Source organism: Hemitrygon akajei, chromosome 28, assembly GCF_048418815.1.
Source record: "Hemitrygon akajei chromosome 28, sHemAka1.3, whole genome shotgun sequence".
Lineage (NCBI taxonomy): Eukaryota > Metazoa > Chordata > Chondrichthyes > Myliobatiformes > Dasyatidae > Hemitrygon > Hemitrygon akajei.
The window spans coordinates 26,531,600-26,603,688 of NC_133151.1; the positions used below are offsets into that span (position 1 = coordinate 26,531,600).

The following is a 72,089-nucleotide window of genomic DNA, read 5'->3' on the forward strand; positions in this document are numbered from 1 at the left end:
ACAACAGAACTTAACTAAAAAGGCAATACGGGGTGAAAAATGAGGTACGAACGCAAGCTAGCTAGGAATATAAAGGAGGATAGCAAAAGCTTTTTTAGGTATGTGAAGAGAAAGAAGATAGTTAAGAACAATGTTGGGCCCTTGAAGAATGAATTGGGTGAAATTGTTATGGGAAACAGAGAAATGGCAGAAGAATTTAAAAAGTACTTTAAATCTGTCTTCTCTGGGGAAGAAACAAGCAACCTCCCAGATGTATGGATGGGCCAAGGACATAGGGTAACAGAAGAAATGAAACAGATTATTAGGAAGGAAACGGTGATGAGTAGTCTGATGGGACTGAAGGTTGACAAATCCCCAGGTCCAGATGGTCTGCATCCTAGGGTACTAAAGGAGGTGGCTCTGGAAATTGCGGATGCATTGGTAATCATTTTCCAATGTTCCTTAGATTCAGGATCAGTTCCTGAGGATTGGAGAATGGCTAATGTTATCCCACTTTTTAAGAAAGGAGGGAGGGAGAAAACAGAGAACTATCGTCCTGTCAGCCTAACATCAGTAGTAGGGAAGATGCTAGAGACCATTATTAAAGATGAAATAGTGGCATATCTAGATAGCAGTGATTGGATTGGGCCGAGCCAGCATGGATTTACCAAGGGCAAATCATGCTTGATTAATCTATTGGAGTTTTTCGAGGATATAACCAGGAAATTAGACAAGGGAGATGCAGTGGATGTAGTGTACCTTGATTTTCAGAAGGCATTTGATAAGGTCCCACATAGGAGATTGGTGGGAAAAATCAGAGCTCATGGCATTGAGGGGAAGATATTGACATGGATAGAAAACTGGTTGGCAGATAGGAAGCAAAGGGTAACGGTGCTTAGGGTGTTTCTCGGAATGGCAGCTGGTGACTAGTGGGGTGACACAGGGCTCGGTATTGGGACCACAGCTGTTTACGATTTACATAAACGATTTAGATGAAGGCATTGAAAATAACAGCAGCAAGTTTGCTGATGATACTAAGCTGGGTGGCTCTGTGACATGTGATGAGAATGTTAGGAGAATTCAGGGTGACTTGGATAGGCTGAGTGAGTGGGCAGATACTTGGCAGATGAAGTTTAATGTGAATAAGTGTGAGGTTATCCACTTTGGGAGTAAGAACAGGAAGGCAGATTATTATCTGAACGGTGTAGAGTTAGGTAAGGGAGAAATACAAAGATATCTAGGAGTCCTTGTTCATCAGTCACTGAAGGTGAATGAGCAAGTGCAGCAGGCAGTGAAGAAGGCTAATGGAGTGTTGGCCTTTATTACAAAGGGAATTGAGTACAAGAGCAAGGAAATGCTTTTGCATTTGTACAGGGCCCTGGTGAGACCACACCTGGAGTATTGTGTACAGTTTTGGTCTCCACGGTTAAGGAAGGACATCCTGGCTATAGAGGAAGTGCAGCGTAGATTCACGAGGTTAATTCCCGTGAGTTCCGGACTGCCTTACGCAGAGTGGTTAGAGAGACTGGGCTTGTACACGCTGGAATTAAGGAGATTGAGAGGGGATCTGATTGCAACATATAAGATTATTAAGGGATTGGACAAGATAGAGGTAGGAAATATGTTCCAGATGCTGGGAGAGTCCAGTACCAGAGGGCATGGTTTGAGAATAAGGGGTAGGTCATTTAGGACAGAGTTAAGGAAAAACTTCTTCTCCCAGAAAGTTGTGGGGGTCTGGAATGCACTGCCTCTGAAGGCAGTGGAGGCCAATTCTCTGGATGCTTTCAAGAAGGAGCTAGATAGGTATCTTATGGATAGGGAAATCAAGGGATATGGGGACAAGGCAGGAACCGGGTATTGTTAGTAGATTATCAGCCATGATCTCAGAATGGCGGTGCTTGCTCGAAGGGCCGAATGGTCTACTTCTGCACCTATTGTCTATTGTCTATAATTCCGCAGGTTCAGGCTGTGTATTTGGAGTGGAATAAATTGTTGATGTGTCGGCTGAAACCCGCATCAGCAAAGTCCAGCCTTGGTGCAGGTTGTACCTCTGGATTCTTTAGCTTTTAAGGAAAGGGAAGGCGCAATGTCTGTGAACCACCAAAAGGACCACAGCTTTGTCTTAGGGATTGGGTTTGCGTGTTTCAGTGTCCCGGAGAGCTGTGCTGTCTTGAGTCAGGAGCGTGTGCTTTGACTCATGTTACCGTTATCCATGCCAAACATGTCAAACACTTGACGACAGATTAAGAGTGGTCCACGTCTCCTCTAGATTCGAGGGTTCATTTCAGTCTAGCATGTTTGACTGGCTAAAAGAAAAGAAGAGAATACGGAAACGGCAATGCAAAATCCTTCTATATCTGTGTGCGACCAAGGAGAGACGATGCAGACGACCTTGCTCTAAAAGCCAGCAGAATAATGGGCATTAAGCCAGGTCTGTTGGATGGAACTGTACTAGATGCCTCCCAAATACCAAAGAGAGACAGTGGAATAAGCGTGTAGACTGTCCATGGAATGACATAAATCCGACATTGCAGCCAGTTTCATTTTCCTTTATTTATTAATTCTCCATTTGTGGCCCACACATTTTCTTTGAAATTATGGCGGGCAGAATTAAGGAAAACCCCAAGACATTCTACAAGGATGTGAAGAGCTAAAGGATAAGACGTGAAAGAATAGGACCTATCAAATGTGACAGCAGGAAAGTGTGTATGCAATCGGAGGAAATAGCAGAGGTACTTAATGAATACATTACCTCAGTATTTACTATGGAAAAGATCTTCGTGATTGTAGTGATGACTTGCAGCAGACCGAAAAGCTTGAGCATGTGGATATTAAGAAAGAGGATGTGCTGGAGCTTTTGAAAAACATCAAGTTGGGTAAGTCGCCGGGACCGGACACAATGTACTCCAGGCTACTGTGGGAGGCGAGGGAAGAGATTGCTGAGCCTCTGGCGATGATCTTTGCATCATCAATGGGTCGGGAGAGGTTACGGAGGCTTGTGGATGTTTTTCATTTATTCCAGAAAGGCAGTAGAGATAGCCCAGGAAATTATAGACCAGAGAATCTTCCCTCAGTGGTTGGTAAATTGGTTGAGAAGATCCTGCGAGGCAGGGTTTATGAATATTTGGAGAGGTTTAATATGATCACGAGTAGTCAGCATGGCTTTGTCAAGGGCAGCTTGTGCATTAACAACCTGATTGATATTTTTTTTGAGGATGTGGCTAAACACTTAGACGAAGGAAGAGGAGTAGGTGTAGTGTATATGGAATTCAGCAAGGCATTTGATGTGGTACCGCACGCAAGGCTGAGTGAGAAAGAAAGGAAGCATGGGAACCAAAAGACATTGCTTTGTGGATCCCAAACTGGCTTGCCCACAGAAGGCAAAGAGTGGTTGTAGACGGGGCATATTCTGCATGGAGGTCGGTCACTAGTTGAGCGCTTCAGGGATCTGTTCTGGCACCCTTGCTCGTCGTGATTTCTTTTATAAATGCCATGGATGCGGAAGTGGAGTGATGGGTTGGTAAGTTTGCTGATAACACAAAGGTTGGAGGTATTGTGGATAGTGTGGAAGGTAGTCAGTGGTTACACCGGGACATTGATAGGATGCAAAACTGAGGTAAGAAGTTGCAGATGGAATTCAACCCAGAAGAGTGTGAAGTGGTTCATTTTGGTATACCAAATATGATGGCAAGATATAGTATTAATGGTAAGAGTCTTGGCAGCGTGGAGGATCAGGGGTCCGAGTCCATAGGACGCGCAAAGCAGCTGCGCAGGTTGACTCTGTGGTTAAGAAGGCGGATGGATATTGTCCTTCATCAATCGTGGAAATGAATTTAGAAGCCGAGAGGTAATGTTGAAGCTACATAGGACGTTGGTAGACTCCACTTGGAGTACTGTGCTCAGGTCGCCTCTGTACAGGAAAGATGTGGAAGCCATAGAAAGGGTGCAGAGGAGATTTACAAGCATGTTGCCTGGATTGGGAAGCATGCCTTATGAGAATAGGTTTTAGTGAACTCGGTCTTTTCGCCTTGGGGCGAAGGAGGATCAGGGGTGACCTGACAAAGGTGAACAAGATGATGAGAAGCATTGATCGTGTGGATTTTCAATCGAAGCAAGAGGCTGAGAGTGGAAGACTCAAGCATCGCTGAGGGAAGGTCGTATTTCATTTATTTAACTGATCGGCGAAAAGAAGATAGACTGCGCAGGCGTGACGCAGCGCGCCTAGGTTAAGAAAGACCGCCATATACAGCGGCCATCGTTGGAGTGGACTGAGTTGGAGTGGGACGGCTTTGGCTCAATCTGGCTTCGGCGAGAAACAGGCATAGGCGAGGGTAGGTTCTGGTAAGTTTCTGTTTTTTATCTTTTTTTCAGACTAGAGAATATGCCAGGCAGGATGTTCGAAAGCTCCTCTTGCAGGATCTGGGAGTTACGGAGACCTCTAGTGTCCCTGACAACGATACCTGCAGGAAGTGCAGCTGCAGCTCCTAAAAGACCGCGTTAGGGAATTCGAGCAGGAGCTGGATGGCCTCCGGATCATTCGGGAGAATGAGCAGTTTGTAGATATTAGCTTCCGGGAGGTAGTTACACCTAAGGAACAAGGCGCAGGTAATTGGGTTACCATCAGGCGAGGGAAGGGGAAAGAGCAGGCAGTGCTGGTTTCCCCTGTAGCCATTTGGATACCGTTGGGGGTTGGCTTACCTGGGACAAGCTGCGGCAGCCAGGTCTGTGGCACTGAGTCTGGTTCTGCAATGCAGAAGGGAGAGAGGAAGGAGGAGAGCGGTAGTGATAGGGGACTCTATAGTCAGGGGTACAGACAGGAGATTCTGTGGTCGTGACACAGACTCCCGGATGGTTTATTGCCGCCCTGGTGCCAGGGTCAGGGATGCACAGTATACTGAATTGGGAGGGAGATCAGCCGGATGTCGTGGTACACATCGGTACCAATGACACAGGTAGAAAGAGTCAAGAGGTCCAGAAGAGTGAGTACAGAAAGTTTGGTAGGAAATTGAAAAACAGGACCTCGAGGGTAGTAATCTCCGGATTGCTGCCTGTGCCACGAGCCAGTGAGGGTAAGAGTAGAATGCTCTTGCAGATGAACACGTGGCTGTGAAACTGGTGTGGGGGGCAGGGTTTCAGATTTCTAGATCATTGGTACCTCTCCTGGGGCAGGTGGAACCGGTACAAGAGAGATGGGTTGCACCTGAACTACAGGGCGACCAATATACTTGCAGGTAGGTTTGTTAGTGTTATTCCGGAAGGTTGAAACTAGATATGTAGGGTGATGGGAACCAGAGTGCCAGAGTAGATAGTGGAACGGGGTTAAAAATAAATGATGTTAGTAATTCATGCAAAGTCACAAATAGTAAGGTTGTGCGTGGTGGTAATAATCTTCGGAGGGGTGTATATTTCAATGCGAGGAGTATTGTGGAAATGGCAGACGAGCTGAGGGTCTGGATTGACACATAGAATTATGACATCATAGCCATTACTGAAACTTGGCTACAGGAAGGGCAGGACTGGCAGCTCAGTGTTCAAGGGTTCCGATGTTTCAGACGTGATAGAGGCAGAAGGATGAAGGGTCGGGGGCTGGCTTTGTAGTCAGGGAAAATATTACAGCAGTGCTTCGTCAGGACAGTTTAGAGGGCTTGTCTACTGAGACCCTATGGGTGGAGCTGAGAAATAGGAAAGGTATGACCACATTAATAGGATTGTATTATAGACCACCCAATTGTCAGCGAGAATTGGAGGAACAAATCTGCACTGAGATAGCAGATAACTGCAGGAGACAGAAAGTTGTGATTGAAGAGGGTTTTAATTTTCCACATATTGATTGGGACTTCCATACTGTTAAAGGTCTAGATGGGTTAGAGTTTGCGAAATGTTTTCAGGAAAGTTTTCTAAATCAATACATACATATGTACCAACAAGGGAGGACGCAATATTAGATCTCCTATTCGAAAATGAGTTAGGGCAAATGACGGAAGTGTGTGTAGGGAAGCACTTTGGTTCCAGTGATCATAATGTCATTAGTTTCAACTTGATCATGGATAAAGATAGATCTGGTCTTCGAGTTGAAGTACTAAACTGGAAAAAAGGCCAAATTTGAAGAAATGAGAAAGGATCTAAAATACGTAGATTGGGACAGGTTGTTCTCTGGCAAGGATATGATTGGTAAGTGGAAGGCCTTCAAAGGGGAAATTTTGAGCCTGCAGAGTTTGTACGATCCTGTCAGGGTTAAAGGCAAAATGAATAAGAATAAGGAACCTTGGTTCTCGAGGGATATTGGAACTCTGATAAAGAAGAAGAAAGAGATGTAAAACATGTATAGGCAACAGGGAGGAATTAAAATGCTTGAGGAATATAAAAAGAGTAAGAAAATATTTAAGAAAGCAATCAGGAATGCTAAAAGAAGACATGAGGTTGCTTTGGCAGTAAGGGTGAAGGATAATCCTGAGCTTCTACAGGTATGTTAAGAGCAAAAGGATAGTAAGGGATAAAATTGGTCCTTTTGAAGATCAGAGTGTTCGGCTATGTAAGGGAGCCAAAATAAATGGGAGAGATATTAAATGGTTTTTTTTCTTGCATCTGTATTTACTAAGAAACTGGAGTGGAGTCTATGGAAACAAGGCAAACAAGTAGGGAGGTCATGGAACTTATACAGATTAAAGAGGAGGAGGTGCTTGCTGTCTTGAAGCAAGTCAGAGTAGATAAATCCCCAGGACCTGTCAGGGTATTCCCTCGGACCTTGAAAGAGACTAGTGTTGAAATTACAGGGGCCCTAGCAGAAATATTTAAAATGTCGATATCCACGGGTCAGGTGCCAGAGGATTGGAGGATAGCTCATGTAATTCGAGGTTTAAAAAAGGCTCAAAAAGTAAGCCGGGAAATGATAGGCCGGTAAGTTTGACATCGGTAGTAGGTAAATTATTGGAAGGAATACTAAGAGATACTTCTAGATCCTATTTGGATAGACACGTAATCATGGCTTTGTGCGTGGTACATGTTTAATCAATCTATTAGAATTTTTCGAGGAAGTTACCAGGAAAGTGGCTGAACGGAAGGCAGTGGATGTTGGATACATGGACTTTAGTAAGGTCTTCGACAAGGTCCCGCATGGGAGGGTAGTTAGCAAGATTCAGTCGCTAGGTATACATGGAGAGAGAGTAAATTGGATTAGACGTTGGCTCAATGGAAGAAGCCAGAGAGTGGTAGTGGAGGATTGCTACTCTGAGTGGAGGCCTGTGACTAGTGGTGTGCCACAGGGATCATTGCTGGGTCCATTGTTATTTGTCATCTATATCAATGATCTGGATGATAATGTGGCAAATTGGATCAGCAAATTTGCTGATGATACAAAGATTGGAGTTGTGGTGGACAGTGAGGAAGGTTTTCAAAGCTTGTAGAGGGATTTAGACCAATTGGAGAAATGGGCTGTAAAATAGCAGATGGAGTTTAATGCGGGCAACCGTGAGGTATTGCACTTTGGAAGGTCAAACCAAGGTAGAACATACAGGTAAATGGTCGGACACTACGGAGTGCAGTAGAACAGAGGGATCTGGGGGTACAGATACAAAATACCCTAAAAGTGGCGTCACAAGTAGATAGGGTCATGAAGAGAGATTTTGGTATATTGGCCTTTATAAATCAAAGTACTGAGTATGAGAGTTGGAATGTAATGGTGAGGTTGTATAAGACATTGGTGAGTCCAAATTTGGAGTATTGTGTGCAGTTTTGGTCACCTAATTACAGGAAGGATATTAACAAGTTTGAAAGAGTGCAGAGAAGGTTTGCAAGGTTGTTACCGGTAATTGAGAAACTGATTTACAGAGAAAGGTTCAATAGGTTAGGACTTTATTCCATGAAGCGTAGGAAAACGAGGGGTGATTTGATAGAGGTTTTTAACATTACGATGGGTATAGATAGAGTGAATGCAAGCAGGCTTTTTCCACTGAGGCTAGGGGAGAAAAGGAAACAAAGGTCATGGATTAAGGGTGAAGGGGGAAAAGTTTCAAGGGAACATTGTGGGGGGGGGGAGCTTCTTCACGCAGAGAGTGGTGGGAGTGTGGGATGAGCTGCCAGATGAAGTGATGAATGCGGGCTCACTTTTGACATTTAAGACATGGCCCGGGTGCAGGTCAGTGGGACTAGGCAGGAAATGGTTCGACACAGACAAGAAGGGCCAAAAGGCCTGTTTCTGTGCTTTAATGTTCTATGGTTCTATGGATACTGAGAGGCTTTTTCCCAGGGCTGAAATGGTTGCCACAAGAAGACACAGATTTAAGGTGCTGAGGAGTAGGTACAGAGGAGATGTCAGTGGTAAGTCTTTTACTCAGATATTGGTGAGTACGTGGAATGGGCTGCCGGCAACGGAGATAGAGACTGATACGATAGGGTCTTTTAAGAGGCTTTTAGATAGGTACATGGAGGTTAGTAAAATAGAGGGTTATGGGTAACCCTCGCAATTTCTGAAGTAGGGATATCAGATAAGTACATGAATATGTAGGCCAAGGAGGGATATGAAACACATGCAGCAAACTGTTACAATACGGCAACGATGAATATAGAATTGAGACAGGTTTTTCTTAATAAATAAAGAAACATTTATTTAAACTGAGCTCAATAACAAGTAAACAACCGACTAACTTAACTGGAAGTTAACTGCTATATGGCAACTCGAACTCTTAAATCGATAAATGCGAAAGTCCAAATGATTTATATAGTCAATTAGGAGAGATTTTCCTGAAGAAACGAATATCTCGACGACGTGACGGTACTGCTGATCCCAGCCGCAATATGCCTTGCCCGAAAGACTTACGACAAAGGAAATAAAAACGGCTTGAGGAACTGACCTTTTCTTGAAGAATAACGCCCTTACAAGACAGGGGTTATCTCTGATGCAGGTTACTAATTCCGGAACGAAGATCCAGTAAGGTCGATACTGTTTTACTGCCGACAACACCAACTTTACCCGAGCCTTCGGGTTCTCGTACTTCGCTAAATCTTCACTCTCCAACTGAGTTGCAAAGGTAGAAACCTAATCATAACTGGCAGTGTTTGGCGAAACTGCCGGCAATAGCTTTTGAGACTTAAGACAGAAAGTAAAACTCCACTTAAAACAAAACTACGTCATGAGTCGAATGCGCAACATAACGGGATAACTGAAAAGCTAAACGAACTAAACTGCGTCACAGCAAAGCTTTCCCGTTTTAAACCTGTTGGAAGAGGCCATTCGATGTCCTCAAATTGGTGGGAAAATTACATCATGTTGACCTCACTCTGGCGGGAAATTACATCACCCCACCATCACAAGACCATTACATCATGCTCAGCATATACTCAAATACATCAAGGTCAGAAGACAGTCACAAGATACCCACAGGGTATGTAACACATCCCTCCAAAAAAAATTGCCTGTCATGAGCAAAGTTTTAACAATTGACTATTCACAAGAAAAAATACAAATGTATAAAATATGCAACATACACAATGTACATACTATCATACAGCAGCTTACAAATTAATATACAGACTAAGTGCTATAAATGTTAAAATATCAGTCCATAAAAAATACATTGTACATTGAACATCTAGATAGACAGTCAGCAATCACATTATCTTTGGCTTTAATATGAGTTATCAAAATATTGTACTCCTGTAACATCAAACTCCAATTTAGTCACCTTCTATTTTGTTTTTCATCCTATTCAGAAACACTAACGGATTATGATCGGTGCAAATTATGATTGGCTTTTGAGGTTTACCAACATACACATCAAAATGTTGTAAAGCCAATACAAGAGACAGTAATTCATTTTCTATAGTCGAATAGTTTATTTGATGCTCATTAAATTTCTTAGAAAAGTAAGCTACTGGATGATCAACATCGACACCCTCATTCCTTTGCAGTAATACTGTTCCTGGAGCCTCAACGCTGGCATCTACAGCTAATGCAAATGGTTGTTTGAGGTCAGGTGCTCTGAGTAAAGGTTGATGACATATCATAGTTTTCAATTTTTCAAATACCTCCTGATAAAGCACTGTCCACATAAACTTTTCATTTTTCTTCAAGAGGTTATTTAATGGAAGGGCAACATTAGCAAAATTCTTTCAAAATATTCGGTAATATCCTACCATTCCCAAGAATCTTCTGAGAGTTTATTTTTCCCCAGTTGGAGTGGGGACCTCTAAAATCGTCCGATCTTTTGCCTCAGCAGGAGCTAATTTACATTGACCCACAGCATAAACATGGTAAGTCACAGTGGCATGACCAAATTCACTTTTAGTTAATATTTAATTGTTGTTAGCTTTTGGAAGCCTTTCAAGTCGTTTCTCCAAAGCAGTAATGTTTGCTTCCCAAGTATCAATTCCTGTAACTAAATCGTCATTATTGTGATCTGTATCCTTTAAGCCATGAATTACAGAATTAATCATCCGCTGGAAAGTACCTGGAGCATTCTGCAACCCAAAAGTTCGAACATTATATTCATATAACCCAAATGATGTTATAAATGCAGAATTCTCTCTCCCTCTATCCGTCAATGAAACCCACCATTACCCTTTTAAATACCAATCTTTGTAAGGAATTTTGTTTTTCCAACTTTATTTACGCTACCATCCACTCTAGGGTTTGGATACGCATCTGTTCTCGTTACCGCATTCACCTTCTTGTAGTCAGTACAAAACCGAATACTACCGTCTGACTTAGGCACCATAACACAAGGTGACCTCCAATTCGAATTAGGAGGTCTCATAATATTATTCTCTAACAGATACTTAATTTCTTTCTCAGCAAGTTCACATTTTTCCATGTTCATCCTGTATGGATGTTGTTTTATGGGTTTGGCATCTCCGACATCTACATCATGTGAAGCTACTGTGGTTCTTCTAGGAACATCTGGAAATAAATCCCGATATTTATAAAATAGTTGTCTCGTCTGCCCCTTCCGCTCTGGCAGTAAATGAGCTAATTTATCATCAATATTTTCCAGAATTATTGGGTTTAGTAATCTGGCAAAAACAATGTTGGGTTTAGAATGAGTTTCTGATGAATTATGTTATGTTCGTAATGAGATCAAACATTATTATTGACCACAACAGTCACAGTAGCAGACTGTTTCTCATAATATGTTTTTATTATCTTTTTATGACAAAGATGTGTTGGCCATCTTCGATCTGGAGTTTTTATTACATAATACACATCAATACCTTTAAAAATAATTTCATAAGGGCCATGAAATTTAGCTTTTAAATGATTCGCTTGCATCGGAAAAAGAACCAACACCTTATCTCCAGGATTAAATGATCTCATCCTATCTTCTTTAACATACCAGGTTTTCATTTTCTCCTGAGCCGATTTTAATTTTTGACTGCCCAAGCTACAAGCTTTATGTAATCTGTCCTTAAATTTTAAAACATAATCCAGCAAATTAGTGTGTACCTCTTTATTAATCCATTGTTCTTTTTATTAAGGCAAAGGTCCGCTAACTCTCCACCCAAATAGAAGTTCAAATGGACTAAAACCTAATGAATCCTGTTCTGACACCCGCACTGCAATAGAAGTAACGATATGCCCTCATCCCAATCATTTTCATTTTCTGCACAACGCAAGTCAAGTCAAGTCAAGCCAACTCAAGTCAAGTCAAGTCAACTTTTATTGTTATTTCGACCATAACTGCTGGTACAGTGCGTAGTAAAAATGAGACAACGTTTGTCAGGACCATGGTTTACATGACACAGTACAACAAACTAGATTAAACTACGTAATAAAAAAACACACAGAGAAAGCTATACTAGATTACAGACCTACACTGGACTGCATAAAGTGCCCCAAAACGGTGCAAGCATTACAATAAATAATAAACAGGATAGTAGGGGAAGGTGTCAGTCCAGGTTTCGGGTGTCGTGGAGTCTGACAGCTTGGGGGAAGAAATTGTTATATAGTCTGGTCGTGAGATCCAGAATGCTTCGGAGCCTTTTCCCAGACGGCAGGAGGGAGAAGAGATTGTATGAGGGTTGCATGGGGTCCTTCATGATACTGTTTCCTTTGCGGATGCAGCGTGTAGTGTAAATATGTCCTAATCATAGTCTTCAACGTACAATGAAACCTCTCCAAGGCACGTTGCAATTCCGGATTGTTTGCAGATGAGGTAAACTGCTTAGCTCCCAGTTTATAACTTAACTGTTGAAACAATCCAGACATAAAATTACTACCTTGATCAGATTGTATTTCCTTAGCCAACCCAAAATAAGTAAAGAATTTTATAAGAGCGTTTGTTAAAGTTTTAGTCGTTATTTTCCTAAGTGGCAGTGCCTCTGGAAACTTAGACGCAGTGCACAGGAAGATAGGTGGGCGATTGCCAGAAGGGAGCAGGACAAGGTCATAATACAGCTCCATCAACAGATCAGATCTCTTTGAACACTTCGATTCCAAACCTTGCAGTACCGTGGCAGATTCTGAGCGGATCACTGCTCTCTTTGGATTAACTGGTTCAACCCATTGCAGACTAATGAAAAATACCATAAATTCTGAGGTATAGATAACCCATTATGTCAGCATTTTCCTAACCTCAATGTTAATCCAGATGTTAACTATGCTAGAGCCCACACTGTTCATTTTTGTCCTTGGAACCATCTGCAATATTTGACAAAAAGGGAAAATACTGCTGGCGTAAATGACCAAACACTCTCTCACTCCCAACAAGATCCTATCTATCCTCCAGTACTCTCAAAACCATTCTCACATCTGGAACTTTCCCCCGGGGAACACATGACGAGGCCACAGATGGACCTGTCTGCAAATCCGCAAGACCATACTCTCGCACGTATTTTCTCATTATCAGGACAAAATATTTATCAACTCTGCTGGTATATTCTCAACAACCCAGTAAAACAGAATGTGTCAAATGGGACACCCATACCCTACTAAGGACGTCCGGAAGTCTCACTCCGCGGCTCGAGATACGTCGACTGCTTCAACAGCTACACAACTCTAGCTGTCCAATACGCTCCAGTACAGATTCCACGGGCACTGTTCCAACCCATAAAAAAGTTGCCTCCCCAATAAATCATACAACCGTTTTCCAAACAAGAGTGAATTAAAGTGTAACAATTTGTCAATAGGACACCGCGAGAAGAGCATCTAGTTATACCCAGCCAAATAGCGCATAAAGTTAATCACCTCTTACATTTATCCTCCCAAACTTTATAGGTGTTGTCCAAGTCATTCCTGCATCCCGCCATAGCCTGACATATTTAAATACAGTAACCGTATTCAGTGTACACCTATACAAAGTAATATTAACATAATCCGCACTGTCACTAAGCAAAACAATACATTTTGATTTAGAAGTCGAACGTTTAAAACAGTCGTCTAAAGAACACTGCTCGGTTGCTGACGATGCCCTACCACATAGGCAGCATTACGACCTCTTTTCCACAGAGTCCCATCATTAGGACATAAAGCCAAACTGAACCAAAGCTCAACAAGATCAAAAATATCATTTAATCGTCTGATTAAACAACATTCAACTAAAAGCGCTACCCTGGGGGAGGGTACCCCATTATCCACCGCAAACTTTGATTACGCGTCTAAACGACCGGCCAAAACAAACAAAAAAACCAATACCCATTTGCGCAACACACACAAAAATGCTGGTGGAACACAGCAGGCCAGGCAGCATCTATAGGCAGAAGCACTGTCGACGTATCGGGCCAAGACCCTTAGTCGGCATCTGCAGATTTCCACGTGATGCTTTTTAAATACCCATTTGTAATAGGTACAGCCAAATCGAAGCCGACTGATTTTAATCAAAAGCCGTTCCCTCCATAACATGAACTTAATGAATGTTCAAATACACAGCAACTACTGATTCATACACTGTCAAAAGCTTTCTCTATACCATTTCGTATTGCTACAATGGTATCACAGATATCCTTCAACAAAACCCGCATTAGGTGTGTCCAAGTGAATCTCTCTTCTCCAAAACAAACATCAGCCTAATTACTACAATTTTCTTCATTATTTTACATAATGGGGAAGTGAGAACATTAGGGCTTGTGCAACTTGGCAGCGTCGGATCCTGGCCAGGTTGAACAATGGACAGCACCACAGACCTTTTTCCAGTCTCCAGGGAACATTCATTTCTTTCAGGCCTTCTTATAAAACTCAAGCAACTTCTTTAGGGGTACCTCAAGGCAGATACTGGAGTAGATGATCGCTTACCGTATCTGTTCTGGGATGCTGTACTTGACCTATTCATCGGAATTTTCAAATCGACCAGCGTAAAATAATCATCCATGGAAATCTCAAATTCCCCTTCTTTCTCACAATTGTTTCTATTGTCCATCAAACTACGCTCTCTTCTCTTAATATACACATCCCCTAAGTTATCTTGTCATATATCTTTGGAAACGTGTTTCACCAAAACTTAGCATTTTCTTTGTCCATTACACCAATTTTCCATTCTTTCTAAATACTAGAATCGTGTTATAACCTTCGATACCATTCATTCCCTTTAACGTTCTCCATACCACTCTCATGCCAGTTTCTCTCCCCACTGAGCAACAAAATCCTCTCCAAGCTGCCCTTGTAGCATTCTCAATAGATCTCCTTGTTATCACTGTTTTCTTCTGAAAATTCAGCAAAGCTTATCACGTTAACCTACTGTACGTTTCAAAACAGGACATGTCCTTCTCTGGTCTCAGACGGCTTCTGTGCATTCCTGTGTCCAGCTCTCCTCAACACCACAGAAATGGCTTGACGGATTACCCCGCACAAACAAGATATCATAATCGGATAGCCTGCTTCAATGGTACCGCCTTGAAGAAACTGGTCAAACGATTTTTCACACAATCCCTATGTTGCGGTTTTAACTCAGACTCCGAATCCAACGGTGACCCTTGACCATCTTCAATATACAGGACTGGGAAATGATCACTCCTCAGAGAATCAGTTAATACAACACATGTACAATATCAATCAAGTGAGGCGGATATTCGAGTTAAATCTTGACATTAGCCCCACCTTTGGCAATAACCAACATTGTCTATATTCTTTTATCTAAATAAACTAAAACATATTCTTCCTCGCACTGTTTCTTCCCCTCCAAATCCTTTTGTGCCGCTCATCTGGAGTACCTTGTGCGGTTAAGTATATCTTTCTGGCTGCCTAGGGAATTCACGGCTGTTATTATCACAGCAGTGTATAATCCACCGTACGCTGATACTGACCTGGCTCTCAAGGAAATGTACGGGACCATCAGCACCCTGGAGAGTATACACCCAGAGGCTGCCTTCATCGTTGCCGGTGACTTTAATAAAGCGTCGCTGTCTCAAGTCTTTCCGAAGTTTTGTCAACACACCCAGAAGAACACAGCGAGAGACAGCATACTCAACCACTGCTCCCTTCTGCAAAGATTACAATACGCTCCTCCGTCAGCCGTTTAGATAGACGGATCACTCCTCCAAGTTCTTTCTCCCCATGTACAAGCAGCAGTTGAAACAAAAAGCGGCCGTAGTGAATTCCCTCCACTGTGGGTCTGACCAATCGGTCCCCATTTTAGTGTACTGCTTTGATGACGTCAACTGAAACGTCTTTTGTGATGAGGATGTCTGCGAGTTTACAAAAGGGGTCACGAGTTTCATACGAAGTGCATCAAGGACGTTGTCCCCCAAAACTCGATCAGGATCTATCCAAATCAGAAACCCTGGATAAAAAAGTTTCTTGTGAGCAGCACTTCCCACGTGAGACAAAGTTTATTTTGCCCGTAACCTTCGAGAACTCAAGAAATGCAGCTGCCGTCTACGCAAAATCATCAAGTCAGCGAAACGTCAATATGGGGACAAGATCCAGACACAACTCTCCACCAGCAACACGCGCAGCTTATTGCAAGTTCTCTATACTACCGTAGATTTCAAAGCTAAGCCAGTGCTGCTGCCAACATCTCAACCTCTCTCCCAAATGAGCTAATTTTTTTTTACGTTTGGCTCGCACCAAAGAGAGCCGCGAAACGACTTACACCTTAGATATCTCCGAGATTGCAGTACGCAGGTGTTTCCAACGAGCGGACGGTCGCCAGGCTGCGGGACCGAACGCCATTGCAGGGCGGGCACTCAGATTATGGGCGGCTCAACCGGCAGGTGAGGTTGTAGACATTTTAAATCTTTTCCTCTTACAGAGTAGCGTGTCCCCCTGCTTCAAATTATCCACCATTATCCCTGTACCAAAAAATACCAAAGTAACATGTCTGAATGACAGCGTCCTGTCGCAGTCATCTCAATAATAAGCAAATGCTTTGAGATGCTGGTAGAGTGTTACGTCTGCTGCTTACTACCACCCAAACTGGCCGCCCCTACAGTTCACCTAACGACACAATGGATCGGCACATGACGAAGTAGTCACTGCTCTACACATCGTCCTTACACATCTGGAGAAAAGGGATGTTTATCTGAGAATGCTGTAATCGGACTACAGTTCAGCAATCAACACCATAATTCCATCTGGGCTCGGCATGAGGCTCAGGGGCCTCGGCCTTCACCCTGTCTGATGTAGCCCGGTCCTGGACTTCCTGTCAGATCTCCGGCCGGTGGTAAGAAGGAGTTCCCTCACCTCTGCCACTCTGCCTGCACATTCCTAATGTCCACAATAATATTTTTACTCTTGTCCACGTTGAAAGCATCGTTCTTCATTCTACGTCCTTTATGTATGTCGTCTGATTGTTGTAGTTACCGAGACCAAACACAGTTGCGTCATTAGTGACCTTGATTCAGTTTGAGCTGGACAGCCTCGCGTCAGCAAGAGCAGCACATCTGGCGGTTAGTGGGGTAGAAATCGGAAGTGAATTATCCATATCGGGTATCACTCTCCTCGATCTCTGCGGCTGGAGAGAGTATCGGATTTGAACATCACAGTCCAATCCATTCTGTAGCCTGATGAAGGATTTCGCCCCAAAACGTCCACTGTGCTCTTTTCCGTAGATGTCCTCTAGCCTGCTGAGTTCCTCCAGCATCTACGGAAAAGCAGGACCTCCTGGTGGCCACACATTTTCATTCCACATCCCATTCCCATTCTGATATGTCAATCCATGGCCTCCTCTACTGTCAAGATGAAGCCACATTCAGGTTGGAGGAGCAACTCCTTTTATTCCGTCTGGGTAGCCTCCAACCTGATGGCATGAACATTGACTTCCCCTATTTCTGTTTATGGCCCTCCTCCCTTCTTACCCCATCGCTTGCTTGCTTATTTATTTATTTATTCATCTATCTATCTATTTATTTATTTATCCATTTATTTATTTATTTCTCTATCTATCCGTCTGTTTATTTATTTATTTATTTATTATCTGTCTATTTATCTATCCATTTATTTATTTATTATTTATTTATGTATTTAGTTACTTGCTTGTTTGTTTGTTTATTTATTTACTTATCTCCCCTCCCCCTTTTTCCTCTCTCTCTGTCCCTCTCTCAATAATTTCTTGCCTGCTTTCCATCTCCCTCTGGTGCTCCCTTGCCCCTTTCGTTCTCCCTAAGGCCTCCTGTCCCATGATCCTCTCCGTTCTCCAGCTCGGTATTCTTTTTGCCAATCAACTTTCCAGCTCTTAGTTTCATCCCTCCCCCTCCTGTCTTAGCCTATCACTTCGGATCTCCCCCTTCCCCTCCACTTTCAAATCTTTTACTAGCTCTTCTTTCAGTTAGTCGTGACGAAGGGTCTCGCCCGAAAGGTGGACTGTATTTCTTCCTATAGATGTTACTTGGTCTGCTACGTTCCACCAGCATGTTGTGTGTGTCCCTCCAGCATTTTGAGTGTTTTGTTTGGATATTAAGCATCTGCAGATTTTCGCTCGTTAGTGACTGAGTCGATCCTTTGCAGGAAATTTCCCTGTACCCTTTATCATTAAAATGTCAAAATCAATCAACCTGAAGATGCCGGGGATTGAACTCGGGATCTCATACATGCAAAGCATGCGCTCTACCACTGATCTACATTCCCACTGGACTCAATATGTTTCGGAGGTCCAGTCCTCCCTCTATGTCATGATTTGAGTACAAAGCAGCCGCTGAAACACAGGGAACATCGGATGGAAACAACCCTTCGACCTTCCAGCATGCTCCGCCATTCGGTGCGATCATATTTGATCGTCATGTTTAGGTGTCTTCCGAGACCGATAATAGGCTGTGTGAGGTGAAGCTAATTAGACTCCAACTGAATGATCGAAGCCAAAATTAAATGAAAACCACTGAAGACCCGGCAAGTCCATATGTTCAAAAGACGTCGTTGGAGGAAGAGCACCTACCAAAAATATATCACGCATCCCCTCTTCCATTCATAGTCGGTACAAACGGCTGAACGCATGAACCACAGGCTCAAGGATAGTTTCTTGAGACTTATATCTATTGAGTGGTTCGGTAATACGCTAAGATAGCATCTTACAATCTACCTCGTTATGATACTGCACCTCATCATTTACCTGTGCCGTGTTTTCTCTATCGGTGTTACACTTTATTCTGCATTCTAATATTGCTTCACCTTGTTTGATATCAAGTCATTGTGTAATTATTTGATCTCCATAAATAGTATGAACGAAAAGTTTTTCACTCTTCCGGTAAGTGTGATAAAAAAAAATAAAGCATTTTTAATTCCTTATGAACTCAGAGCTGCAGTAGCAGGGGGAGCCACCCTCCGCTCAGCGTAGTCTCTTCTGGAGTAAAAAATAATATTTTTATAAATAAATGCAAATTAAGTAGGTAGGTAGCTAGCTAGCTAGATAGATAGATAGATAGATAGATAGAGAGAGAGAGAGAGAGAGAGAGAGAGAGAGAGAGAGAGAGAGAGAGAGAGAGAGAGAGAGAGAGAGAGAGAGAGAGAGAGAGAGAGAGAGAGAGAGAGAGAGAGAGAGAGATGCCTTATTTGTGAAACTTCGAAAAAAGGAGTGATATTGTCGTGTTGTCTCTTTATGATGGTACTTATGTTCTGGTCGTAGAACAGATCTGATATGATAACCCCAAGGAATTGCAAGCTATAGGCCCCATTCTTTTCCGATGTCCTAATAAAGACAAGCTAATAGATCTCCAGTTCTTCATTCCGCAGTCAATCACCAGCTCTTTATTTCCCACCCTTGCATCACTTCTCTTCCACGGATTAAACTCCGTGCCTCCAGGTTGAAACGTTTTCTATTAACCATTAATATATAATCCTCACAACTTGTGTACATAAAATATGCCCACTCCATATTCGCCGTCACTGCTCCAAATAAATCAAATACTGCCAAGCCAATATCACCGAGAGAAAGAAAACGACATCCCATGTGAACATCTACCGCACTCTTACCGGAATAATCATGCCCGTCCCACAACATGACCACCTGAACTTTTCATTTCCTTTGATGATACCCCTACCGGCACGGGACTACTGCAGAATGCAACCCGCTGTCCTCGCCCGCTCTGTGGTGGATGTAACTCCAGCCTACATCAATGCAGTTGCATGGTGACCGCTCTCTGAATCCACGCAGAAATCTCGCCGGAAGGATCAGGAAGGACCTGAAGTGGACACCCTGCAGAATTCGGCATTGTTATCACTGATTGGAAACCGGTTGAAAATTCTGGAACCCCTTACTTGACAGCCCAAAACTGTCCACCAAAAGATCACGTGAATGGGTAATTGTTTTGAAACATTGGTTCTGTTTCATCCTCCGCAAAGTATTTCCATCACTTTCTGTTTTTAGTCCAGGATCTGTCATAATAGGGAGATCAGTGCTACTCCCGTGCGTCAAGGGACACATTTAGTGCATCCAGTGGAGAATAGTTTCTGGATGTCGATTGATAAGAAATGGATTGGTGCTGCCTCGTGGAGCTGCGAGGTTCACCGAACATCTGAGAAGCGAGTCTGCACAGAGAAACCGTGTAATTATGAGAGACCATTTATTCTGGGCTTTCCGAGTAGATAGATAATGGCGGAGTGGGGGCGGGAGAAAGAGGCAGGAAAGCGTATTTCTGTTTTCTGTACAATCTAGAAAAAAAAAATCTAAAATGAACAACGATTTTTCTGAAAATATCCACCCCGTGTTTTCACAGCGACTTTCATTGGGTCGGCTTTAATTTGTAAAATTGACTTTGCTCTGCAACTTAGTCATAATAAAAAAGAAGTTCTCTAAAGACGACTTCCGTCGTTTTCTTTTCAATGACCTTCTCCCTTGCAGCTTCAGATGAACTTCAACGAAACTAGTCAAATATCTTCTCCAGATATTTTATACTTCATCAGCATAGGCCTGTGTGCTGGAGGCTGGGGTGTAGGGGAAGGTAGCTGAGAACAAGACGAACCCTATCCCTGGTGTACTGGCGCGAGAATGCGATGGTGGCAGGTGTGTGCAAAATGGAAAGGGTTCTGTTGAGGGCAGCTTCTATGGTGGAGGAAGGGAAGCCCGTTTCTTTGGGGAAAAAAAAGAAAATATATCATTTGTTCTTCAACGAAACGCTTCATCCTCAGATCAGAGACGGCGGAGGCGGAAGAGTTGAGAGAAGGGTATGGCATTTTACAACGATAACACCTCGGAAGAGGTATAGGCCAGGGAGCTGTGACAGTGTCTGTGTTCAAAAAACACATCTGTGTTCAAAAAGACATAAGCTGTCTTCTGAGAGAGAGGCACGTAAATTTGAGGGCAAGGTGGAAGTTGAAGGCAGAGCTGACGAAGTGGATAAGCTCCGCATGGGTGCAGGGAACAGCGACAATGCAGTCGTTTATGCAGCGGAGGAAAAGACAGGAAGAAATACCAGTTTAGGCTTCAAATTTACCCGACAGGCAACCATTTCTGGGACCTATGCCAGTGTCTCTGGCTACACCTTTTGTTTGAAGGAAATGGGAGGAGCCGAAGTAGAAATTATTGAGTGGGGACATTCCGCCAGACGGAGGTGAATGGTGGTACAGGTGAGCTGGTTTCGTCTGGTATCCAGGAGGAAGCGGAGAGCGTTGAGACCGCAATAATCTTTTTACTCATGTCCACGTTGAGACACAAGTAGTTGTGATCGCACCATTTTTCATTCTACAGACTGCTCTACCTCCTTTATGTATGCCGTCGCATTGTCGTTTTACTGAGGCCAAACACAGGTGTGTCATCAGTGAACTTTATTCAGTTTGAGCTGGAGAGCCATACGTTAACAAGAGCAGCACATCTGCCGGTTGGCGGGGTAGAAATCGTAACTGAATTGTCCATATCGGGTATCACTCTCCCAGATCTCTGTGGAGAATATCGGATTTGGAGTTCACAGTCCAATCCATTCTGGATCCTGCTGAAGGGTTTCGGCCCGAAACGTCGACTGCACTCTTTTCCGTAGTTGTTCTCCGGCCTGCAGAGTTCCTCCAGCATTTTGTGTGCTTTGGTTGGACTTCAGGCATCTGTAGATTTCCAGTAGTTAGTGACTGAGCGATCCTGTCCAGGAAATTTCCCTGTACCATTCATCGTTAAAAATTCAAAACCAATCAACATGGAGATGCTGGAGATTGAACACGGGACCTCATACATGCAAAGCATGCGCTCTACCACTGAGCTACATCCCCACTGGACTATTTAAGTTTCAGAAGTCCAGTCCTTCCTGTAATGCATGACTTGAGCACAAAACATAGACACTGATACACAGGGAAGAGCAGATGGAAACAACGCTTCGGCCCTTCCAGCATGCTCCGCATTTCGGTGCGATTATAGCTTATTGTCACGTTCAGGTTTTTTCAGAGACCCATAATAAGCTATGTGAGATGAAACTATTTAAACTCCAACTGAATGATCGAGGGCCAAAATAAAATCAAAACCACATGAGACCCGGCAAGTCCAGATGTTTAAAGGCCGTCGCTCGAGGACAAGCACCTGAATCGAATATATCACGCATCCCGTCTTCTATTTACCAGCCAGTACAAACGCCTGAACACATGAACCGCGGCTCAAGGATAGCTTCTGCCCCAGTCTTATATCTATTGAGTGGTTCCCTAATACGCTAAGATAGAAACTTGACCTCACAATCTACCTCGTTATGATAATGCACCTGATCATTTACCTGCGCAGTGCTTTCTCTGTCGCTGTTACACTTTATTCTGCTTTCTGTCATTGCTTTACCTTGTTTGATCTGAAGTAATTGTGTAATGATTTGATATTCATGAATAGTATAAACGAAAAATTTTCCACTCTCTCGGGAGGTGTGACAGAAAAAAACAACAATTTTAACTACTTATGATCTCAGAGCTGCAGCAGTAGGAAGAGTCACACTGCGCTCAGCGGAATGCTTTCCAGCGTATAAATTAATATTTGTATAAATAAAAACAAATTATTTAGATAGATAGGTAGATAGATAGATATATAAATAGATAGATAGATACATAGATAGACAGAGAGACACATAGGTGCCTTATTTGTGAAACTTCTAACAAAGGAGTGATATTGTAGTGTTGTCTTTATGATGGTACTTAAGTTCTGGTGCTGGAACAGATCCTCCGACATTTATCACACCAATGAATTTAAAGTTGCCAGCCCTCTTCCACTCTGATGTCCTGAAGAAGACAAGCTAATAGATCTTCAATAATACAGTTCCAGTAGTGTAGTGTAGATTTGGATTTCAGCAAGGCATTTGATAAGGTACCCCATGCAAGGCTTATTGAGAAAGTAAGGAGGCATGGGATGCAGGGGGACATTGCTTTGTGGATACAGAACTGGCTTGCCCACAGAAGGCAAAGAGTGGTTGTAGACGGCTCATATTCTGCATATAGGTCGGTCACCAGTGGAGTACCTCAGGGATCTGTTCTGGGACACTTATTCTTCGTGATTTTTATAAATAACCTGGATGAGGAAGTGGGGGAATAGGTTAGCAAATTTGCTAATGACACTGAGGTTGGAGGTGTTGTGGGTGGTATGGGGGGCTGTCAGAGTTTACAGCGGGACACGGATAGAATGCTAAACTGGGCTCAGAGGTGGCAGATGGAGTTCAACCCAGATAATTGTGAAGTGGTTCATTTTGGTAGGTCAAATATGATAGTAGAATATAATATTAATGGTAAGACTCTAGGCAGTGTGGAGGACCGGAGGGATCTTGGGGTCGGAGTCCATAGGATGCTCAAAGCAGCTGCGCAGGTTAACTCAGTGGGTAAGGAGGCGTATGGTGTGTTGGCCTTCATCAATCGTGGAATTGAATTTAGGAGCCGAGAGGTAATGTTGCAGCTATGTAGGACCCTGGTCAGAACCCACTTGGAGTACAATGCTCAGTTTTCATCGCCTCACTAAATGAAGGATGTGGAAGCCATAGAAAGGGTGCAGGGGAAATTGACAAGTATGTTGCCTGGAGTGGGAAGCATGTCTTAAGATAATAAGTTGAGTGAACTCGGCCTTTTCTCCTTGAAGCGTCGGAGGATGAGAGGTGATCTGATAGAGCTGTATGAGATGTTGAGAGGTGTTGATCATCTGGGTAGTCAGAGGCTTTTTTCCCAGGGCTGAAAACAAGAGGACACAGGTTTAAGGTGCTGGGGAGTAGGTACAAAGGAGATGTCAGGGGTAGGTTTTTTAAGCAGAGAGTGGTGAGTGCGTGGAATGGGCTGCCTGCAAATCTGGTGGAGGCGGATACGATAGGGTCTTTTAACAGACTTTTGGATATGTACATGGAGCTTAGGAAAATAGAGGCTATAGGTAATCCTAGGAATTTCTAGCGTACGGGCATGTTCGGCACAAACTTGTGGGCCGAAGTGCCTGTATTGTGCTGTTGGTTTTCTATGGTTCTATGTTTCTTCATCCTGTAGTCAATCATCAGCTGTTTGGTTCTTACCCTTGCATCTCTTCTCGGATTAAACCTCGTACCTCCAGGTTGAAGCGCTTTCTATTAACTATGAATCCATAATCCTCAAAAGTTGTGCACGTAAAATATGCCCACAACATTTCAGTCCTCACTGCTCCAAGGAAATCAAAGAATGCCTAGCCAATATCACCGAATGAAAGAAAACGACATCCCAGGTGAACATCCATCGCACGCTTTACCGGAATAGTCACAATGTGGTCTCACAATGTGACCACTACAACTTTTCATTTCCCTTGATGATACCTCTACCGACATCGGGGTACTGCAGAATACAACCCACTGTCCTCGCCCGCTCTGTGCTGGGTGTAACTCCAGCCTACATCAATTTAGTTACTTGGTGACCGCCCTCTTAAGCCACGCAGAAAACTCGCCGGATGGATCAGGAAGGACGAGAAGATTGAAACCATTCCAAACTTCCAGTGGAGACCTTGTGGAATCCTGCATCGTTATCACTGGTTCAAAATTCTGGAGCCACATTCCTGACAGCCCAAAACTGTCCACCAAAAGAGCAGGCGAATAGGTAATTGATTTGAAATATTGGCTTTGTTTCAGCCTCCGCGAAGTATTTCCATTACTTTCTGATTATAGTCCAGCATCAGTCATGACCAGGGGATATGTGCTATACGTCCAGATTTTTAAATCTTTTAAAAAGATTTTTAAATATTTTTATTAATTTTAAACAGACATAAATGAAACATGAATACAGAGAGCTTGAGAATACATAATTAATAGGTTAAGGTATAAATACAAATAAATGATAATCCATATATAATAACCTCCCAAACTCATAGTAATTACGAAAAATGGAGTAAATAAGAAAAAGCCCCCCAAAAAACCTAACCAACATGAGCCATCGCATTATGTCAAATATACACAGTAGCGTCAATAACTCCACACCTCCATCCAAATAATTAAGGATAATAAAAGTAACGTTTAGGAAAAGTCGGTTTAACTGATATGAAAATGTTGAATAACTGGTCTCCAAGTTTCTTCAAATTTAACTGAAGGGTCAAAGCCAACATTTCTATTTTTTTCTACACTCAAACAATAAATATTTTGAGAAAACCACTGAAATATAGTTGGAGGATTAATTTCTTTCCAGTTCAATAGGATAGATCTTCTAGCCATTAATGTAACAAATGCAATCATCCGCAGGGCTGAGGGGGATAAACAACTATTATCCACCATTGATAAACCGAAAATTGCAGTAATAGGATGTGGTTGCAATTTGACATTCAGAACTGTTGAAATAGTACCGAAAATATCTTTCCAATAATTTTGCAATCAAGGGCAAAACCAAAACATGTGGGTCAATGAAGCGACTTCAGAATGACATCTGTCACAGGTTGGGTTAACATAAGAATAAAATCGAGCAAGTTTATCCTTGGACGTGTGCCCTATGTACAACCTTAAATTGTATTAGGGCATGTTTAGCACAAATAGAAGAAGAATTGACAAATTGTAAAATGTTCTCCCACTGCTCGGTTGGTATAAGACAATGAAGTTCTTTTTCCCATTCCTTCTTTATTTTTTCTGATATTTCTGCCTGTTTTTTCATGATCACATTATAAATGATGGCTACTAAACACTTCTGGCAAGGATTCAGTGCTAGAATTGTTTCCGTAATGTACATTGGACATATTTTGGAAAAGACTGTAACATATTATTCAAAAAATTTCTAACTTGCAAGTATCTAAAAAAATGAGTTTTAGGCAAATTATATTTATTAGATAGCTGTTCAAAGGACATAAAACTGTTATCTAAAAATAGATCACGAAAACATGTTATAGCTTTTGTTTTCCATAATGCAAAGGCTTGAGTTGAAAAGAGAGTTGAACTTCAAATGGAGCATAGTTTGTTATTCGATTGAAAACCAGTTAATTAAATCTAGAACCCGGTTTTATGTACATGGAGATAAATCTGGCAAATTATTGGCTAATCAATTGAAAACTGCTTCCGTGAAACAACAAATCATTAAGATTCGTAAACGAGATGGCACTTTGACGATTGATCATGAAGAGATAAATAAAGCCTTTCAAGATTTTTATAATTCTTTATAGTAATTAGAATTTGTTGAGGATTCTTCCATAATGGATGAATTTTTAAGAAAATTGAATATCCCGAAATTAACAGCAGAAGATAGTGTACTTCTAGACGCACCTATTACGGAAACAGAAATAAAAAAGGCTATTTTTTCAATGAATTCAGGTCAAGCCCCTGGTCTGGATGGTTATACTGCGGAATTTTTTTAATCCTTTTTTTCTACACTCTCTCCTTGGCTTTATAACATTTTTAAAGATGCGTTACCTGTAGGTAAATTACCACAATCTTTTTATGATGCCTCCATTTCTCTAATTCTTAAAGAAGATAAAGACCCCACTGAATGTGCATCCTATCGGCCTATATCCTTGCTGAATACGGATTCTAAGATTTTTACCAAAATGTTGGCCACTAGATTAGAAATATATTACCTCAAATTATCTCTGAAGACCAGACCGGATTTATTAAAAACCGTTATTCATCTTTTAACATAAAAAAAATTAATATAATTTATACTGCTTCATCTAAAATACCAGAATGTGTTATTTCCTTGGATGCTGAAAAAGCGTTTGATAGAGTTGAAAGGCCATATTTATTTAATACGTTGCAGAATTTTAATTTTAGTTTGAAATTTATATCATGGATTAAATTAATATATTATAAACTTTTGGCTTCGGTTCTTACCAATAATCAAGATCTCCTTTTTTCAGTTATACTGTGGTCCGAGGCAAGGCAGTCCTTTAAGTCCTTTATTATTTGACATCGCTTTGGAACCTTTAGCCACTGCCATTCGTTAATCACCTAATATATTTGGTATTCCGGGGGGGGGGGGGGGAGGGACTTATAAGTTATCATTATATGCTGATGATTTGTTACTATACATATCTGACCCGGAGAGATCTATTCCTGCTATTTCATCCTTGCTTGCTCAGTGTAGTAGCTTTACTGGCTACAAACTGAATTTTAATAAGAGTGAACTATTTCCATTAAATGTGCAAGTTCCAATTTATAAACACTTACCATTTAAAGTTGTCACAGATCATTTTACTTATTTAGGTATTAAAATTACCAAGAAATATAAGGATTTATTTAAAGTTTTTTTCCCTTTAATTGACCAAATCAAGTTACCAGGTGGTCCCCATTATCTGTGTCATTGTTTGGTCGAATTAATGCTATTAAGATCATAGTATTACTCAAATTGTTATATTTATTCGAAGCATTACCAATTTTTATTCCTAAATCTTTTTTTATATTATTGACTCCATAATATCTCGTATATGTGGCAGAATAAAAATCCTAGATTAAGTAAAAAATGTTTACAGAAGCCGAAGAATGAGGGTGGTTTGGCTTTGCCAAACCTAAGATTTTACTATTGGGCAGGTAATATTCGATATGTAATACTTTGGACGAAAGAATCGATTATAGCACCTTGCCCACAATGGGTAAACTTGGCATGTAAATCTGTACAAGACTTTTCATTGTTTTCTATTTTAGGATCTACGCTTCCTTGTGCTTTATCTAAATTAAATAAACAAATAACTAATCCTATATTTAAACATAAATTACGAATATGGTTTCGATTTCGTAAATTCTTTGGCTTGAATAAGTTTATCTTATCAAGCCCTATTCTATCTAACTTTTTTTCAGCCCTCTTTTATGTCGTGCTTCTTATTATGTTATCTCTTCTTATTATGAGCATTTAGAAATATTCGTACAGTAGCTCCATTTCAATACCACCTGTTATTATATTTAAACAGTGCCGATGTTAATGCTGCTTCCGTTCTGAAGTTCTGTTTCAGATTCTTGCTTCCCTTCTGCATTATTGATTTCGATCATGTAATTCCTAGCAACTCTCTTTCCTGTGCTTTCCGGTTATTTCCCGGTTAGTCACACATTCTCTCGATACAAGTGACAGAAATCGATGTCTGAAGGATTCTGTCATCTTCAGTCACATTGTTTGCTTCCTCGCTTCTTGCCACATACAAACATTCATAATAGCTAAATAAATAATCCAAATAGAGCCCATCAGGCTTCACAGCTGGAATGAAATCCAGTAAGATCGAGGCGCGCTCTGATGTAGTGGGCGTTACGGACACACCCAAGGCTGCAATTGTTTTCCCTTGTCGTCTTATTTTATGAACGCAAGACACTGATGGATATTATGGACACCACCTATAGGGCCCCATCAATGCGTTGCTAGATAGCGGCTTATCTGGACTTACTCTATATCATGTTTGTGTTTTTTATCAGGACTTGTGGCATACCATTGTGACGAGGCAAAATGCTGAATAGTTTCTTCCACCTCTAGTACCTCAACCCGAATGGTGGTAACGGGTAAAGGGCATGTCCTCGGTGGTAAGGGCCCTCGGACAGGGATGCCGCTTCTCTGAGGCGCCGGCTCTTAATGATATCCTCGAAGAAGCCGGCAAATTCAACAACCCACAGCAGCCTCTTTCGATCTTCTGTATTGGAGGCTGTACGCCAAAATGTAAAGCAAACAGTCAGAATGCTCCTCTTCGAATATCTATGGAATTTCTAAAGCTTTTGGTGACATACCCGATATCCTCAAACTCCCACCGACGCAGAAACACTCGTGTGTTTTGTTTGTAATTGCATCAATATGTTGGACCCCGGACAGATCCTCTGAGATGTTGACAACTGGGACATTGAGACGGAAGGATATCCAATGTGTTTAGATCGGCACATGAATATGCAATTGTGAAGCGATGCGGATAGAGGCACAAAGAGAAAACCGCAGATAATGGAAATCCAAGCATCACTGAAAATGCTGGAGTAACTCAGCAGGCCAGGTTGGATCTATGGAAAAGAGTGCAGTCGGCTTTTCGGGCCGAGTCCCTTCTTCAGGACTGGAGAAGAATCAGACTTAGAATGTGGGGGGAGTGTAAGAAGATACACAAGGTGATAGGTGAAACCGGCGGCGGGGCGGTGAAGTAAAAACCTTGACTGCTGTTTTGTGGAAGAAATAATGGGCTGGAGGACGGGAATTCTGATAGGAGAGGACAGAAGTCCATGGAAGAGAGAAGGGGGGGGCGGGGTCATGTGACTGAGCTGAAGGGCAGGTAAGGAGATAAGGTGAGAGAGGGTAAAAGGAATAGGGATTTTTGCAGCAGGGGGCATTACTGGAAGTTCGAGAAATCGAGTTCATGCCAACAGGTGGGAGGGTACACAGATGGAATATAATGTGTTGTTCCTCCGACCTGAGTGCGGCCTCATCGCGAGAGTACAGGAGGCCATGGACTGACCTGTCGGAATTGGAATATGAAGTGGAATTAAAATGGGTGGCCATTAGGAGAAGTTGCTTTTTCTGGTGTACGCAGTGTAGGCGCTCGGCGAATCGGGCTTCCAATCTGTGTCAGGTTTCAGCGATATCCAGTACGTCATACCGAGAGCACCGGGTACAGTAAATGATTCCAATGGACTCACAGGTGAACTGTGGCCTCACCTGGAAGGACTGTTTTCGTCCCTGAATGGTAGTGAGGGATGAGGTAGCAGTTGTTTCTCTTTAAAGGATAAGTGCCAGGAGAGAGATCAGTGGGATAGACGAATGGACAAGAGATTCAGGTAGGGAGCAGAAAGTGGAGGGTAGAGTGTAGGATGTGTTTAGTCGTGGGATATCACTGGAGATGGCGGAAGCTCTAGAGAGTATTGTCCTGGACACGAAGGCTGGTGGGAAGGTGGGTGAGGACAAGGCGAACCCAAACCTGGTGGAATGGCGGGAGAATGGGGTGAGCGTAGATGTGCGCAAAATGGAAGAGATTTTGGCTGAAAGCAGTGCTGATGGTGGTACTAAGGGAAGCCCCATTCTTTGAAAAAAAGACGATATCTCCTTCGTTCTCGAATAAAACGCTTCGTCCTGAGAGCAGATACGACGGAGATGTAAGAATTCAGTGAAGCGAATGGCAGTTTTACAAATAACAGGGTGGGAAAAGGTATAATCCAGGTAGCTCTGAGAGTCTCTGGTCTGATAATATACATCCGTAGATAAGCTGATTTCAGAGATAGAGACAGGGAAATCAATAAAGAGGAGGAGATGTCGGATATGGGCCAGGTAAATTTGAGGTCAGAGTGGAAGTTGCATGAAAAGCTGATGAAAAGGATGAGCTCCGCATGGGTGCAGCAAGAAGCAGAAATGCAGTCGTTGATGTAGCACTGGTTGGTAGCGCCTGAGGGGAAGGGAGGCTTGAGGTGTTCAGGGAAGATGGAGAGGAAGATGGAGTCTCCGAAGACCCAAGAACTGGTGATGGGGCTTGAGAGTCACAGATTTATTTTGTGACTCGGGATTTATTTTGTCCAATCCCGAGGTCTCGTTCACCTCCCAATCCGACCATATGATCGAATGAAGATCAGAATTCCGTCAGTGTTGAGAAGTCCGCAACTCACTGGATCTCGCTGTGAATCTGAGCTTCTGCCTGTTAGCAGTCCTCGCAATGCTTTGTAGGGTCTTACCATCAGATGCCTTGGAAATCGCGAAATAGATGAAAAAGCAAGTGGTTATAACACTGTCAGTGCTGCTCCTGTAAAACAAATATAGTTAGAATAGGGGTTGAGGAAGCCTCGCTGATTTCAATCTGCTCAGGAGGTGGTGACGCTACAGTGATTTCTTGACTGTAGTGGTGGTTTCGAGCGACCAGATTATACTCACTCCCAGAAACATGGTGCTCTTACTCCGTCCTTGGAGGAGCCGTTTATGACTTGTGTCAGCAAGAGCAGCGCATACGGCAATTAGCGGCGGAAATATCGGAGGTGAGTTATCCATTTCAGATACCTCTCTCCTGAAACTCTATGGCTGGAGAGAATATGAGCCCAGCCCTACAGGAAATTTCTCCGTCTCTGCTTAAAATTCAAGCTTACCATATCGGCCTGGAGATGCCACGGATTGAACCCGGGACGCAATGCCACTGAGCTACATCCCCATCGAACTCCATCTTTCAGAAGTCCAATTCTCCCAGTATAGCACGTCTTGAGCACAAAACACAGATACTGGAATACAAAGAATAGCAGATGACAACAGACATTCGGCCCTTTTAGCCTGATTTACCATTCAAGGCTATTATTGCTGATCGTCCTTGTTCAGTTTCCTTCCCATTTCCTATGTGGGATTAAACCAATTAGACTCCAAATGAATGATTAGTGACCCAATATTAAATCAAAGCCAGGACATTAGACCCGGCCATTCCGTTAGTTCCATGGACGTAAACTTATGGTCAAAGAGAAGTGCATCTTACACACGCCAGACAAGATGAAATCATGTGCCCCGGGTATTCTCTCTTTTCCCTTCTTCTATTGCGCTGAATGTATATGACAGCACGTACTACAGGGTCAAGGATAGCTTCAACTCCGCTGTTTTGGCTATTGAATCGTTCCGGAGTACGATAAGATGGACATTTGAACTCGCAATCTACCCCGTGATGATGCTGCACTTAATTATTTACTTGCACTGTGCTTTCTCTGTCGCTGTTAAATTATATTCTGCATTCTCTTATTGTTGTATATTGTTCTCTCCCAATGCACCGTCTAACGATTTGTGCTCTATAAGCAGTGTGAGAAGACAGAATTATGAGGTAGAAAATTACAAGAGACATTGACTGGGCAGACAGTCAGAATTGTTTTCCAAGGTAGAGATTTAAAATCCTAGCGGGTATGAATTTAATGGTAAAGTGGGAGGGAGTTTAAAGAAGATGTGCGGGACACGTTTTTAGACAGAGTGGGTGGGTGCTTGGAAAGGGCTTCCAGGTTCAGAGATGGAAGGGTGTACAACAATTTTAGATAGGTACTTGAATACGAAAGAGTGGAGACTCATGGATAGAGGTACCAAGAGGAAATCTACAGGCGATGGAAATCCAAGCAACACACAAAAAATGCTAGAGGAACTCAACAGGCCAGGCAGCATCTGTGGAAAATAGTACAGTCGATGTTTCGGGACTTTATCAGGACTGGAGTGAAAAAAAAAACGATGAAAAATCAGAGTTAGACGGTGAGGGGATGGGTAGGGCAGAAGAAGCACAAGTCGATAGGTGAAACCGGCGGGGTTGGGGACTTAGTGAAGACCTGGAACGTTCATTGTTGTAAGAGATACTGCGCTGGAGAATGCGGAATCTAATAGGAAAGGACCGAATTCCATGGAAGAGAGAAAAGTGTGTGTGTGGCGGGGTGGGGGAGGGATGACCAGAGGGAGGTAAAGGACGGGTAGGAAGATAAGGTGTGAGAGTGAAAAGGGAATGGAGGTTGGTGAAAAAGCGGGCACTGCCGGAAGTTCGGGAAATCAATGCTCATGCCATCAAGTTGTTGACAACCCAAACGGAAGATAATGTGCTGCTTGCCTAAACGGTGTGGCCTCATCACGACAGTAGAGGAGACCTTGGACTGCTGTCTGAATTACAATGAGAAGTGAAATTCAAATAGGTGGCCATTGGGAGATCTCTCTTTTTCTGGTGGATGTCGTGCAGGCGAGGTGTTCTCCTAATCTTTGACAGATCTCACCGATATTGAGGAGGCAACACCGGGAGCACTGGATACAGTAAATGACCTCAAAAAACTCACAGGAGAATTGTTGACTTACCTGAAGGACTTCTGGGGACCACATATGGTAGTAAGGGAGGATGTGTACGGGGAGGTGGAGCACTTGTTTCACTTGCAAAGATAAGTGTCAGGAGAGAGAAAAGTTGGAGGAACGAACGCACACAGGATTCACATCGGCAGCGATCCCTGTAGGAAGCAGGAAGTAGAGGGGGGCAGGAAAGATGTGTTTGGTGGTGGGATCCCGCCGGAGATGGAGGTAATTACAGAGAATTGTGTGCTTGAGGTAGGGGTGTTGAGGTAGGCGAGGACAAGACGAGCCCTGCCCTGGTGGAGGGCGCGAAGATGCAGGCGTGTGCAAAATGGAAGAGATTCTGTTGAGGGCAGCTTTGAAGGTGGAGGAACGGAAGCCCCTTTAATTAAAAGAAAAAGTCGGCATTCCTTTATTTTTCAACGAAACGCCTCGTCCTGAGAGTAGATGCGTCGGACAGGGAGGAAATGAGAGAAGGGGGTGGCATTTTACAAGTAACAGGCTGGGTAGAGGTCCAGGTAGCTATGAGAGTCTCTGTTTTCAAAATAGACATCAGTAGATAAGCTGTCTTCAGAGATAGAGACAGGTAAATTTGAGGGCAGGCTGGAAATTGAAGGCAAAGCTGATGAAGTGGATGAGCTTCGCATTTGTACAGGAAACAGCAGCAATGCAGTCGTTTATGTAGCGCAGGAAAAGTTACCAACGTAACTTTCAGGGAGAGATGCCAACGTAAGTTAGGGAGACATACCAAAGTAGGCTTGCGTAGCCGACTAACGTAGTCGACAAACAGGCATGTCTGGCATCCATGCCGATGTCTATGCTACAACTTTTGTTTGCAGGAAATGGGAGGAGTCGAGGGAGAAATTATTGAGAACGTTGAAATTATTGGGAACGTTCCACCAGACCGAGGTGAATGGTAATAGAGGAGAATTGATTGGGTCAGGTATCCAGAAGTAAGCAGAGAGCCTTGAGGACATTAATTAATGGTGTAGATTTCTGTTCATTGATACTGTTGCATTGCTCAGATCTCCTCTGAAGGCCAGTAGGTACGCGGATGCCAGAGTAGTAGATGGTGACATATACGTAATTAAATAATGATATTACTTTGGACGAGTTCCTATTGCCCGCTATTTAGTGCTTATATCTGGCTTTTATCAGATTCTTAAATGCTGGGAGCACACAACCTCACCCTTTTTTTCCACTGGATGCGTGTCCATTCCATCACTAAATTGTTATCTGGTGACCGCTCTCGGAAGCGGCCCATTCAGGTAGTCGGATAGATCAGAAAGAACGACGAGAATGAAACAAGTCCGGACGCCGGCCCTGTTACTCTGCAGACTTTCCACGTCGATCAGTGTCAGGGCGCATGGCCAGTGTCCTGGAGCTCCGTCATTAAGAGCCCTTAGCACACGTAGATCAGTGCCTCGGGAAGGAAGGAAGCCCGGCTCCGCCTCCTCCAGGACAGCAGGGGAACGGCAGGCGCCATTGTCCCTGTTGCTGAGGCATATATGGGGATCCTGGTGTTTGTGGTCGCAATGTGAAGGAACCCGTACCACTATAATTGAGTTCCTCTCCGCCAAAATATCTGCATGGTGTTCAGTGTGAAAGGTAACTGTGTAAAATACGAACACTGATCCTCCCTTCACAGATGCTGACGTATCTGCTGAGTATATCCAGCAATTGTCGCTTTTAGTTCAGGATCAACTCTGTTACTCCGAATCCGGATCTCTGCTGCCCCTGTCGCATGTGCAGAACATGGTAATCGTGGCCGAGTGGTCAATGTGATGGGCAGGAAAACCACTGGGTTGTTTCCGTTTAGGTTCGAGTCTTGTCCACTGCAATGAATGGCGAAGCGGACTTGAAAAGCCGAATCTCCCACTCCGACTTCTGTTTTCTATCTTTCAGCGTCCAGCCTTTGTGATTTGCTGCTCAGATTTGCTACCAAGGATGTGGTTACGGAGTACTTCGTGACAAAGGACAACATTGGGCAAAGTAATTATGGTTTCCTTAAGGGAAAGTATTGTGAACTGTCTTGGGCTCCTCATCTTAGAAAAGATGTTCTGGCATTGGAGAAGATGGAGATGAGGTTCACAAAGATGATCCGGAAATGAAAGGGTTATCAGATGAGGAGGTTTTGATAGCTCCGGGTCTGTACTCTCTGTAATTTAGAAGGATGAGGAGGAATCTCATTGAAACCTTTTGAAAGGCCTGGATAGAGTAAATATGGAAAAAGATATGGGAGTCAAGGATAAGAGGTCACAATCTCAGGATAGAAGGTGTCTATTTAAAACAGAGATGCGGACGTATTTAGCCGGAGGGAAGTGATTTTGTGGAATGTATTGCCACGGTCATCTGCGGAGGGCAATTCGTTGGGGGTATTTAACGCAGAGCTTGATATATTTTTGGTTGGGCACGGGATTAAAGGTTATGGAGGAAGGCTGGGGACTGGGGTTGAGGAAGGGAAAAATGGATCAGACATTATCAAGTAGCGGTGCAGACTCGATGGGCCACATAGTCTAATTCTACTCCTATACCTTATGATCTTATGGGATCAGATGGAAGATTTCATCAGAAATTTGACATCGGGGATGTAGCTCAGTGGGAGAGCGCATGCTTCGCATGTATGAAGTCCCGGGTTCAATCCCCGGCATCTCCACTGAATTTTGATAAATGTGCCGAAGAAATTACTCTACTCCCAGCCTTATTTTCCGTCATTGAAGTACGAGATAAACCTGAAACATATGGAAGAGTTAAGAATGGGCCCTTGCACGGACCCTCGCAATATCGGTGGGGAAATTCAAAAAAAGCATTGCATATTAATGGTATTGCAATTCCAATAACTCTGTGTAGCATGGTGGTGCAGCGTAATCGTGATGGGCTCATAACCCCGAGGTCGATGGCTCGATATCATCTTCTGCTGTATTCGTCACTTATCAGTGCGATTTAAAACCGCAAGCTTTTACATTATACGTAGATACAAGGGAATCCATCGGCTTTCAGTTGAATAATGGATGGAGAAATGAAGAAAGAGTTTTCATTACATGTGTGCAATGTTCAAAGATGGGCATTTCTCTTTATCCGAGGCTTTTGATTCCGGTATGTGCACTATGCTTTGGTCGGCACACACTCATCCACAGATGTTTTCATGAAGTCATTGACACCTGTGGCAGACCATTGAGACTGAAAGATGAATCCTTGTCCTGCCTACAGATTCAAAGCAGTCCTGCAAACGTCCATGCACATCTCTTGTCCATATGTTTTTAGTCCTCAGTACTGATATTGCGGACGTCAGTGCCTGCCTATATTTAGGGAGTAGAAATACAGCCGGACTTTCCAGTGTGGGCAAAGTGGAAAATCTGGAAAATATTTCCCCGCATCAGTTAAATCCCGTTGCTAAAAGCCCCTCACCCCAAAACACCATCAGGCCGGAATGGGAATTTTGCACAAGGAACAGCTGAATCAGCAGCGGTTCGGAGGCCTCTCCCGCTGCACAGGAGGAGGTTTATGTCTGAAGAGCGCCGGTGGCACAGTCAACGAACAACCGTCGTGGTGACACTTTGAGCTATCCTGTGCTCGGATATCCCCAACGTCAGATGGCTGCTTCGCATTGGTTTCTCGTTAATATAGTGTTTAGTATCCCCTTCTTTCACGGGGAAGACGGGGTTAATTTTCCCGACTGGAAAATGGCTTTGCTGTTTCCATATTTAAAGTAATTGTAACTCGAATTTTCAAAGTAAATTGAAAACGGTTAAAGAGGTTAAACCCAAGTTTGGGGTTGAAGTGATCGGTTTTTTGGGGATGTGGAACAGTCGATCTGCAGTGATCCCGGGAAGGGAGAGTCAACCGAAAGGAAGGCACTTTGTGTTCAGCTTCGTGAATTCTCCCTTCAGGGCTCTGCAATGGAGTCATTCGGTGTAACACGCGGTCACAGAAAACATTGTTTCCAGAAATATTTGCTTTATCCGCCTCTGCCACATTTTAAATGTTAAACAAAGGCTGTTGCTGCGCTCGTTTTAAGGTTTACAGGTCAAAGAGTCAGAAAGCAGAGGGCGAATGCAATCGGTGTCTTCACCCAGCTCAGGCCACCCTGCAGAGACCCCGTGAGACTCCTTCCGTCTAACTACGAGCTCGGAGCTGTGAAAGGTCATCGACCTGAAACGTGAGCTCTGATTCTCCCTCCACAGACGCTGCCTGACCTGCGGAGTATTTCTGGCAATTTCAGCTTTTAGTTCGGGAACAGTCCTGTTTCTCTGACCCCGGGATCGATGCTGTCCTCATCCATCCCGGGACACAATGATTACATCCAATGTAAAATATCCTTATTTGATGAGTGTGTACTCGTGGTCGAATTCTTTTGGCGATGCACTGGAAATCTGATGTTACTTCCCCTTTTAATTCTGACTAGTATGTGGTTCCAACGTTTTCTGTTTTATGTTATCCGCTACCCTCTGATGCAAAGCATGCATGCAGATTGTGAAAAGCCGGTTCAGAGCACTGATTAACATTCACCATCTTCCAACGCCGGAATAGACCATTTACGATCGTCGTTTCCAGCGTGTCTCTGTGGCGCAATCGGTGAGCGCGTTCGGCTGTTAACTGAAAGGTTGGTGGTTCGAGCCCACCCAGGGACGCTGGTGATCCGGCAACTTTTGCTCTGCGTTACATTGCCTGCTGGGAAACGCTGCGCTGCCCGGACACCGGCGTTCCCTGTTACTGCCCCATCACGTTCAGTGGGAATTAAAATTGTTTTTGTCACGTACCGACATACAGTGAAAAGCTTCTCTTTCAGACTGTTTCTAGAGATCAAATCATTGCACAGTGTGTTGAGAGCGAACAATGTAAAATCAATAACGGAATGCAGAATAAAGTGTAATAGCAAGAGAGAAAGTACAGCGCGGGTAAATAATTAGGTGTAGCTTCATAACGCGGTAGATGGCGAGGTCAAGTGTCCATCTTATTCTACTCGGGCGACGTTCAGTAGACAAAACAGGGGAATTGAAGGTATCCATGAGCTGAAGTACGTGTTGTCCTATACATTCAGGCGGATAGAGAACTAAAAATAGAGAATACCCGGGGCACATGATATCTTTTTGTCAGGATTATGAAAGATCCATTTCTCTTTGACAATTAAGTGTAAGTTTCCTCGAGCTACATCCTTTGAAAGAACGGAATTACCGGGTCTAATGTAGTGGTTTTGCTTTAATTTAATGTTGAGTGTTCGATCTTTGAGTTGGTGTCTAATCGGCTTCATTCCACATAGGGTCCCGGTCATATTATTTTCACTATGGATGTCCAGTCCCTATAGACGTCCACACCCCAGCAGGAAGGCTTCAAAGCTCTCTGCTTCCATCTGGATACCAGACACAACCATGCACCTCCGTCTGGCCAAAGTTTTCTCTACTTATAGAAACATAGAAACCCACAGTACAAAACAGTCCCTTCGGCCAACAAGTTTGCACCGAACATGTCCCTACCCTATAAATTACTAGACTTCCCCATAGCCCTCTATTTTTCTAAGCTCCATGCACCTGCCAAAAGTCTCTTAAAAGACCCTATCGTATCTGCCTCCACCACCTTTGCCGGCAGCCCATTCCACGCAATCACCACGCCCTGAATAAAAAATGTACCCCTGATATCTCATCTGTACCTGGTCCCCAGCATCCTAAACCTGTGTCTTCTTGTGGCAACACTGTCAGCCCTGGGAAAAAGCCTCTGACAATCCACACAATCAACTCCTCTCAACATCTTATACACCTCTACCAGTTCATCTCTCATCCTCCGTCGCTCCAAGGAGGAAATGCCGAGCTCACTCAACCTGTCCTCATAACACATGCTCCCCAATACGGGCAACATCCTTGTAAATCTCCTCCGCATTCTTCCATATTCTTTCTGTAGTGAGGTGACCAAAATTGAGCACAATACTCCAAGTGGGGTCTGACCAGGGGCCTATATAGCTGCAATAATACTTAATAATTTGTCCTTCGACTCCTCCCGTTTGCTTCAAAACATAAAGGTGTAGCCATAGACACTGGCATGAGTCCCAGCTATGCCTGTCTGTTTGTCGGTTATGTGGAACAGTCTATCTTCCAGCCTACATTGGTATCGCTCCCTAACTTTCCCTACGCGACATAACCGACAGCATTGCTACCGTTTTCTTCACCCATGCGGAACTCATCCACTTCATCAGCATTGCCTCCAACTTCCTCCCTGCACAAAAAAAATATCTGGCCCGTAAAGGACAACTCCCTCCCTTTTCTCGATCTCTCTGTCTCTATCTCTGAAGACAGCTTTTCTACCGATATCTATTTTGAACACAGAGACTCTCACAAATACCTGAACTATACCTCTTCCCTCCCCATTAAATATAAAAATACCATCACCTTCCCTCATTTCCTCTGTTTCCGCCCCATCTGCTCTCAGGGTGTGGCGTTCCGCAAACAGCAAAGAAGATATCGTATCCTCCCTTCCTCCATCATCAAAGCTGCCCTCAACAAAATCTCTTCCATTTTACGAACGTCTGCCCCCATCCCATCCTGGCTCTCTCCACAAAGGAGAGGGCTTGTCTTGTCCGCACCTACCTCCCTCAGCCTCCATCTCCAGCACGCAATTCTCTATAACTTCCGCCATCTCCAGCGGGATCCCACCGCCAAATACATCTTTCCCTCACCCCTCTACTTTCTGTTTTCTGCAGGGATCGCGTCCTAAGGGAAACCCATGTGCGTTCGTCCCTCCCAACTGATCTCTGGACTGGCACTTATTCTTGCAAGTGAAACAAGTGTTATACCTGCACCTACAAATCCTCCCTCACTACCATTTTGTGTCCCAAGCAGCCCATACCGGTGAGTCGACACTTTACCTGTGAGTCTTTCGCGGTCGTCTACTGTATCCAGTGCTCTCGGTATATCCTCCTGTATATCAGTAAGACATGACATAGATTGGGGGACCGCTTCGCCAAGCACCTGCACTAAGTCCACCAGAAAAAGCGAGATCTCCCAGTGGCCACGCATTTTATTTCAACTTCTCATTCCATTTGTGACATGCAGCCCATGATCTCCTCTACTAGCGCGATGAGGTCACACTCATATTGGAGGAGCAACACATTATATTCGTCTGGGTACCTCCATCCTGATCGCATGAACATCGATTTGTTGAACTTCTGGTAATCCCTCCTCCTTCACCAATCAACGTTCCAGATCTTTACTTCACCACCTGCACACCCACCCGCCGGCTTCACCTATCACCTTGTAATTCTTCCTCCCCTCCATTTCACCTTCTAGCTCAGATTCCTCATCGTTTATTTTTCTCTCAGTCCTGATGAAGGGTCGCAGCCCAAATCGCTGACTGTACTCTTTTCCATAGATGCTGCCTGACTTGCTGATTTCCTCCAGCATTTTGTGTGTGTTGCTTGTCTTTCCATCCTGTGCGATGTTCTCTTTGTCCCTCTATCCATATGGTTCCACACATACATAGTCATATGCTTATCTAGAAACATCGCTCCATGATGTTGCAAGAGATTCGAGCAGTGAACCGTCTCTCTTGATTCCATGTGACTCGACCAGTCCAGGAGCTGCTTTCTGTCGGATCATTCCTCGCTCTGCTGCAGGTCCTATTTCTGTAAATTAATGTCACCATCCTCCAACAGTTCGGAGTTATACAACACCCGGTAAGTTTCCTCCAGAAATCAGACTGAGGTAGAGAGACCTCTGATCGAGTCGAAGAACTACTGATTGGGTCCTGCCTCGCGCATCAGCAAATGGGAAATCAAATCCTAATTATAATTGTCCTTTAAAACCACACGCTGATGGGATCCCTTCCTTTGGTCAGTCCTTGAACGCAGTGAGTGACTGAATCGTAAAGAATCCTGAGACCCCTCCAGTCACACAGTGAGAAGGGGATGAATAAAAAGCGCCAGATCCACACTCAACAAACACACGTCAAGGTGACTCTCTGAGCTCTCCAGTACCCTGAAATCGGTGTGGCGGATTCCATATCCTTGTATATTCTTCGTTAGTTTCGTGGTTAGCATCCCCGCCGAACATCCGGGAGACCGTTTCCTACTTCAAATGTACAATGACCAAAAAAGAAACGGTGTTGAAGTGATCAGTTCTTGTTCATTGAGACTATGGAACGTCTGTTGTGAGCTCAGAACGTGAGAGTTTCCCGAGAAAAAGAGACGCTGGGTTCAAGCTATTTCCCCAGACCATCCTTCAGCGAGACTGTACCTAAGCGCCGTTCGGAATACACTCCGTCACTCCGAATGCATTAAACCGGGCTGTTGCTTTAAGATATCAACTCCCGCACGTTCCCAGCAATCGTGCCGTCTCCCTCACTGCGTCTGCGTGACTGTGTGGAGAAGACAGGCAAAGGGACACCTGAAGCACTTTGCTGAGAACGATCCAAGTTGACGTATGTTTAGTTCAGGGTTTAAAGCCACACCGTCCCTCCTGCAGTCCCCAAAACTTGCTGTCAGACCCTCACAAAGTGAATTGGGGGAAGGGCCGGCTGAGCTTCGCACTGTGGCGACACTCGAACGCATGCGCTGCGAGGCTCCGCCCTTATGCCTGATTGACAGTGTACAGCTGAAGACACGTGCTGTCCCATTCCCTCACCCAGCTGCAGCAGCGGCTTTAAAGCAGCCCGGAATGGAAAGGCCCCTGGCCCGAAGCGGAAAATTGATTTGGTGGAGTTGGGAGATTCAAGGGAAACCGCGGCCCGGCCATCGGAACTGGGTCCTAACAGACGACCGGTCACAGTTGTGGTTTGGACGCAAAAATGGGGTGGAGGAGGGAGGGCGGGGGACAGGGCAGACACCTACAGAGTGTTGGGGCGACAGTGACGGGGGCTAGCTGGCGGTTTGCAACATCCAAAATGTTGCCAATGATGGGAAGTTCAGATGAGGCAGATGGGAATTTAAGTGACAGTATGGAATAGTTTTCGCAAAAAAAAAGGGAAATGAGTCGGGAGGAATAGGGTTGGAGGAGGAACGATGCCCGGTAAGGGAAGAATGACTGGGTAGAAGATATTACCGATTTCATGGTAATGACGACTTTCCTATATTATTGTGATAAACATCTTCATCAGGTTAGATTAAGTAAGGGTATTCAGAAAGATATTGGTAACGTCAGCAACGTATCTGAGCAATTAGCGGGTGTATGTTACATGTGCTGATTTAAAACAACAGGAGCAAATGGTGAAAATGAAGACTCTGGATGGAACTAACATTATCAGTACAATGGCGGGAGAAACGAAGATTAAATATGTTATTTCATTTGTACCTCTGTGTGTGTACGCGCGTGGAGGAGAGTAGGACAAGTTACGAACGGGGTAAGTTAGCTTTGGCTAAGTGATTACAGACTTGGAAAGAAGGGAGAGTGTTTAGCAGTTCTGTTGTGCTTTTCTGATTAATTGCTACCGTCAAAAGTCAATTTACGCTGCATTCGTTATTCTGTCAGATGGTATGACTCTCGACCGTTGGGTTGTGTTAAAAGGCAAGGGTGAGGCATTTTCTTTCTTCTTGGAGAGAGAAATTGCACTGTGCAAAATACGTAGGGAAACATGAATATGGGGATTGTGATGTTGGTGCTGAGGCAAGATGATGCAATTGTGCGCGTGCTCAGAGAGCTCATCATTTAGGTTGCCCGGCTTTACAAAAGACTCAAGAAGATCAGATGGTGAAAATCACGAACACCATGTATCCTGCTGAAGCTACGAGATTTGATTTTTCTGCATCAAGTGCATGTTGGGTTAAAGCAGGCACGTTACAAGGATTCGTTTGGAGGAGGACCATAGAGAGATGTGAAAGCGGGAAATGTGGGAGAGGAGGCATCTAATGACGTGTTGATAACTAAAATAGATTATCTTGTGGTATTATAGGATCTGGCTAATGGAACAGTGTAGGTGGGAAAGAAATCTGATCGATTCAGTATGGCGATGTATAAAGCATGAAGGTATTTGGGATTAGTGGGGACTACTGCTGAAACGGTGGATGAAGTACTTTGGAGAGATGATTTAAGAGTTGATAGTAGAGGGTGTGGGCTGCTGCTTGAGAGTGATTGGGAAGTGAAAGTAGAGGGATTGGCTGCTGGTGGAGAGTGGTTGGGAATGGTCTGTTAGTGGAGTTTGATTGGGAATAGGCCGGTGGTGGATAGTGATTGGAAAATGTTCTGGTGGTTGAGGGTGATTGGAAGATGATAGTAGAGGGAATGGACTGTTGCTGGAGAATGATTGAGAAGGGGCTGGAGTGGAGGGGGATTGGGGATAACAATAAAGGGAATGGGCTGGTGACGGAGGGCAATTGCATACAGGGTGCTAATCGTTGATATTTTCCAATCAACTCACTATTCTTCATTGGAATACGAGAAGACTGTTAGTCAAAGGATAGGAATTTAAAGAATCTGTTTTGGTGCTCCTTTGGGTGATATTTGAGTACAAGAAACATGTTGCAATCACATGTATTGTTTAAGACTTCGGGTTATGATGTTGTGAGATATGACAGACACACAGCTATGGGGCAGGTAGTGGCATCTTTATGAAAGACGATCTATCTTAAAGAATAAAAAGCACAAAATGCTGGCAGAACTCAGCAGGCCAGACAACATCTATGGGAGGAGGTAGTGACGACGTTTCGGGCCGAAAACCTTCATCAGGAGTGAAGTAACATGGGATGGTCGAGGGGGGATAAGAAGTGGGGGGAGGGATAAAGTAGAGAGCTGGGAAGTGATAGGCTGGAGGGAAATGGGCTGGGGGAAGGTGGAGAATTATGGGAAATAAAAGAGAAGGAAAGGTAGGGCTGGGGGGAGAGATTATAATGAGGGGGGGAAAAGAGAGAGAAAGAAAACCAGACTAAAATAATAGATAGGGATGGGGGTATGGGTGGGGGGGGGGGGGCAGGGGTATCAACGGAGGTCAGTGAGTTGGATGTTCATGCCGGCAGGAAGGAGGCTACCTAGGCGGGAAATAAGGTATTGCTCCATTCGACCTGCTTGTGGCCTCATCTTGACGGTAGAGGAGGCCATGGATAGACATGCTGGAGTGGGAGTGGTCTGTGGAATTGAAGTGTGTGGTCACAGGGAGATCCCGCCACTGCTGGAGGACGGAGCGCCGGTGTTCGGCGAAACGGTCTGCCAGTCTGCGGCAGGTCTCCCCAATGGGTCTCACAAATAATAATAATAATAATAATAATAATAATAATAATAATAATAATAATAATAATAATAATAATAATAAGTGTTTTATATGTGTGACAAATAACAGGGTAATCAGGGAATGAGTGGGGCCTAACGCGAAAATAGTGGTTCCCCAAGTAACAATCCATGTATGGGGCCAGATGAGTTGTGCAGGGTCTCAACTGTACTCACCGAGAAGAAAGGCATTGCGATTAAAGATTTCAATTTGTGCAATGAAATTGCATAGCATATTAAGATTAAGGAGCAGATGCTAAGTGTCTGAACAGAGATAAAAGCGGATTAATCGCAGAGCCTGATGAAATATATCTCAGGCTGCTATGAGAGGTAATTAAGGATATTGTAATGGTCCGGAAATAGTTAACTTGTTAACTGTGAGACAATATGTCATAGGGAGTTAAATAAGAATAGGACACGCCATGAATTGTGGAGGCTCAGGGTTTATTGAAGAAAAATGTGTACAAAGTATTTTCTTTGGCCGTTTGAACGGGGCACGACTGCGCAAGCGCGTGCATGTCGGCGTGTGAGAACAGTGTAAGAGTTTAAAAAGTGAGCAGATTAACGGAGTGGGCGTCGTAGGAGTTGATGATGAAGTAGTGGGAGACAGAGTAGGAAGGCTTCGGCTCGAGAATCTTCGGCGAGCAGAGGCTGAGGAGGAGTTTGTTCCCAATGAGGAAAGGCTGGGTAAGCTCCTTACATTAATCTAATTAACTTAGAAGTAGGTAATGGAGGCAGCATTTAGGGCAGTCGAGTGCTCAGTTTGTAGTATGTGGGAAGTCCGGGCGAGTACAATTGTCACAGATGACTACACCTGTAAAAGGTACATCCAGTTGCAGATCCTGACAAACCGAGATAGTGAACTAGAGCTGGAGCAGGATGAACTTCGGAACATCCGTGATGTAGAGGCAGAAACAGACAGGAGTTTCAGAGAGATAGTCACCCCTAGAAGCCAGGAGAAGTGTAGCTGTGTAACTGACAGGAGTGGGAAGGGGAATAGACAGGAAGAGCAGAGCACACCTGTGCTCGTTCCCATCAATATTAGGACGGAATAGTCCCTGGGGCCTGACTGCATATTCCCCAGGCTGCTCCACGAGGCGAAGGAAGTTATTGCTGAGCTTCTGGCTAGGATCCTTATGTCCGTGTTGTCCACGGGAATGGTACAGGAGGGTTGCAGGGAGGAGAATGTGTCCCCTTGTTCAAAAAAGGTAGTAGGAATAGTCACACTACTAGTCACAGACAGCCAACATGAAAACGCCCCCTCTGTTACTACTCTTTACGTTCAGCCAGTTCGCCAATGTTCTATTATGCTGGTATCACTCCCGTAATATCAGCATCCACTGACTCTCTGTTGTTTGTCCTGCCAGTTATTTCCTCAAAGAATTTAACAGATTTGTCAGGCAAGAATCCCTATAGATTTTTCAGGCAAGATTACCATATACTTATATGGTATACTTACTATATGATTACCACATGAGCATCCCACTTCTCCAGGTGTGTAAGGACGGTGTGTAGAGCTGTGGCCTTTGCGTCATCGGTTGTGTCTGTAGCTAGTCGAATTGTAGGGGTCCTGTGTTGGTTGTAGCATGATGCAGATGTAGAAAAGAATACAGTCGACGTTTCAGGCTGAGATTCTTCACCAGGACTGAAGAGAAAAAAAAGGTATGCAGTGAAAAATGGGGGTCGGTGTGTTGGAAGGAATTAACACTTTGATAGGTGAAACGTGCACTCTGCTGCTTTAACTAGATGTTGCTGGCCTTCTGAGTTCCCTTAGCATTGCGTGTGCTTGCTTGGATTTCCAACAAATATAGATTTTTTTTTCTTGTTTGTGACTTACATCAGAGACAATGGCATCAAATTAAAGTGTTTGTTCAACTGACTGTAACTAAGAACTTTAGTCAGGACTATATCAGTATCTCTGGAGACAGATCCTCTGTATAAAGCAGGGCCGCTTTGAATGCATCAGCTCAGAGTGCCTACCGGAGCTGTATATTCAGGAACAGAAATCAAAGATTTTCACTGAAATGGTGTATCCACTGATATGGCAGATAGAAGATGTTTACTATCCTTTTATTTCCGCCTTTGGAATACCCGGTAAGCTGCAGTGTCAGCTGCCGTTGCTGGGGAATGATGTTAATTTCCGTTGTTGTGAATGTTCCTGTCGTTGGTTTCCACTGTCACCTGTCCAGACCCGATATTCCGCATTTCAGCAAGGGAAAAGAAACACCGAGAATGTCAATTCTCGAATCTGGATCTAAAAACAAACTGTTGCAGAAATCTAGAGAATTGGGCAACTTCTGTGAACTGAACGGGTCTGGCTGCGTTCTTTCAGCGGTTTGTGATCAATAATGGGATGTGAGGGTCTGTATGCTTTTGGTCTTTTAACAGCTGCACTGCATTTACAAATATTGAGCTTATACAGCACGCGGAGATTCAACCAATTGACTGTTTTTACGTGAGTGGCTGTCTAAGATAGGTGCAAAAACCAAAACATCGACTGATAGCAGCACTTTAGCAAATGTGAGGAGTTCCATGTTGTAGCACAAAACTGTTATAGATCGTAAATAAATGAGTGCGACATTGCTGAATGTAAGGCAGTCGGTGGGCAACACAATTAAATATTTGCTGAGCCAAATAACACAAGTAACGTGATGCTTCAAAGTTATCAAGAATGTGAAATGTATTCTACATTGTCTACAGCTGACACCGTTACAGACATCTGTCTGTGGCATCGGGTTTGCTGCTGGTCGGTGAAATCCTCTCCCCTCCTTCCCTGTGATGGATTCAATGGGAAGAGTCATGTCTGTCTGTGAGGTTGTGTCAGACTGCGCTGTATCTGTTGGAATCCGTCAGTGTTCTGTTGTAAAGTCAGTGAGGTGGCAAATGCTGGAATAGGAAACAAACTCTGGGAATGCTGAGAACACTAAGCCCCAAGTAGATTTTTTTTGGAAAGAGAAACTAGTTAACACTCGTGTCAGGGGTCTTGAGAATAATTCTGAGAAGAGATACTTTAATTGTTTAGCCACATATTCTGTTTTGCCTGGATGAGTGTTTCCGGCATTTCCTTTCATTTTGTTTCGTCTTTCGGCTCTTCTGTCGCTGACGGGGATCGCCTTGGAAGCTGATGGTTTTCTAATGGAAAGATCCTGCCATCAGCGTCCAGATATACTCATTTCTTTAAGACGAGACTCGGAAGGCGCCGGTAGAAAATGTTCCATCCAGAATTGACTCTGAGGAGGTAGTTACTCTGTTTTAGCTGTCCGGTGTCACTTCACATTTCGGTCATCAGAAAGGAATCCGCATTCAGATTATATTGAATTTATTTTACTGTGCAAACTCCTTCCCTGTCTCCGCCTGCTCTGCGCCCTCTCTCGATCCTCCAACAGCTAACTGCAACAATAAATTGGAAATATTACAGGATCCCCTCCAAATGCTGCTCTGACTTCTAATCAGTATTTTCTCAACTTGCTGTTCCCTGTCTCTTTTTCAGCGAATTTGGTGGCGATTGTGATCGTGTCCCGGGGAAAGTGCGGTCTCTCTAAATGTATCACTCGCTACCTGGTGGGAATGGCAGCGGCAGATCTCATGGTCGTTATCTCGGATCCTCTGCTGGGGTGGATGGCTTGGATTTATTTCCGCCGATCAATTCTGCGAATCACTCCTCTTTGCAGACTCCATGAATGGCTAATTTTTGCGAGTACTGCGACCTCAGTCTGGCTTACTGTCGCTTTCACTGTCGATCGATTTGTGGCTATTTGCTGTGAGAAGTTGAAAAGAAAATATTGTACCAAGAGAACGGCAGTTGTTGTCATCGGGACAGTGAGCGTGCTGGCCTGTTTGGAAAGTGTCCCATGGTACTTTATATACGAGCCACGAAAAATAATTGACGGTGTTCCCTGGGGTTGTGTTTATACACTGAGTTACAAAAACTCTCCCTCATGGGCGGTATTTGAGATGTTTCACCGTATTTTAGTCCCTTGTGCCCCATTCTTTCTGATTTTGTTCTTCAATATTCAGACTGTCAGGCGGATTCTAGTGGCCAGCCGAGCCCGCAGGGGACTCCGGGGACAAAAGAGTGGAGAGAATGACAAGGACCGGGAGATGGAGAGCCGACGTAAATCCATCGTTTTGCTCTTCAGCATAACCGGTAGTTTTATATTGTTGTGGGGAATACAGGTGGTGTTTTCTATCTATCAACGGATTTCAATGAGTTATGGATATTCTGTAACGGATCCCCGTTACATCATACAATACACGTCAGTAATGCTGCAGATTCTCAGTTCCTGCACCAACACGTGTATTTATGCTCTGACTCAGAGCAAATTCCGAGAGGAACTAAAGAACGCGGTAAAATTTCCATTGAATCGGATGTTGAAACTCATGAATCGTGAGAAATAAATGCTGTAAAGTATTACAATGCCTTCATGCTCCCTCTCTATACCCCAGTTATTGTTAAATAGAAACCATGTGATAAGCAGATTTATAAAAGTAAAACGAGAAAATCTGCGGATATTCGAAATTCTGACAGGTTGCATCAATGTCTGGTATGTTGGGGGTGGGGGTGGGGGGGGGAAGGTGTCTGCTGCACAGGACCGAAAGCAGCACCAGAGGGTTGTAAACTTAGTCGGCTTCATCTTCCGTAGTAACCTACAAATTTCCCAGGACATCTTTAAGGAGCGATGTCTCCGAAAGGCAACTTACATTATTAAGGACCCCCAGCACTCAGGACCTGTTGTTTTTTGGGTTTTTTTTCTCACTGTTACCATCAGAAGCCTGAAAGCACACACTCAGCAATTCAAGAACAGTTTCTTCCCATCTGTCATCGGATTCCTAAATGTACATTGAACCCGTGAGCACTACGTCACATTTTAATATATATTATTTATGTTTTTGCGCATTTTTAAACTTTTCAATATACATATTTGATTTACTTATTTCTTAATTACTATTTCCCACTTTCTTCTGTATTATGTATTGCATTGAACTGCTGCATGTAAGTTAACAGATTTACCAACACATGCTGGTGATCATAAGCCTGATTCAGATTCTGAAATATAAAATAACACAGTGAAAATCAGAGTTCTGATTAAAAGTCTCGGCCTGAAACATCGACTGTTTACTCAGCAAGTCAGGCAGCACGTACAGAGAAGTGTAAACAGTCGACGCTTCGGGCCAGACACTTCATCAGAGTCCTGTCAACTGTTTACACTTTTCCATTTTGTGTATGTTGCCTTAGCGTTACAAAACAGCTGTTGCAGCTGATCCCTAAGGCATCAGTGGCCTCACCATCTCAGATGCAAATCCCCTTTGCGCCCGAATAAATTGAAGCTTGAATGAACATGTTACTCCTGCTCCCCTATTCTGACAATACTGCCTGATCTTGGAGTACATTTTCGTCTGTATCATAACCCGACCTTTCATTCTGCCTCTTCTTCTTTCTACCTGTTGTTTCTCCTTCTCTCTGCCACCTTGAATTATCTTCCTTAACAGAATTCCAGCTGTTTTACAGTACCATCACATTTGCTTGTAGATGTGTGTGTGTGTGTGTGTGTGTGTGTGTGTGTTTGTGCGTGTGTGTGTGTATGTATGTGTGTGTGTGTGAGAGGGACAGAGAGAGATCGTGAGTGAGAGTGAATAAGAGGGGAACACATCATGTGGGAGAGGGCGCGAGGGAAAGAGAAGGACGGAAGAGAAAATGCGAGAGAGGGAGAGGAAAAAACAGACGGAGAGAAAAATTGATGCTGTGAACACAAGAGCAAAATACACTGTGAAGGGAAATGGGAACTAATATGGTCAGTAGCCGCGTGATATTCGGCTGTGACAAAACGCAGCCGACCGTGGAGAAATAAACAGCGAATACTGGATGATTTTGGAAAGGTCGTCTTCTCAATGTGCAATTTGATAGATTGCAAAAGTTGAAACAGACACATGATGATCAACGGAACAATGGCTCCGTTAATTTTGTAATCAGACAAACAGAAAGTTGGAGATTCCAAGTGAACACGTACGGGAGGATTAATATTTACATAATGAGAATGATGATGAGCTATTTGTATTTAGAAATACCGGTTCAAGATGAGGAAGAATTGACGAGTCCTTCTCTCAGTCCTTCAGTCAGGGGCCTGGCCTTCGCTGGTTGATCAGCTGAGTCAATTAAAGTTCATCTAAAGCGGATCATATCTAAGTATAAACTCTAAATATAAGGTTGATCAAGAAAGTTAATGCGGATAATACTGGGAATTGTAAAACAGTTACTCTTGTACTAATGGAGGCGGAACTATCGGAGAAGCTTCTTACACATAGGATCGATGAATAGTTGGAGAAGCAGTATTATGGACAGTCAGATATGTTAGGGGCAGCTCGGGCCTTACGCACCTACACGACTTTTGGAACAGATGACAAGACAAATTAATGAGGGTTGAGCGGGGGATGCTGTGTGTATGGAATTGAGAGAGGCATTTGACCAGAATCTCCTGAATAGCCTCATCCAGAGGCAAAGGAAGCATGGGATCGATGGTAACTTGGCTTCCAGAATCTGGAATGATCTTGCCGAAAGAGCAAGGGACTGTCTTCAAGCTGTCGAGCGTCTTCAAGACGTACTGTATGTTCTGGAATTCTGCTCTTTCAGAATTTCTAAAATGATTTGAAAGAGGAAGTGGATAGGTGAGTTGGTAAGTTGCAGGTTGGAGCACCTCGTAGCACAGCGGTTAGAGTGACGTTATTCCAGATCAGTGTATTGGGAATCGGGGATTAATTCCGGATTCCTCTGTAAGAAGTTTATACGCCATCCCCGTGATACGAGCAGGTTTTCTCCCAAATCCAAAAACAGTTGATTAACCGGTAATTGTAAATTGTCCTGCGATTAGGCGAGGGTTAAATTGAGTCTGTTGGGCTGATTGGGCCGGAATGCCCTGTTCCTCACTGCGGCACTGAATACATAAACGACACGAAGGGTGGCGATGTTGTGGATCATGTAAAATGTGTTCATAGGTGACAATGTGACAGGGACACGGTGCAATGCATGTGGTGCTGTGGATAGTGTAGAATGTGTTCATAGGTTACAATGGGACATCGACACGGTGCAGAGCTGGTGGTGTTTTGGATAGTGTAAAATGTGTTCATAGGTTACAATGGAACACCGACACGGTGCAGCGCTGGTGGTGCTGTGAATAGTGTAACATGTGTTCATAGCTTATAATGGGACATCGCACGGTGCAGATCTGAACTGAGAAGTGGCAGATTGGTTCAATCAGGAAAAGTATGAAGTGATACCCAATAAAAAATCAAACGGAATTACAGAGTACTAATTGCAGAATTTATCGCAGCATGGACAAAGAGAAGGATTGTGCGATGCAAGTCCATAAATCCCTCAAAGTTTCCCCGCAAATTAATTAGGTGTTTAAGAAGGCCTATGATATGTCGACTTCATTCGTCGCGAGATAAAGTTTAAGAGCTACAAGGTAATGTTGCAAGTCTTCAAAACTCTGATTATTCCATAATTCCACTATTGTCTTCAGATAGGGTCCCTTGTTACAGAATTTAGGTGAAAGTTTTCCAGATGGTGCAAGGAGTATTTACCAAGATTCTTCCTTAATTAGGGGACATGTATTATGAGGAAATATTGAACTAGAGAGGGCATTTCTCTTTGGGGCAAAGTGGGATGAGACGAGATTTGATAGCCGTATAAAAGAGAAAATCAAAAAACGATGGATAGCGTGGATCCCGAGCGCCTTTTCACCAGGGTGGCAATAGGTAGAGCAAGAGGATATAACTTTGAGATAGCTGGAGGAAATTATAGGGGGAGTGCAATCGACAGCAGTTTTCAGTAACACAAAGAGTGTTGCATGTTTGGAACTCTCAGCCAGGTAAGTGAATTTAAAGGATAAAAAAGTGGATAAATCTCCGAGTCCTGACAGGATGTTCCCTAGGACTTTGAGGGAAGTTAGTGTAGAAATAGCAGGGGCTCTGACAGAAATATTTCAAATATTATTAGAAACGGGGATGGTGCCGGAGGATTGGCGTATTGTTCATGTGGTTCCATTGTTTAAAAAGGGTTTTAAGAGTAAACCTAGCAATTATCGGCCTGTAAGTTTGACGTCAGTGGTGAGTAAATTAATGGAAAGTATTCTTAGAGATGGTATATATAATTATCTGGATAGACAGGATCTGATTAGGAACAGTCAACATGGATCTGTGCGTGGAAGGTCATGTTTGACAAATCTTATTGAATTTTTGGAAGAGGTTACTAGGAAAGTTGACGAGGGTAAAGCAGTGGATGTCGTCTATATGGAATTCAGTAAGGCGTTTGACAAGGTTCCACACGGAAGGTTAGTTAGGAAGATTCAATCATTAGGTATTAATATTGAAGTAGTAAAATGGATTCAACAGTGGCTGGATGGGAGATGCCAGAGAGTAGTGGCGGATAACTGTTTGGATCCTGGTGACTAGTGGTGTTCCTCAGGGATATGTACTGGGTCCAATGTTGCTTGTCATATACATTAATGATCTGGATGATTGGGTTGTAAATTGTATTAGTAAATATGCAGATGATACTAAGATAGGTGGCGTTGTGCAAAATGAAGTAGGTTTACATAGCTTGCAAAGAGGTTTAGACCAGTTAGAAGAGTGGGCTGAAAGATCTAGATGGAGTTTTATGCTGATAAGTGAGAGGTGCTATATTTTGCTAAGACTAATCCAAATAGGACATGCATGGTAAATGGTAGGGCACTGAGGAATGCAGTAGAACACAGTGATCTATGAATAATGGTGCATAGTTCCTGAAGTTGGAATCTCATGTGGATTGCGTGGTGAAGAAAGCTTTTGGTATGCTGGCCTTTATAAATAAGAGCATTGAGTATATGAGTTGGGATGTAATGTTAAAATTGTACAAGGCATTGGTGAGGCCAAATTTGCAGTATTGTGCACAGTTCTGGTCACCTAGTTATAGGAAAGATGTCAACAAAATAGAGAGAGTACAGAGGAGATTTACTAGAATGTTACCCGGGTTTCAGCACCTGAGTTACAGAGAAAGGTTTAACAAGTTAGGTCTTTATTCTTTGGAGCGTAGAAGGTTGAGGTGGGAATTGATAGAGGCATTTAGAATTATGAGGCGGATAGATAGAGTTGACGTGGATAGGTTTTTTCCATTGAGAGTAGGGGAGATTCAAACAAGAGGACACGAGTTGAGTGTTAAGGGACAAAAGTAGAGGGGTAAGACGAGGGGGAATTTCTTTCCTCAGAGAGTGGTGGCAGTGTGAACGAACTTCCAGTGGAACTGGTAGAGGCAGGTTCGATTTTGTCGTTTAAAAAATTGGATAGGTCTATGGACAGGAAAGGAATGTAATGGATGGTTATGGGCTGAGTGCAGGTATGAGGGATTAGGTGACAGTAACCGTTCAAAACGGACTCGAAGGGCCGAGATGACCTGTTTTCGTGCTGTAATTGTTACATGGTTATAGGTTTATATAGTGTTGGAAGGGAATTGTTAACTGTCATTCCTCCTTGGCATATGTTGAAATAAAATGGTAGTCAGTAAAACAATACTGTCAGCTTGGAGTCGAATTGTTTTGAGAAAGTACCAGGGAACCAGTCTACAGCATTGTTTTCAAAGAGTCATTTCAGCCATAATAGTTCAAGTGGTGAACAACGTATTTGTCTGGGCTGAAGGTCATAAGAGAACGGATGGGTGCATCTGGTCCTACCAAGATGGAAATGTATCAGTGTAATGGGGGTTTGAAAGGTATACAAAGATCCACGTTATTTTCTCGCGGGAGGAGAGTTTTGTCTTAGTCTAAATCACGGCTGGGTCTGAAGTAGGAAACATTATGTTGAGAGACAAAGAGAGTGAGGGACAGAGATGCAGAGAGGCAAGGAGACCGAAAGTGACAAAGAAAGAGAGAGCTAGAGTGAGTAAGTAAGAGCAAAACAAAAGCAAGAGAAAGCAAGGAGACGGGAATAGAGAGAGAGAGAGAGATGGAGAGGGAGAGAGAGAGAGAGAGAGAGAGAGAGAGAGAGAGAGAGAGAGAGAGAGAGAGAGAGAGAGAGAGAGAGAGAGAGAGAGAGAGAGAGAGAGAGACCCACTTCAACATTGAGTTCAGTTTGTTTCGTGGATGGTAATAATATTTTGATTTCTGTATTGATACTACAGTAGACATTTCATTTTCCTCCTGCATGGAAATTATACGATTTCTCATAAATTGTTTTGTTTTAACAAGGGTGCAATCTCTCTTTTGTTTTCGAATGTGTTGTAAATGCACGGAACTGAATAAAAAATAAAGAATACAGAATTTTAATAGAATCTTCGTTATAAAGAGTCTATTACATAGAGCATGAATGTCCAGGAGATGGGAGGATAGGACACACATGCAGCAAATTTATCAGACAGGGGGACACAAACAGAGGTATCTGCGGAAATGAGCGAGATTGCAGGATGGTGCACTACCTCCATCACGCCAGAGCCAAGGATGTCTCTGGGAAGGTACAGGATATTCTGAAAGGGCAGGGTGATGAGGCGGAGCTGGTGGTCCTTATTAGAACAAACAACAGAACGACGAGGTCTTGCAAAGATAATTTAGGAAGTTGGGAAGAAAGTTAAGAGTTGGGAACTCAGATATGGTGATCTCAGTGTTACTTCCGGTGTCACATGCTTGTGAAGTAAGAGATAGTAAAATAGCACAGTTATATATGTGGCTAAAAATCTGGTGCACGAGGGATGGTATCATGTACATATATTAACTGGGTTCTCTTTCAGGGTAGGTGGGGCTGGTGCAAGGGACTAGGTCGCACTTGTACTGAAGGGGAGCTAATGTTCTGACAGGGAGTTTTGCTATAGCTACTCTGAAGAGTGTTAACATGTGGCATGCGGGGAGGGGACGCGGGTTGATAGAAGTAGTGGGGGGCAGAGTTACAAGTCAGCAAGTAGCACTGAGCGGAAGGTGGAGATAAGGTCGAGGAACGCCAAACGGAAGTTCAGATGGTGTTTCATTAATGAGCAGAATGGCACCCAGGGGCTCAAGTGTGTTCAGTTTAGTGCAGGACGAATAACAGTAAGGCAGACGTATTTACAAACTGGATTTGTAAATGGCACGGTTATTCAGCCATTACGGAGATCTTGACTTTGTATTGGGAAATGAGCCGAGCAAGATGATTGGAGTTTCATTGCGAAGGAATTAAGGATTATAATATTGGAGGTTTTCAGATGGCTATTGGTAAGGATGAGACTGGACTTGCAGATGGATTAATGCAAACATGGGGAAGGCCAATTACAGCGGGATTGTGCAGGAATTGTGGAGAGCAGTCTGGGAGCTGATGTTACTGGTCAAGACCATGTCTGACGTCGGAGAGTCATGTAAGTCCAACTGGTCATAAGTCAGGACATCGCTTTCCTGGAAAGGAAGGAATTTCCGGAACATAGGGTGGTAACTGATATTGTATTTAGTTTTAAAAAGTAAGAGGAATCATATGTGAGGTTTAAAATTCTTAGGTTGGACAGGATCTTGGAGGGACATACAGGAAGCAAGAAACAAGTCAACCGGTGAATCAGGGAAGTTAACGGTGATCAGTAGGTGTCTTCAATGAAGAGGATCAACGAGAATCCTAGGGCATTTCAATGCATACACTAAAACCGACAGTGTATTGGGAGAAGAACCGGACTTTTCCAAGAGAAACGAAGATATTCATGCCTGGAGCCAGAATTACCATGCGAGGTACAAAATGAATACTGTGTATTCATTGGTGTTCACTAAAGAGACGGACATAGTTGAAAGCGAGCCAGAAAGGGGTTATAGTGACAGTTTCAAACTTGTTCATATTAAGGAGAAGGTGCTGTTGGGTCTCAAATAGTATTAAGGTGGGTAACCCCTTTGGGGATCCAGTCCATTGGCGGGAACAGAGCACATGCATGCAAGCATACAGTTTGAACTGGCATTTTTGTCAACACACACAGTGAGCTGAGGGGATTGTTCCTGTGCTGTACTTCTCACTGGATATTTGTTAATGATTTGCGGCTCAGTAGGTATAGGATCAAATGGGCATGTAATGAAATTCTGATTTCTACACTGATTTCCACATTTACACTGCACGCTGCATACTCAAAGCAAACAGCATTATGAAGGTTACGCGCCCCTCATACAAACGCTTCTCCCTTCTGCCGTATGGGAAAAGGCACCGAAACATTCGGGTCTTACGACCAGACTATGTAATAGTTTATTCCTCCAAGCTATCAGACTCCTCGATACCCAAAGGCTGAACTGATACCTTCCTGCCCTATTGTCTTGTTTATCATTTGTTGTACTGCCTGCACTGTTTTGTGCATTTAATGCAGTCCTGGGTAGGTCTGTAGTCTAGAGTAGTTTTTTTTTCTTCTGCGTTGTTTTTACGTAGTTCAGTCTAGTTTTTGTACTGTGGCATGTAACACATGGTCCTGTAAAACGTTGTCTCATTTTTACTATGTACTGTACCAGCATTTATGGTCGAAATGACAATAAAAGTGACTTGACTTGACTGTGGTTTGTATCTGGAACACACTGCCTGCAGAAGTGGTGTCAAAAACCAGTCAGAATTTTTAACAAGGAATTACAAAGGAGTTCCAGGGGAAATAACCTGCCAAGCTGCGAGAAGAGACTTGGGAACGCGATTGTAGGAATGATGTACCAGGAGCTAGTAAGACTTGATAGGTTGAATGGTGGCCACATCTCACAATGACCATGCACCTACTAATGGTATCAAAACACAGGGTTGCCTGCAGGAAACTCCTAATCTTCCTGTGTACAGGGTCAGTTTGTGTAATAAGAACGCACTTCTGTAAAATCACTGGCACTGTATTCCAATCACATTGAGCTGTCAGAGCACAGCACCGGCCAATGAGGGCACAGGCCATTACAAGACTCTAATACAAGGGCAGAGATTTATCAAAAGATGACACTGATGACCCAGAGCTGGACAATCCCAGTTTTGCACTGTAACTCTGACAGATAAACATCATGAACACTGTATTGTAGGAGTACAGGCCTTTTCAACACTCGGAATCGTACCATAAGGACACATACCTTTTCAGCAGCTCGTAACAGACTAAGGGCAGAGGTTATTACAATAGTCGACACCATACTGTAAGGACATAGGATTTTTACAACAACTGGTTGCGTACTGCAAGACCACAGATGCTTTTCAGCAGCTAGCACCGTACTGTAAGCATACATTGTAAGCATAAACAGCCACCGTAAGGTAAGGACTCAGCTCTTTACCACAGGTAGCACCATATTGAAAGGGCACAGTCCTTGACAACAGATAGCTCCTGTACTTTAATGGCACAGTGTTAAACAAGTATTGACAACATGCTGTAAGGAGACAGACCTTTACAACAGCTAGATATATAAAGACTTGTACAGCCACAGAAGGTTATTATACACCGACAGTTAACTGGCTTTGTACTATGTGATTGAGACCTGTACAATCACCTTGAGGAACATATATTTAGCAATAATGCAAACTCCGCTCTGTTATTCAGACTATGACTAGCCCAAAGAGCTGACTTACACTGCACGAAATGGAGGAACACAAACCCAAACAAGCACAGTACTGCTTGGTGTGGCCACAGATTTCCAGCACCAGCCCGTTTGCTGTACAGATAATGGGTCTTAATAAAGCCTAATCTTGAGATGTGTGCTACAATTTCGAAAGTTTTTTTGAAATGCCAAAAGAAGAAAGAGGAACTAAAATGTAGCCAGGTTATACAAAGTTGTTAAAGAAACACAGCAGTGTTTAATTGTAATTACCCAATACTGACTGCCTTTCTATGTGTTGCGGCTGAAAGGAGCAGAATCTGTTGCCATACTGGAAGGATTTCAAAGCACTTAGAACCTATACTACGTTAGTTTCCAAACAGAAACAAGAGAATACCCGAAGATGCTGGAAATCCAAGCAGCACACATTAAATGCTGAATAATCTTAGCAGGTCAAGGACCATCTTTAAAAAAGAGCACAGTCAACATTTCTGGCGAGGGCACTTCAGCTCCCAATCTAGCTTGGGTCTCACTGATATATAAGAGGGCACACCTGGGAGAAAAAAAAAGGACAAGTAGATTTCAAAAGCCAAGGAGGGGAGGGAGGAATCCCAGGGTGATGATAAGTAGATTTCAAAGGTTAAGGAGGGGAGAGGGATACTCAGGGTGATAGATGAAACCAGCAGGAGGAGGAATGCGGTAAAGTGCTGTTTGGTGAAAGAGCTGCAGCGCAGGCTAAGCCTGTAGCATGTGGGAGATTTAAGAACAGGCGCCTGCTGTATCAGTGGGGAAATTAAAAAAATTAAAACATTTGACAACATTCATTGCACAGCAATCCAGTTACTCTGTGCATCAGAGTGGCGCAGCGGAACCGTGATGCGCCCCAAGCCCCGTGGTCGCTGGATCGTCATGTGTAAAGCGGTGGAAGGTGGACATTTCTGGTTCATTAGTGGCTTTTGATTCCTGTATGTACAGTATGTTTCAGCAGGCACACGCTCATCACCATAGGTTTTAATAAGTCTGTGACAACTGTGGCGAGCCCATTGAGACTCGAAGATGAATCCCTGAATACAGTCTGGTCCACAGATTCAAAGCAGACCGCAAGCACGCCTGCACCTCCCCTGCACATGCTTTTCTGGCCCTCACTACTGATGCAGCGGACTTCAGCGTCTGCCCATATTTAACGTGTAGAAATAGAGCCTGGTGATCAGACTTTCCAGTGTAGGCAAAGTGGAAATCCGGAAAATATTTTCCTGCATCAGTTAATCAGGCAACGCATCCTTGCTGATGAAAGTTCTTCACCTCAAAACACAATCAGGTGAGAATGGGAGCTTTACACAAGTAAAAGCTGAATCGGAAACGATTCTGAGACCTCTCGAATCGCAGAGGAAGAAGTGTATGTGTGAAAAGCGCCGGTGCCAGAGTCAATGAACAAACATCGGGGTAACTCTTTGAGATCTCCTGTGCTCGAACATCCCAATGACAGATCACTCTTTCGCATTGGTTTCTCGTTAGTATAGTGGTCACGGGGAAGACGGGGGTTAATTTCCCCGACAGGGAAATGGTTTTACTGTTTCCATATAAAATGTGATTGCACCTCGAATTTTAAAAGTACATTGAAAAGGGTTAAAAAGGTTAAATCCAAGTTTGGGGTTGTGTGATCAGTTCTTTAATGAAAACTATTCATTCAAATTGTGAAAAGCTGGGTCAGAGCATCGATTACTAGTCGCCGTCTTCCAACGTCGGAACGGACCATTTATTGCAGTCTTTTCCAGCTTGTCTTTGTGATGCAATCGGTGAATGCGTTCCGTTGTTAACCGAAAGGTTGGTGGTTCGAGCCCACCCCTGGACGCTGTCGATCCAGAAGCTTTTACTGTTCGTTGTATTCCCAGCTCGGAAACGCTGCGGAGTCCAGAGACCAGCGCTCCCTACTACTGCCCCATCACGTACAGTGGGAATTAAAATTGTGTTCGTCCCGTACCGTGATTCAGTGAAGAGCTTCTCTTTCCCACTATTCTTGGAGATCAAATTATTACACAGGTTATTGAGAGAGAACAATGTAAAGCAATAACGAATGCAGAATAAGGTGCCATGTCATATCGAGGAGATTGTGAGATGAAGTGTCCATCCTATCGTACTCGAGAACCTTTCAACAGACACATCAGCGGAGTTGACGCTATCCGGGAGCCTGTGGTACGTGCTGTCCTATACAATCATCCGGATAGAAGAATGAAAAGAGTGAATCTTTTTGTCAGGAGTATGTAAGACCCACTTCCTCGAGCGACATCCTTGAAACGAATTCTTGATTAATCATGGTATGGCAGGTATGAGGGAAGGAGAGCGATTTTCGGTTGAGAGGGAAGATTGATCAGGCATGATGAAATGACGGAGCAGACCTAATTCTAATGGCCTAATCATGCACCTAAATCTCATGGTCATATAAGATACTTGTCCTCCCACTTCGCTCTATTTTGCTGGCAAAATAATTTCACAGATCTGTTGAATCACTTTTTCAACTTAATAAACGAGTTGTTAATTTAGATTCCCGTCAAATACTGAAATATGCTTTCAATCGGTCAATCATCTTCAAATCTCTTAACGAATTAGAGCGACTGCCTTTGCAAGCAGATGTTCTTGAACCTTTGCAAGTTTTGTGTCTTAATTGTTTTGGAGAGATAGAGAAAACTGCATCAGCGAATTGATGTCTAACTTTGGACCGTCTTGTTTACTTAGACTCTTTCAAATGCTGTGGAGCATGTCCACCATGTTGTGCTTGTTTGTCTTTCAGATCCCAGCTTCTGCAGATCTGTATTGTTATATTGAATTTGTTCTAAAGATGTGTGAGCTGGTTCCTTTGGCTGCTGGGTTACGATGGGATTTGACAAATTATCAGGGAGGGTATACATCAACATCAATGATGGACAGAAGGTGTAGAAATTTGCCATGCATGACAAGCGGCGGTTCAGCGGCCCAAGAGAGCCAGAAATTGGACAGAGTCAGGGTCACAAGTGACCATTTTCAATGTTACTGAGAAGAATGTGATGTGTTTTTGAAGCTGAAATGTCCGAAGCAGACAGGTCACCTGGTCATGATGGACTAAACCTAATTTCCAGAAAGACGAAGATCATGACTGATATTTTTACAAGAATCACGATTTGAGAATGATTCCAGAGAAATGCAATATTGCAAATGTCTATCCACTCTGACTGCTAACAACCACAACAGCTTTCGATTGTGGCTGAGATAGTAGCTTTGCTTTGCTTCGTGTTTACCTCTGTTTTATCGACGCTGGCCGATGACGCATTCTGTCAAAGGCTGGATTCTGTTCTTGCGCAATTTCCTTCTTCATTCCATAAAAGGAAGTCAGGCTATAATGAGAGATTCTAAATTTAAAGTTCATCAGATTGGTGAAATGTGCTAACAGTGATTGAGAATCTATTGGCAGACTAGGAATAAATTAAGGAATATATTTTTTTCTCTCTTCTAGGTGGCAGAATTTTACTTTTGGGTCAGTGACTTCAGATACATCTACTCACATTTTATATCAGTGATCTCTCCATGTGAGCTAGGTGTGCTATCTCGAAGTTCAGAAACTGTGTGGAACTGGGAATAGAATTTCAGAAAGGTTGTATGGGTAGACAATGAGTAATTACACAAAAGGTTATTTTATCCATAGCTGGAATACGTGTTTGTGAAACAGATTTGCATCGCCTATTCAGTTACCAGCCAAGCTGTTAACATCCGGAATCCAGCCCACAAAATCGCTGTAGTCACCTGCTGATAATTCATATTTCTTCCATGACTCTATATTGTCTTCTCACGGGCTAGTTATACCATCTCTCCCTTCCCAGTCTGCCTTATATAAAACGACATTCATTGAGAACCAAATGGAAGACACTCAAATAGTCACAGTCATCTCGCGCAGAATGGAAAACAATTGTGTTTGTTAGTGTCCATCAATCACAGGACATCTCTGATGGATCTCCATACTTCTGTCGCTTGGGCTCAAACTCCTTCATCAACGATTCTCATTTCGAAGAGTGGTAACACAAACACGACAAAATCTGTAGATATTAGAAATCCAAGGCAAAACATATAAAATACCGGAGGAAGTCAGGACAGGCAACCTTTGTTGAATTGAATAAACAGTCAACGTCCGGGGCTGAGACCTATCAGTAGATGTTCTTTTGTAATACACAGTGTCGATTTCATTTGAAATTTGAAATATCTTTATCAGATCCTCCTCGTGCCCATTTTGTACAAGGCGAATACACCCCTTTACAACCATCTATCGGGACACTAAAATACACATCTTAAAATTATTCTAGAAGATGATTTTGCCTACCCTCTAATAGCATTAGATCTTTGCTGATGCTTGACACCCACAGGTGAACACAATACTCTGAGAGATACAGAAAGTACTGAATATGCTGTATTCAATACATTAGGCGACATCTGTGTGAAATTGTATCTGGAGTAGTTAACTCGGCTAGTTTTTTTCCACCCGCAAAGAGCTGTGTGTTTTCATCTTTTTCAGTTTCGTTTGCATGTTGATGGTCTCCAGTATTTTATTCAATTTCTGACATAACCCAAGCCACATCGATGTATTACACTCCCCCAAACCCCACCCACCACTACTTCAGTTTGTGGGTGGGCTTTTACCCACCAGGACTTCATCGCTCTGCCACCCAATGCAGCCCGGGACTCTGCCCGATTGTAGGAAAATGATGGGCCTTGGAAATTGTCCTTTATGCTAGTCAAAGAGTAAAAGTCGCTTTGTTGTTTATCATGATTGCTCCCATAGCAATCCATACTCGCCGTTGTGATGTAAATACGGTCTATGGCTTTGGATTGTACTTATTCTCAGGACTTCATATTATAGTCACTAATGTTGAACAAACAGTATCATTCTCTGCCATTCTGAGGGAATGTTTATTTCAACTGGCAATTTTGTCGCTCCAAGTAGACAGCAGGTCAAAGGCATAGTATTGTATGGTGGGAATAGAAACTCTCCAAACTAGTTTCCTCCTAGAGTCCAAAGCCAAGCAGAATAAAGCTTTCATTGGCTGCACGATACCGTCCCCTGTGTTCTTGGGTGGCTGGAGGATAGAGACGATGGGAGGTAGGGGAGTTAAGTTGGTGAGGTTCAGGGCCATATCCATGATATTTATGTTCAACTGAGACTAAGCCCGTGTTCATAGTCAGATCGCGAAGTTTGCTCCAGGATGAGGAGAAGCCAGAGCCAGTGAGACATTCCGGAAGCAACTGTCACTGATCTGGGGACAGTAGAATTGCTCTACTGTGGCTAGGTGGGAACATTTCACTGGAAATGTGATTACACTCTGTGGGTGGTACTGCGATTGAGTCCTGTCCTGGGTCTGGGGAGGAGCTCTCAGGAGAACTGGAATTATACCACATTCCTGATCAATCCATGTTGTTGGCCAGAAAAAACACCCAATATATATACTCCAGTCTAATCAAGGACTGGGGAAGCAGGCAAAACAATTGTCTTCGTTTCTCCGCATTTTGTGGCCTCTGAACTGATTCTTGCTCTGGGGCAACCCAATCAGAGCATTAAAATGTGGCAGAAAGAACTTCAGGTAATTACTTGCTAAATCATAATTATTTGTTTAATGACCCAGGGATGCAAATTCAGTTACAAGAATTGTCCTTTGCAATAATAATCAGTGAGGCACAGAGAATATATATTTACCAACAAGTAACTTCTATTATTTCAACTAAAATGCACGTGGATTCAGAATCTAACTGCCAGTCTGCATCCTGCAGAATCCCTGAACCTCCATGAAAGGTCAATGAAGAGAAAAGACATTAGCCGGGAAAGGAGACTTCCATGCCCAGGCGTTACTCGTGGTCCGGATCTCCACGTATCCGTGGAGACCTCCTTGATGGTTGGTCTCTGGCTCCTGCGGAATTATCACCCCAGCGTATCTGAAGCTGCTGACTCTTACAGTGTTTTTCATCAATTGCACTGGTGGATCTCAATCCGATTGACCGAAGGTCACCTACATGAGTCACATTCTTACTGGTCATTGTACAAGGCTTCAACAAGCATCGTTGTTGCTTTATGGCTCTGCCTAAACCATCCTTGTCTATTTGTGGTTTTCAACTTTAACTGGTGCAAACCAGTTAAACGCGGCAACCCAGAGAGAGTCTAACGATATTACAGATTGCATTTTTGGTAGGTCTGGCATTTGACATAAGAAGTAGCTAAGCCTCCGAGAATGGCCTGATTAGATTTTCCCAGAGCAAGAAACAGTTCAGAGTCCACAAAATGGTAGTGGTGGGGGGGAGGTGGGTGCAAAGACAACTGGCCTGTCTGCTTCCCCTGTCCTTGATTAGATGGCACTTCCTTCAGGCCAACAATGGGGCCAGCACCTTGGTCGTGGAGAGCCCTGAGGGATAGTGCTACATTGCTACGAGGTGTTTAGATTTCCCACGCAATCTGTACAAATGACCAGAACTCGCTGCTTTGCAAATATCAGTGTCCCTTTATTCAATGTCGCTGGACCGCACGATTTCTGCCTAATCGTCGTATACCAGGTCACAATTCGGCCACGGTGCAAACACTACCTTTCTGCAGGGTGATGCTCAGAGGATGAATTACTTTCTCACCTTCCCAGTGATAATGGGAGTATATGTTAAATTTTCTAATATTATTTTTCTTGTGTGACTTTTTGCCTTGGTGGGGACGAAGGTCAGATCGATATACTTGAGATTTTTATAAGTCGTGAAGGTCATGGATGTTTAACGGGAACATGTTCTATTTAAATCTGGAGTGTACATCTCTTTGCAGAAGCGAAGGTCGAATCAAGGACAATGGAAACTCAACAAATCTGGAAAGTAAAAATGCATGGAGTATCCTTGGAAAACATGTATACAGCGCTCTGTACACAGTGGCTTAGTTTGGTTGATCATTTAACCGACTGGTGGTGGCTTGTCTTTGTTCGGTGAAGATACCGAATGCCAGAGCAGGGGGCTCTGCTGGTCCTATAGCAATAGAAGTGGGCCACATCTGAATGGCTGTGTACAGTCAATACAGAAAACGACATTAAATTTAAGAGTTGGAAATCCCACTCTGCTGAGCAAGCACACCTCTCCATTCAGTATTGGACATACATTCATTAGAACCGCCATACCATATCCCCAGACGCTAATGGTAAATGTTCACGACTTTGTCAAATTCCTGCCAACCGCAGTCGGAAAGATTTTCAGATCTACGCTCTCATCTATCTCATAGAACAAATAGTTGCAAAGACTCCGGAATGATTAAGGAATCACCCTGAAAGCACGTAACTTGGGACTTAATGACATTTCTTCACTGTTACAACACAATATGACGGACGCTTAGCCTTACAATCTATTAACTTGTGATTTTCTACCTTATGATTTGCGTTTTTCAGCACCTTTTATACCTTATTCTGCATTCTGTTATTGTTTAATTTGCTCGACCGCAATGCACGGGATATTATTGAACAGTGTGCAAGTCAGTTTTTTCCCCCACTGTCCCTCAGTACATGTGCTTAGAACAACTGATCTGAATCCAGTGTTGTGCATTAATTATCAGTTGTGTGTATGTATGTTGCAGTCCAGTGGTCCACTTACAGACTCAATGACTTTTGAAGTGTTAATCCATGTAACCGGCATCATTCAATCTGCCATAATGCATAATGAAATTAAGTATCAGCTAAAGGGATTCATGATTGTTTTTGTGTTTCTTTTTCTGTGGGTGTGGGAGGATTTTCGGCTCTGCAAGTTTGGTTTCGTTTTTCTGTGCTGAGATAGGTCCAGCTGATGTCTTTTCTTTCATCAGCATCCATTTTTTTCATATTTACTGGCTGTTTCGAGTAGATAAATATCAGAGTTGTATTGTACACACAGACATTGACAATAAAATGATCTTTTGAGCCTTTGAATAATTTGACCCTTTACAGGTAGATTAATAAGTTATAAAAAATGAGGTTTGAGCAAGACGTAGATAAATATATATGGTGATTCAGTGATTCAATACCAGAATTATGGATCAAAATCCCCCCAAAAAATGGTGAACCCAGAACTCTGACACTGGAGTAGAGAATGGAATTCACAGAGGGAAAAAATCTGCTCTCTCAATCTGTCATAGACAGATACGTTCAGAATGAACCCCACACTCTCACACTGTACCAGAGACTGACAGATGCAAAATAAGCTCCACACACTCTCACTGTACCAAAGATTGGCAGGTACAGAATAAACCCCGCACTCTCACAGTTTACCAGTGGCTAGAAGATACAGAAGGAACATTACAATCCCACATTCTTCGAATTTCACTCTGGCTGTATGTCTGTTTGATTGTCTATGTATCTACCTGTCAATCTCAATCTCTATCTCTCTCCCTCTCTTCCTCACTCCGCACTCTACAATTCCCCAACACTCGCCTCCCTCCCCCTCAGCCCTCCCCCTCTCTTTACCAATGTATCTTAATCTTTCTTTCACTAAATCCAGCCATCCTGCATCTATTTAACTCCGAATTTCGAGTACTATTATTATTATTTAACCGGTCTGCCACTTTTCTGCAGATTCAAACATTCCGTCCCAATTTAACATTTTTCCTCTAGCAGAATAATAATAATAATAATAATAATAATAATAATAATAATAATAATAATAATAATAATAATAATAATAATAATAATAATAATAATAATAATATATTGATCCCGCTGAGAAATATCTCTACACCAGCAACATGGTCATTTGGACGCTTCCATTTCTAATTGGTCCCATCTATTGTAAGTCTGTATGTACCTACGAGCAGATATGTGTGTGTATATGAGTATATGCTTCAGTGTGGACGGGGGGGGGGGGAATGGGGGGAGTTGCAGGACTGAAGGACACTGAACATCGTAAATCAATGAGCTGTTTGTTATGTCTGTCCTCTCACTTTGAAACGAAGACACATTTTTCCCCTTATTAGGGAGACAGAGACTCTGTGGTATGTCGAATAACGAGTGAACGATTAGACTTTGGTCTGCTGCAAATCTGTGTATTTGTATTTGTTTTGCTGGACGTTTGAGTGCTCGCTGCTGGGTGCCGATGTTCTTTTCTTCCTGTCTGGGGGGGCAGTTGTTTGATGCTGCTTACGCATGGGAATGAGGAAAACTGCGGGGGAACTTCGGGGTTCGAACCGTCATTCTTCATTTGGGGAAGAATATTTTTGAGAATGTTTACGAAGAAAAGGCATTTCGAGATGTATATTGTCTACATTTTTCTGACACTTTACGTCCCTTTGAAACCTTTGAAACATTTCAAAATGGGGCACTGCTCATTATCTTCAATATCACTTCCAAGATCCTTCTGCCATACTACTTTGAGATTGTTACACGGTTCACCCACAGAGTGCTTGAACATTTTATGAAACACTGATGCTTTATGAATTTCCTGTGTTAGTGTAAAATATTCAGTTAAAGGGTTACTTTGTGGGCCACCATTCTTGAATCTGCTACTAACGCAATGTCTTATTTGTAAATACTTCCAGAAATTTCCTTGATCTACAAAGTTATATTTCTTCAGCAAATTGACATTCGACATAAAATCCCATGAGTGGTCAAATATTTTTATCAAATCTGGGTAGACATATTAGGGAAGTGAGAGGGAAATTTATTCAGTTTAAGAAAGTACACAGGTATTATTGGACACCAACTAGACTCTACAAAATGGGATTGTTGATAATCATTTATGCTGGAAATGTAAAAATGAGGTAGGCACATATTTTCACATGATTTGGGTGTGTTCGATGGTCCGTCCATTTTGATGTCCATTTCTTGATTTATTGGGGAATTGGTCGGGTCCTATACTTCCTTTGTGGCCATGGCTTTGACTTCTAGGTGATAGGACAATGATACCTAATGTAAACACTGACAAATTTACCATTTTAAAGGTGGGTCTCATCACAGCTGCAATAATTATATTGCAAAACTGGAAAAAAAAACAGATGTCCCATTGTGAGTGAATGGACTGAGGAAATGGTTAAGATTTCATCATATGAACACATGCTGGGAAGAATTAACAGTGAGGGAAGAGTGCAAGACGCATGGGATCAATTTTGGTTGTATGTTAATTTAAACTTAAATTAGAAGTTTTTTTTCTGTTTCTTAGATTTATATGCTTCCCTGTCATGGGATGGCTGTATAAATATGTTATACTGTATCTGTTCTATGTTATGCTGTGCCGCTTTGTAAAATAAGAATAAATAATAATAAAAATTTAAATTACAGATGGTGGAAGCCAGTCAGAGTTGCCGGTCTCCATTTATGGATGAATAATTAGCCAACAATAACATGAAATCAGTAAATGTACCTGCTCCGTGACAAAGCTCATTATCTGTAATTAATTGTACCTGCCTCATTGCCACCAAAGACACTGCTGAGCTAATGCCCAGGAACTCCGATGTACTTATGTTCAATCGTCCCAATATTTACGTCAGAGACAATGGCATTCAATTAAAAGGTGTTTCACTTGATTGTAACTAAGAATGTTAGTGAAATGCATGAAACTGTCTCCGGAGACTGATACTCTTGTTTAAATCAGGGTGGTTTTGAATGGAAAAGCTCAGTGTGCCTGCCGGAGCTGTGAATACAGGAACAACAGAAATCATAGATTCTCACAGTAATGGTGTATCCAGTCATCTGGCGAATAGAAGACATTTACTATCCTTTTATTTCAGCCTTCGGAATTCCCGGTAAGCCATAGTGACAGTTGCCATTGATGGGAGTTAAAATTTAAGTCCAATGTTGTGATTGTTCTGTCGCTAGTTTCCACTGTCACCTGCCCAGTCCTAGTATTCCGCATTTCTAGGAATGGAATGGAAACATCGGGACTGTGGATTCTGGGATTTGCAAATGCTGTGTTTACACAGCACGCGGAAATCATTCCAAGTGCATTGTATGTGAGGGCTGAATGTGTTAGTATCAGTCAAATCATACTAATAATAAAATAAAGTAGTGACTCTTTATCAATTACGAGGAAATCTGTGTTTAGCACGAACTGCTGTGGGTTTTTAAAAATGTGTGTAATATGACTGAATACAAAGAAGTTGATGGACAACAAAATGAAGTCGTTGCTAAGCCAATTAATTCAACCGACTTGTGCTTCATAGTTATCAATATTGTGAAATGTATTTTATTATATCTATGTCTGACACCGTTACAGACATCTGAATACGGCACCGAGACTGCTGGTGGATGTTGAAATCTTCTCCCCTGTTTCCCTGTGATGAGTTCAGTGGGAGGCGTCATGTCTGCCTATGACGTTGTGCCAGACTGCGCTGTATCTGTTGGAATCAGTCAATGTTCTGTTGTAAAGTCAGTGAGATGGCAAATGCGGAAATAGGAAACAAACTCGGAGAATGCTGGAAACACTAAACCCTAAATAGCTTGTATGGAAAGAAAAAACTAGTTAACACTCCTGTCAGGAACTCTCTGAGAGCAGCTCCAAAGAAAGATACTTTAACAGTTTTCCACACATTCTATTTTGCCTGGATAATTTTTTTGCAGCATTTCCTGTTTTTGTTCCATACTTCGGGCCGTTCTGTTGCTGACAGGAATCGCCATGGAAGTTGAAGATTGTTTTATGGAAAAATCCCGCCATCAGGGCCCGGATTTATTCTTTTCATCCAGACGAGACGCAAAAATTGCCGGTAGAAAATGTACCAACCAGTATTGACTCTCAGGAGATAGTTACCCAGTTTAAACTTTCCGCTGTCACTTCACATTTTGGTCATTGATAAGCAATCCGTATTCAGATCATGCTGACTTTATTTTATGGTGTAAACTCCCTCTCTATCTCGGTCAGCTGTGCGCTCTCTCTCGACCCTTCCACCGCTAAATACAACAATAAAGTGGAAATATTACAGGATCCTCACAAACTGCTGCTTTGGCTTCTGCTCAGTATTTTCTCAACCTGCTGTTCCCTGTCTCTCTTCCAGCGAACTTGGTGGCGATTGTGATCCTGTCCCGGGGAAAGTGCGGTCTCTCCAAATGTGTCACTCGCTACCTGGTGGGAATGGCAGCGGCCGATCTCCTGGTCGTTATCTCGGATCCGCTGCTGAGGTGGACTGCTTGGATATATTTTGCCGGATCATTTCTGGACATTACACCTGTGTGTAGCCTCAATGAATGGTTGGCTTTTGCGAGCACTGCAACCTCAGTCTGGCTGACTGTCGCTTTCACCGCTGATCGATTTGTGGCTATTTGCTGTGAGAAGCTGAAAACGAAATATTGCACCGAGAGAACGGCGGCTGTGGTTATCGGGACAATGAGTGTGCTGGCCTGTTTGGAGTGTGTCCCCCGGTGTTTTATATACCAGCCAGGAGAAATTATTGACGGTGTTCCCTGGGGCTGTGTTTTTACACCCAGCTTCAAAAACTCCCCCTCATGGGCGACATTTGAGGTGTTTGACCTCATTTTGGTCCCTTTTGTCCCATTCTTTCTGATTTTGTTGTTCAACATTCTGACTGTCAGGCGGATTCTAGCGGCCAGTCGAGCCCGCAGGGGACTCCGGGGACAAAAGAGTGGTGAGAATGACAAGGACCTGGAGATGGAGAATCGAAGGAAATCAATTGTGTTGCTCTTCAGCATAACCGGTAGTTTCATATTGTTGTGGGGAACACAGCTCGTATTTTACATCTATAGACGCTTCTCAATGAGTTTTGTTGATTCTCCCACGGATCCCCGGTACGTAACAGAAGTGACTGCAGGAATGCTGCAGGTTCTCAGTTCCTGCACCAACACGTGTATTTACGCCTTGACTCAGAGAAAATTCCGAGAGGAACTAAAGAATGCGGTGAAATACCCACTGAATTGGATTTGGAAACACATTAAACGTTGGAAATAAATTCTGTAAAGTATTACATTCAACTCCCTTCTTGCCCCTGTTTTATCCCCCCACTTGTGAGTAAGTGGAAACAATGTGATGAATAAGTTCCAAAAGAAGCATGAGAAAAGCTGCAGATATTTGAAATTCAAAACAGCACACAGACAATCAGATCCTGATCAAGGGTCTTGGTCGAAACATCGATTGCACAGAAAAAAACGCCGTGGGAGCTCTGTGGGCCAGGTTGCATCTATGGAAAATGGTAAACAGGAGTCGTTTCGGTGCTGAGACCCTGCATCAGAGTCCTGTCATCTGTTTACACGTTTCCATTTTGTGCGTGTTGCCTTAGAGTTACAAAACAGCCGTTTATAGCTGATCTCGACGGCATCACTAGTCTCACCATCCCAGAGAACCATCCTTGTACCTGACATCCTGCCATGTTAAATTGAAGGTTGATGTGAATCTGTTATTCCTACAAAACTGCCCAGTCTTTTATATATTTCCATCTGTATCAACCACTTGCACTCCCGTCATAACCCGTCCTTGACTTCACCCTCTCTTTCTCTTCTTTCTCTACCTGTATGTTCTCATTTTCTTTGTCATTCAGGATCTGTTTTCCAGTAACAGAATTTTACCTGTTTTACAAATGCTGATAGAGTACCATTACCTTTACTTGCAGCTTTGTGTGCATGAGAGAGAGAAAGACAGCGACAGAATGAAAGAAAGAGTGTGCGAGGGACAGAGACATCGCGTTAGAGAGTTAGAAGCAGAGAGAGTGTGCACATGGGTAGAGGATGTGAGAGAAAGAGAGAGAAACATTGCGAGGGGTATTGCACAACAGGGAAAGAGGAAGAGCGCGTGCAAGAGAGGAAGAGGCAGAGAGAGATTATTTTTGTGAAGTGAAAAACAAAAGAAAGTGAAGGGAAATGGTAACTGTTATGACCTAATCCTGGTCAGTATCAACGTGATATTCATGTGTGCAACAGGGTGTCTACCCCGGACAAAGAACAAGCGGAACATGAATGATTTTGGAAAGTCGAATTCAATAAGGACAATCTGAGAGATTACAAATCTGAAAGAGACAGGTGATAATTAACCTAATAATGGCTCAGTTAGTTTTGAAATCACAAAAGCGGGAAGTTGGCCTGAGAAACATGATGACGAGATAAGTAGCAGTTTGTATTGAAAATTACCCACTCGAGAAAAGGCGAAATTGATGAATCCTTCTCTGAGTCATTTAGTCAGGAGCTTGCCCTTCCCTGGTTGGTCTGCAGAGTCAATTCAAGTGCATCTTGAGTGGGTAATATGTAAATATAAACCCTAAATATAAGCTTGCTCGAGATGTGGCAAAATTGACAAATCCTTCTCTAGTCATGCAGTCAGGAGCTTGCACTTCAATGGTTTGTCTGCAGAGTCAGTTCAAGTTCATCTACAGCAGGTAAATCTAAATATAAACTCCAAGTATAATCTTGATCAAGAAAGGTAGCAGAGATAACCCTGGGAATAGTAAAACAATGAATCTTGCATTAATAAAGGCTGAACTACTGCAGAAGATTCTTAGAGTTAGGATTGATGAGTATTTAGATACATATAATGAAGTACAGTCATATGACTTTGTGAGGGGCAGGTAGTGCCTAAATGACATTTGCAGGAGGTAACAACACAAGTTCATGAGGGTAGAGCAGTGGATGCTGTGTATATGTAATTGAATAAGCGTTCGACAAGGGACCCCATTGTTACATGTCCATAGCTTCATTTTCCTGGGAGTCCATAGTTTTGTTTACTGTACAAACAAACCCTCTACAAGATAAGTTTCTTACGAGGATTGATCTGTTAAAAGGATATTTGTGTGTTCCATTAACCGATGGAGGTAGAGAAAGGTCTGCCATTGTGACGCCTTCCGGGTTGTATGAATACATTGTTCTGCTATTTGGAATGAAAAATGCTTTGGAAAAATTTCAGATGATTAATTCTGTTATTAAAGGGTTAGAACACTGAGATGCCTATATTGATGAATTGGTCATGAGGAATGACACTTGGGAATCCCATACCTCTGCAGTGCAAAAGCTGTTTGAAAGGCTCTCAAAAACCAACCTTGCAATTAACCTAGCTAAGAGTGAATTTGGCCAT

General features: G+C 43.1%; 2 non-coding genes across 2 annotated transcripts; both read left to right on the forward strand.

Annotated features, from left to right (window-relative positions):
• Nucleotides 1-34,994: 34,994 nt before the first annotated feature.
• trnaa-cgc (transfer RNA alanine (anticodon CGC)) lies at nucleotides 34,995-35,066 on the forward strand. Its single transcript has one exon. It is a non-coding gene; the product is annotated as a tRNA-Ala (tRNA).
• Nucleotides 35,067-36,967: 1,901 nt separating this feature from the next.
• trnan-guu (transfer RNA asparagine (anticodon GUU)) lies at nucleotides 36,968-37,041 on the forward strand. The gene has a single exon. It is a non-coding gene; the product is annotated as a tRNA-Asn (tRNA).
• The last annotated feature ends 35,048 nt before the right edge of the window (nucleotides 37,042-72,089 follow it).